Genomic DNA, 72,089 nt, shown 5'->3' with positions numbered 1-72,089 from the left:
CTCTATTTTTTTTATTTAAACAAAGAAAATTACGTTTATTTACAAATTTTCACTTCTATTAAAATTCTGATATTGGGAAAATGAGAATAATTTAATGTCTCAATGGAAAAGTGTGAGAAATTAAATAACCCGATGAATTTAATTGGTTAAAATTATCATTGGATACAAATTTGGATAGAATATTAAAGTATTTATGTGATAATATAAGATAAAATAAAATAATATTTTGGGGGAAAGTTCTTGTGTGGACCTGGTCCACCATCAATTTACTGTGGACCCAAGGCCCACACGTGCCAAAAAATAAAAGGGCAGTCGCATACCTTATTTCCACGCAATCACCTTCACCAAATAAACCAGCTCTCTGCTCTGCCTCTCAACTCAGGATTCTCTCCTCCATCTCTCTGCCTCTCAAGCTCGCGATCACCTTCGCCTCTCCTTCAACTTCTATGAATTTCCCTCTCCTCTCCTTACCGGAAAACGAATAAGAACATCGAAGAGCAATTGAAAATTCTGAAGTCATTGAGAATCAATCATCATAAATCACACAAATTGACCTTAACAAAACGATTTATGAATCAGAGTCAAGTGCAAATTTACACATTCATAATCAAGGTAATCAATTATGCAATAACAAATGTATCAACCTATACTATTTTTAAACAGAATTTCATACATTATATTGTAAAATTCATGTTGCAGATCATGAAGATGAAGAGCTGAGAGAGGTTGAAGATGACCTAGTTTTGATTTCTGCAATCACAGAAGGTACCTATACAATTTCGTTTTTATTAATGTGATTTATTTTTTGTGTAAACATATAATTCTGCGATTTTGTGATTTTATTTTCTTCGTGAGTTAATTCTGCGATTTGTGTAAAATATGCTATTAGTGTCGAGTAAATTGATTATTATTATATGTCCGTAACTTTTACCTTGAAGTTAAACACTACTATGTTGTGATAAAGTGTCACTATATCTAGTTTGTGAGTTTTATACCTTGTTTATTGGCGTTTTAATTGCATAAAGATAACTACAAAATAATAAAAGGTTACTATATGTATTTCAAGTGATGGACTATGGTATTTACATGGATAATAGGTTAGTTTTGTATATAACATAGTATTGTAAGTTGGTAGCACGGTTACTTATTTACACAATAATTGAACTAATTGAAGAGAGTACGGCTAGGGCAACAAATAATGGTGAAGAAATTTATGGTTGGTTAGTTGGAGAAACTAGGGCAAGTCTTACAGAAATAATATGATTTGTATTGCCAACATGCGGCTGGTGTAGGTTTCAGTGTAAGGATAGCAAAGCAAGTACGAAAAGTTGGAACTACACAGGTCAAAACAAAGCTGTTTCTGTGTTCAGCAGCTGGACAAAGAAACACTGTGTTGAAAAAAGACCAAAAACAGGAGAAAGATGAAATTGAAGGTCTACTAACTGAGGAAAGTTCTTCTGTGAAAATACATAAAAGAAAACCAAGAAGATTTGCATTAACTAGGACAGGTTGCAATGCTTTGATCAAAGCAAAACTAAATGATGGAGGTCAATTTGAGATAATACAACATGTTATGGCACACAACTACCCCCTGACAAGAAAACTATGGAACCATTTACACCACTCAAAACGTGCAATGACAGTACCTAAAGAGCAAGCAATAGAGGCTATGCACGAATCATGTTTTCGACCTAGTGAGTCCTTTTGATACATGTCAAACGAAGCTGGTGGAGAAGATGCTGTAGGACATTCATATAAGGATCATATGAATTTATGTTATAAGCTGAAAATTAAGGCTATTGAAGGAGGACATTCTCAAGTTGTCTATGACAAACTGCAAGATGCTTATTATGAAGATCCTAATTTCTTTTTCAGAATAAGGTTGGATAAGGATGTAAGGGTTTGTAATTTGTTTTGGAGGGATTCGATGATGGTAGAAGATTACAAAATTTATGGTGATGTTACTGTCTTTGACACTACTTACAGAACAAACCGTTACAACCTTATCTGTGCACCGTTTGTGGGGATAAATAACCACTGGAAAAATACTATGTTCGCGCGTGCATTCTTAGGAGATGAGAAAAGAGAATCCTTTGTGTGGCTGTTTGAGACTTTCAAAAAAGCTTGGGTGACAAAAGTCCAATCACACTCTTTACTGACCAAGATGCAGCTATGGCTAGAACAATAAAGAAGGTAAGTTGATAATCATTTATGTAGTGACCTTTTTCAAAGATAATAACCATGATTTTAGGGGGATAATAACTATATTGATTCTTGCAGATATTTCCAACCACAAGGCATAGACTTTGCGTGTGGCATTTGATGCAGAATGCAGTAACACGATTTGGAGTCCTGAAGAGTGATTCAACATTCAAAGCCGATTTCAACAAATGCTTGAGTGGTTGTCTTAATGAAGCTGAGTTTAACACATGTTGGGAAGCAATGGTCATAAAGTACAATCTAAAGGAACACAAATGGTTCATCAGAATATATAAATTACGACACAAGTGGGCAAGGACTCTGAGTAAGGACTTCTTCTCTGCAAGGATTTTGTCATCACAGAGGAGTGAGAGTACGAATAATATTGTGGGTTTCAGAGCTACTAAGAAGACTAGTTTGACCGAGTTCTATCACATATTTCAAGAAACAATAAAGAGTTGGAGAAGGAAAAAATATACTGATGAATTCAACACCACCAAATCTATTCCGACTTCACACTATCCAATGACTTCGTTATTGAAACATGCTGCTCAAGTCTACACACATACACTTTTCAGGGATTTTGAAGAAGAATTTAATCTTGTTGTTGCATCGCAAGTACAACTCATTTACACAAATGGACCGACGATGATTTATTAAGTTTACCTTGAAGATAGAGCTGGCTCCGCACAATCTGTGATGTATGATCTGCCGAATGAGATCATTATTTGTCCTTGCACGAATTTTGAGGAGTCAGGTTGGTTATGATTTCATTGTATTCGTGTTCTGCATATGCATTCTGTTCAAAAAATCCCATAGAAGTACATCTCCTCTAGATGGACAAAGTTCGCAAAGGTTGAGGTGTGGAACAAGCATGAGGCACAGCTAAAAGCTAAAGGATTATTGAACAGTTTCACCCCCTGGCGTTTACACATGATGAGAAAATACTACAGTCTGATCCTTAAGAGCCATACAATAAAAGAGGCTAGAAAAATTATTGACGATAACTTCAAGAAAGATTCAGAAGTTATTCAAACAATTGTTGCAGCTGCAAGCAACAATGAACATAACACAACAAATACGACAACTGAGAATGAGACTTCTGTGCAAGTTTTGGACTCGGCTCATGCCAACACTAAAGGAAAGTCAAAGAAGATGATTCCAGGGAGTTATGACAACTTTAACAAGGGGAAAAGGAGAAAGCACAGGGAATTTGGCTCCAAAACACCTAAGCATTTATTATGATTCTTGAGTTTATATTCTATTTTGGTAATTCAGTTTTGTAATTTTGTTTCTATTCTGGTAACTATACTTTCAATGAAGGTCACTATGACTGCAGGAATGACTTACTTGTTATTCTTGGTAATTGATCCAATATTCATGTTATGAAAAGCAAACTTCACTACCATTGTGTGAACTGACAGAACAGGAAGTCCAACTGAATTGATTTTATTTTGATGATGCTATAGTTGTCTCATAGTGACCCTTTTTTTATATAGTGCATGCATAGAACTATATATCCTACGTTGACAATTCTTGTAAACAAAAGGTATGATTGGTTATATTAATACTGGAATTTGGATTTATTAACATTGGGAAGCTTCTTGTACCATAAAATAATAGGAAAGCCGAAAATACAATTAAAAATAATTTTCCGTAAAATAGTGACCTTATCTGATTTTTTTTTTTTGGCAAGCAAGAGAGGGAATTTATATATTAACCACAAAACAGGGATACAATTTGGCTAAGGGTGAAGGAAGCCAACAGCAACCAAAACACACCAAAGCAAACTAATCAGACTACACTCAGTCTGGAACAAACAAAGAAAAAGGAACTCTACAAAGCAAAGAACCAATTCCTATCATGAAGCTTGACTTTCTCACTAATGATGTTAGTGATTCTCAATCTGACTTCCTGCTTAATCAGATTCACAGTATGATCAACAGAAGGGACAAGGTGATCCCAAACTGCACTATTCCTTGCTTTTCAGATATGGTAAGTGAGAGCAGCTATTGCAGTGTAGCTAGCCTTTCTTCTGAAATCCCCTTTACAGTTCCTCTTAAGCCATCTGAGGAGATTAACTAGGGAGTTACCCTGATGACTGACATTTATCCACTGCAAGATACAGGCCTTGCAGTCAGAGCTAAATCTACAAATGTAGAACAAGTGCAAAGCAGTTTCCTCATGCATACCACAAATTGGACATAAGTTATCCAAGTAGACCCCCACAGTGAAAAGTCTAGCTTTTGTCTTCAATATGTCCAACATAGAGAGCCACAGGATAAACCTGTGTTTAGGCACAGAGAGTCTATTCCACACCTGTTTGTGCCAGTGCACTTTAGGATGGGCATCACAGATATTAGAGTACATCTCCTTAATAGAGTATTTGCTTTTAGTCAACCATTCAGAAGAGAGCAGCTTTCCAGAACACTTGTTCTTCACCAAACACACTAGTCTAACAGCCCAACTTGCATAATTGGAAGCAATGAACTGAGACCAGTCTCCTTCTTTCACATAAAGGGCATGAGTCCATTTTACCCAAAGATTGTCCTGCTTCTGAGCTATAGACCAAGCTTGTTTGCAGATAGCAGCTTGGTTCCATAACACAATGTTTCTGAAGCCTATCCCCCCACATTTCTTAGACTGACATAGCTTATCCCACGCCACAGGACCAGGCCTGCTATCTTCATAGTTTCCAAACCACAGGAAGCTTCTACAAATGGCATTAATCTTTTTCAGAATGGACTTGGGGAAAATAAAGATTTGAGCCCAATAGACACAAATGCTCATAAGAACTGAATTCACCAACTGAACCCTGCCAACAAAGGAGAGATTCCTTGAGCTCCACACTTTTATTCTTGCAACCATTTTGTCAATCATAATGTCACATTCACTCCCTTTTATCTTCCAAGGGCTGATTGGAACCCCTAGATATCTGAAAGGGAGGGATCCAGTAGGGAAACCAGACAAAGAACTAATAGCAGCCTTAGTGGCATCATTCAACCCACAGTAGTAAATAGTGGACTTGGAGGGATTCACTGTTAACCCAGTGGACTTAGAGAAGGTGTCAAATCCTTCTAGCATCAATTGAACCACCTTAGGATCACCTTTGCAGAACATGAGCAGGTCATCTGCAAAGCAAAGGTGGTTCAGATGCAGCAACTTGCATCTAGGGTGAAATCTGAAAAGAGGATGGCTTGTAACAACTTGCATAGCCCTAGCGAAATATTCCATGCATAGTGTGAAAAGAAGGGGTGAGAGAGGATCACCCTGCCTCAAACCTCTCTTAGGGTGCAGCAGAGGAGTAGGAACACCATTGATGAGAATGGAATACTGAGTGGTAGTGAGGCAGGTCATCACCAAATGAATGAAATGAGAAGGGAAACCCAACTCAGTCATAATTTCCTCTATAAACCCCCACTCAACAGTATCATAGGCTTTCTTTAGGTCCAGTTTCATTAAACAACCAGCAGATTTTTGGCTATTTCTGTACATTTTCACAATATCTTGACAAACCAACACATTATGCAGAATAGACCTTCCTGAGATGAAAGCACCTTGGTTATGTGATATGATATCAGGTAACATGGAGTTTAGCTTGCCACAGAGAAGCTTGGAAATACACTTATAAATTACTGAACAACATGCAATAGGTCTGAAGTCACCAGCAGAAGTTGGAACACTAACTTTAGGAACAAGAGTGATGGAAGTGACATTGACTTCTTTAAGGATCTTACCAGTATTGAAGAAGTCCATAATGGCTGCACACAAATCCTCATGGATAACTGGCCAAGCTGTCTTGAAGAAGTGACTGTTGTAACCATCTAACCCTGGTGCTTTATTGTTAGGGATATCATCCAAAACTTTCTTGATGTCACCAGGGGTGAAACTACAATCCAGAAGCTCCCTGTGGTTTTGATTCAATCTTGGACCTTGGTCTATAATGACAGGATTAACAGGTGTTCTTGCTTCCATTTTCTTTCCAAAAAGAGAGGTGTAGAAGTTTAGGAAAGTGGTCTGAATGTCCCCCATATCAGTTAACCATTCTCCATTGTCAGACTGGAGAGAGTAGATCTTGTTCTGTTTTCTTCTTTGCTTCACACTTTGATGAAAGGCTCTAGAATTCTCATCTCCTTTCTCCAACCAGTGCATTTTGGCTGACTGTTGGAGGAAAGAAATGTAGTTGGCATAGGCAATTTTGTAAGCAGCAGCAGCTTGTTTCTCTTCTGTGGCTAGTAAAGGATCACCAGGGCTAGCATGCAATCTTCCTTGTACCTCCAAAATTTGTTGGTGTTTTTGATGCTGAGTGACTTCCACCTCACTGTAGCCTTGCTGGTTCAACTCTTTAAGATCAGACTTCAGCCATTTCAGTCTTTGGATCACCCTAAACATGTGGCATCCATGAACACTTTTCCTCCAGTTCTCAGTAACTAGAGGAATGAAAGAATCTGCACTTGTCCACATGTTATAAAACCTAAATGGTCTACTCTGATGATTCTGGGAGTGGCTAACCAGAACCATTGGACAATGATCAAAATCCCCCTCAGGGAGATACATTGCTTCAGTTGACTCATAAATGTCATCCCATTTGTGGTTGGATAACACCCTATCAATCCTTGTAAAAACTCTGTCCCTTCCATCTTGCTTATTGGTCCATGTAAAGTGTCTCCCTACAGTTTTCATGGTGCTCAATTGACAGTAATCCATGCATTCTCTCATTGGCTGAATTTCATACAATCTCACTATAGAGCCAACCCTATCATTTAACTCCATGATGGAGTTAAAATCACCCATGATAATCCATGCTTCTTTACTCACATCAGCAAGAACTTTTAGGGTAGACCAAAGAGGTTCCCTCCCTTTTTTGTCATCATGCCATAGACAAAAGAACAAAAGAAACCCTTCCAAGTGGAGGTAGGTTTGATGTAACAATGAATGATTTGATCTGTCATGTGGATAATGTCTAACTCAAAACAAACAGGGTCCCAGGCCAAGATTATTCTTCCATTTTTGTGGTGACTAAGGTTTGTAGTGAAACACCAGTTGGAGCAAAGGTTAAGGTACATTGCACCCAACTTAGAAGCTTTCACTCTAGTTTCCAGAAGGCAGAACAGTTTTATATGTTGAGAAAACAACAGTTTCCTCACTTCATTTTGTTTAGCAGTTCTGTTCAACCCCCTCACATTCCAGCATAAGATATTATCCATTAGGAACAGGGGTTGTCACTCCCCCTCCTAATGTATCACAACACTCATTAGCTGTGTCCAGGTGTGACTCTATGTCTTCAGTCAGTGCTTGGAAAGAATTCCTAGTCACAACTGGTCTTAACTGCTGACACTTTTGTCTACTGAAACCAGATGCTTGGGTGAACCCCTCACTGACAGCTGGAGCCACACTGATAGTAGTTACCTTTTCAGCAACAACAACTTCCTGTGGCACACCAGTGTGTTGGATGTTTTTCCTCACCCAAACATTTTTCTGTTTGGGAGGTTGTTTCCTCTTGCATTGGTCACTCACATGACCCATTCCCTTGCAGACACTATAAACTGTAGGTAGCCAATCATATTCTACAGGTTGTTCAACCTGTATCCCTTTCTCATTGATGAAATGCAAGACTTTAGGGCAGGCTTGACCCATGTTTATCTCCACTAGGACCTTAGCAAACATAAGTTTATCCCTATTCAAAGTAGCTTGATCCACCTTGATAGCTTTCCCAATCATACCAGCTATCTTGAAAAGACTTCTCTCCCCCCAATATTTCACATTCAGACCAGGTAATTTGATCCACAGACGCACCACCTGAACAGGTTCTTTGGTGTAATCAACATTGGGTGTCCAAGCTTTGCAGTACATTGGCTTAGAATCAAAAAAATAGGGGCCACCATTAAGGACTTTGTCACAATTCTCCATAGTCTTGAAACGAACTAGGAAGATGCCACGTCCAGCAAGTGACACCTTGTCCACTCCAAATTTCCCCCAAATCCTGTGAATAAATCCTTCCATCACATTTTGAGGAGGGTTTGCCCCCAAAATGTAGCATACCACAGCAGATTTCCAATACTGAACCTCATCTTCAATGTCATCTAAATCAATTCGCATAATAGGGTTTTCAATATTCGTAGCACTAGCAGCCATAGGGGGTTCAGAAATCACAGTTTCATCAATCAAACTAGGGGATGGGTGTGTTCTACTATCATCATGCATCATAGGAACAATTGGAATCCCTTCCCTTCCAGAACGAAAATGGGTACGAATATCTTGCCCCCTACTCAACCCATTTAGCCATGCATTAAAATCATTATGCACCTGCGATTGATGTTGCAAATCAATCAGGGAAGAACGTGGGGTAAGAATCGTCTCCTCAATCACAAGTTGATCATCTGGGTTTTCATCGGAGAAATCTGAAATGTCAGCTTCGTCCACCATTGTTGCATTTTTCGAGCTTTCCTTCGTAGCAGCACGTGTCAATGGTTTTGTAGGGTTGTCCTTCTGCTTCGCATTGCTTTTTCCTGAAGCTTGGGGATGGCGCTTTCGAGGTCTAGCCATGGCTGTCGAGAGAACTAGAAACCTCTCAAGCAAGTAACCTTGAACTCCGCAAGTTACCCTTATCTGATTATTTAATAACCGCAAAAATTGCAATACACCAAAAGTCAACGCAAGTCAACTTGGGTTTGGAAAAAGTTCACATTGAATAGAATTGGTTGCGTATTTGTTATAGTATTAGGCTATTGTCCCACAATACACACCTAAGCAAAACAAAAATCCAAAAAATCTTTTTCTGCAAAATAGTGACCTTTTCAAATATTATAATAACCACAAATGGCAATACACCATAAGTCAACTTGAGTCAACTAGAGACAATTAGTACTTTTATAAAATATAATTCCAAAACGAATGTAGAATTTCCACTTACATAACCAGTGGGGAAAATGGTTAAGTTTCCTACAAAATACAACTGCAAATTAATTGTTTAGTTGATGATTACATTTAACTGCCTGTTAGTTCTGTACAAAATATTGATTGCTGCTTGTTACCTCCTCTGTACTTCATGTAGTAGCAACCTTGTTTTTTCCTTTCCTTTTCTTGTCCAATTCTTTTGCAATCCGTTCTCTCCGAGGCCGAAATTCTGCCATTTTACTCAGCACATCGAACCTACTCGTGTTCATGTCAGAAAGCACCAAAGAAGCCCCAATTTGGGCCCGTAAAAGTCGCCTAATTGGAGCCTGACAAATTTTGAAATATATAAAGATTAGAACACGTTTAAAAATATTTGAAACAAAAAACTAACAATCACAAAGAACAAAAAACTCAATTGTTCTCAAAGCATCACATTTGAACACATCATCTCCCTCAAAGTAGAGCATGCTTGTCATCACATAAACTGCATCATCAAAGTTGGGTTTCGCAGATTTCCAGTTTATCGTTGGAAAGTCCATGGTGTAGTTTAACATGTCTAATGCGGCTTGTGGAAGATTTTCATCAATATATGTACTGAAATTTTCACACTACAAGAAAATGAACACGACATGAGGTTTGACACTACATGTACTATGGACAAGTTTAACTAAGTGATAGAGAAGTACCAAAACACCCGCCAATAATCCAAAGTCTTCGATATTGGCTTTATTGTAACTCCTACTGCCAAGAAACTGCACTTTTCCTTCCTTCAAATTTAAGACAAGTAGGAAACAATGCTTACAATAAAACACGGGAACGAATACCTGCACAAAACAATTTTAATTACACAGTGACTATTTTTGCACATTTCATAACCTGTTGTTCTATCTAGCTCATTCACCAGACACTTAATTCAGGTAACTAGCATATAAGTGCACACAACAATATTAAATTCCATCCTCTTTTCATACCCTCCCTCAAACAGACAAAACACAAAAACATTTATCCCAATATCAGTCCCACTAGGATACACTAGTATGCATCCAATAACAGTCACTATATATTATAAAAAGGACACTATGTATATAGAGAAACGTTTCACAGTTTTGAAGTACATATGTACATAAATTAAGATTGTTACCAGTTCAAGCTTTGACACATCAAAGTTGTTCGAAGGCAATTGAATCCAATTCTTCCTACTTTGATGTAGAAGGTTTGTTTGTTGTGACTCAACTTCCAACATAGATAGTATGATTTTTTCTACATCTATTAATTCAGTCTTCAACAAACAACATGAAAAAGAATTTTATTTAGGAAAAATGATACTCTAACTAGTTAGTAGTTAGTTGTTTTAAACTATTAATTTAATAAAAAAAAAACTCACACTCATTGAGACACCGAGATACAATTTTGTAGCTCCTTCCTCACGGTTCTTCTGGTTTTCATTAAGAAGAAGAGCCCAACAATCAATGATACTACGGTGAATATCTCCAGAAGATGCTCCTAATGAGCAAAACTCATTTCTTGGAATCACGTAGTCATCATGAAATGAAATAAATTGCTCACTGGAAATAAAAGTACATGTAAGAAGAAGAAAAAAAAAAGGTCACTATGGTTTTCCTATAGGTGCCTATATATATTGAAAGGGTCAATGATCTGAGAAAATGATGTACTTACTTGGAAACCATGCATCCATCATCAATAAGGCAATTGTCAACGAGTTCTTGGATGAACTCAGAGAGAAACTTCATATCTTTGATATTGGACTTCAGAAATGGTGTAACTAAAGTATTGCCACCATCAGAAGCCTTCCAATTTACAGCCGAACATTTGGCACCACCATTTTCCAGAACATGCTCGAATCCGATTGTGGGTATTATAATATCCTCAGTATCATTCTCACCGTCATCCATATGATGAGTGTTAGGTTGGTTAAGATTAGGATGTTGGTTTCTATTATTCTGAAATAAGTAGTATAGTAATACAAATCAGTAGAAGAAACAAAGTAAAAACCAAAAAATAAACAATAAAAAAAGGTAACAATAAAGCTAAAAAAGAACACTATCTTGTAGTAAAAGGACCTTTTAGTGTTAAATATGAACTTCATGTTATAGTAACATTTTTTCAAAATATAGTAACCCATTGTTAACATATAGGAATAAATAAAGGTGAAGTGAGTGTTACCATGCAGTTATCAAAAGCTGCAATATTATATAATCCACCATGCAGTTTGGTCACCCAAATGACAAGCTCTGCAATCTCATCAACTATTGCATGCACACGAGGATCACTAAAAAATGCATCAGACTGGGATATTTGGGGAGAAGACGAGGTGGGATCATGATGCATTGAGTAAAGAAGCTCTTTAATCTGGTCCATGTAGAAATTTGAGACAACTTCCATATCCCTTCTCATGAACAAGAAGTTCTCATATACTTTCTACAAAAAAAAAATGAACAGAAAAAGTGAATAATAAATGTAAAACATATACAAAACAAAAATTAAATAATCATAGAGAAAAGAACTTACATCAACAGCAATTGCACGAATGTCGTCATCTGACATAGAACCAGGGGGAAGCCGGAAACATATTTCCCTTTGACCAGCATGTTGATCTCCTCTACCCTCTTTATTTGAAGCTTGGTTAGCTCGCAAACCAACATCTTCTCCCGTGTAAACGTGGCCATCCACAAACACTAACTTCTCACTTACAGGGTAGATCCTAAAATCTAGAAGCCCACTCCCAAAACTCTTACAACTCATCTCAAGTTTTACTCTATTTCTAACAAGGTCATTGGTCCAATGTTGAATTAGTGGTAAAGTTGAGTCTAGTGCAACATTCCTAAACTTCAAACGGTGGAAATAAACGATTTCTAACATGACAACACAACCACAACACCATTCAGGAGACTCGGCAAAAGGTTTAGGATTTTTAAGATCTTTATAACTTGAAACGGCTTCACAAAGTCTGTCAAGTACATATTTAAACCAATTATATGTCTTGATTTCATTCACATCAACTACACTCTTGGCTATCCTCAAATCAATGGTTCTGTTTGTAGTAGGGGCTAAAAAGGAGGAAAGAGCATGCATAACAAACAACTGTTTGAACTCATCCATATGATCGTCAGTCAAAAGAGTAATCCTTTCCTCAACCAAATTCAAAGGTATTGACTCATTAAGGTCATGCCCAAACCTACGTCTTCACTCAAGCTTCAAGGGGTAATCGGGGTTAGTTTCATTAGCACTACAAGAAGTTTCTACAACCTCTTTCATGGGGTTCAAAGGTAAACAGAAAACATCATAAACATCAAATTCTGAAATAACGAAATCTCTTTTCTGGTCAACTGTAAACATACAGCTAATAGGGTCAAAACTATCTACCAACCACCCTAACATAGAAGTTTATGTTTGGGTCAGTTGTATACTCAGCAACCCCCCAAACCCAATGTCAACAATAGCCTTTTTCTGGTTCTCAAATAAACCAGAAATAAGTTCAACCAATTTTGCAGGCCTACACCTTGTCTTGAAGGTCTTGCTGTAAAATAGAAAGTATGGAATAGATGATTTTGAAAAAAAAGAACTCGGACTCCACAAGTGACACAGAAGATACTAAAATAGAAAGTGTGTGTGTGTGTGTGTACCCATTCCAAATTTCATTCCAATCAAATGATCCGCAGCTGCCAATATATCCCGCGGTAATAAAAACGTATTATTTTCGGGTATATCAAGGTTCAGCCGCCGGTTCATATTTCGTCGACCAATCCTTCCTAATTCGCATCTTTGTTGAAAGAATTTATTTTGCAAGTCCTTACATAAGGATTCCGAAAATACTGGATCCCCACCCACACAAGCAAATTGTTGATAAAATTCCAAAATGGCATTTTCTTTTGACCCAATTTTTTTTCTCCTTATCATTCAGGAAAGACAAGAAAATTTCCGGGTAGCAAACATTATCCAGAGTTTCTCTTAGATTTGAACCCATAGCTGATAATAGAACTAAAATAGATATTTTATGTTTCCTACTCACCCGAGCCCATATCCGTGCTTTTCTATCAATCTCTAATTCTGATCTTCCTCCCCATTCTGATATTATGGTGCCGGTATAGATTGAAATTCCGTTATGGTCTAATTCGGATCAGTAATAAATACCCGGGCTTTGCAATATTTGATTGATTACAATTCTGTATATTCCATTTACTACAAAAGTTCCTAAAGAATTCATTAGAGGAATATTTTCAATCAAATTTGTTTGTTCTTGCATCTCCCTACGGGTTTTCCAAATTAAACCCAGCGGACACATATAATTCAGAAGAATATGTAAGTGATTCATACACAACATCTTTTTCTTTATCAAGGGTTCTGCTAATTGATATGTTTCCACAAATAATTGAAATTCAATTTCTTGTTCAGTATCTTCCATTTTTGGAAACTTAGAAAGTTCTTCCGTTAAGCCCTGATCAATGAACCTCCAAAATCCTTCAAATTGTATTTGATTAAACCCAGGGATTGTAGACATTCCCTCATTTCCATCCCGTAGCATTTGCACTCAATTCCCCGTTTATTTAAAAATCCCATTTTTGGCTCATTCTTCATTGAATCATATAGATCGATCTAGCTCTGATGGAATTTATATTCTGTTTACTAAATCACATAAAATTTGACATAAAAACTCCATATATGGGATGTATTAAATATGTATGAGGGGGGGGGGGGGGATAATAAAGAAATAAAAGTTTCTACGCAAATTTAAAAATGCAAATGCAACAAATACAAAAGGAATTGATAAAACATTTTTAATAAAAAGAATTCTGCTACTTAAATACTTAATTAGATTTATAAAATTTCGTTTAGTATAGAATATTATTTAAATTTTGACTATTATTATGACATTACATATTTCAACCCGATTAAAAAACGAAATAGATACAGGATTTGATCCCTTTGCCAAGATAAAGACCTAATAATAAGAAATCATAAAGAGTGCATTTATTTAACCAATATTTTTGGCTCCTTTGTATTGTTACAAATTACAAAAAAGGATTTGTGGAGAAAAGATCTATTTTTACCTATTTTCGTAACATGTTTGTAGAATTCCTCAAATATAATTGTATTATAAAGTGGGCTTTGTTTATTATATTAAATAGTTAATTTAAACACGTGCAGATATCTATATATCATATATTAAGATACTTAACTGTCGTCTGTGCAATTTTTGTTCTGGTTCCGAGGTTTACATATACTCATAATTCTTGTTATAATTGAAATAGAGAAAAAGAAAAATGTTGTAACACCCTAATAATTCCTTGCTTTTATAAAATCATTTTCCAACTTAAAATAAAGGAATTACTAAAGCACTACCGCCACCGTGATAACGGTTAAGGCTATTACCAGAATTACGCAGCGGAAATTAATGTCAACTAACTTTTAAAAACATAATAAATGAAATATCGAGACCTCCTACAATTTGGAACCGTGAAGGCCCAAAAACCAAAGTATAAGAGTTCAACAATTTCAAACATAATTAAAGTATAAATAAATAGTTCAAAATACGAAAGCATGCAACTCTCTCGATCATCCCAAGCCACATGATTTCGATCTACCAACCTGCTATATTATTCTACTCCCCATCAATGCAAGTGCAAATGATAGATCATCATAGGGTCATTAAGGCAAAGGCCATGACCAAAAACACACAAAGCACGTAGTCAACAAAAGTTGAGTACTTACAAGAATAGAGTGAAACAAAACTAAAACATGCATCACTCACTAAGTACTAATCATCATGCAAAAGCCATTTAAGAATTAACAAACCAATCATGAATACAAGACTCGACTCTTGACTCACAATTTAATTAGAATAAGCTTCGAACGGGCCAAAAGAATATTCCATAAGGAAAAAGGTGATGGGAGCCAACCATACACCAAATAATAAATAATAAAATCGGGCCATACCGAGTGTCGGGCCATACCGACGGAATTCCTGCGCATAATATAAATGAAACAATGTCTTGTATCATTAGTAGGAGTACGAGCTTTCCGGCAAGACTCCCCCCATTGTTCATACTCAAGGTATAAACGTTCTAAGAGTTTTGAAGCTTGTTCTGGTTGCACTTTACGTTTATTAATATTTATTAAAGGTGAACTCGAGACTCAACAATGTACACACATACAATTAATAAACGACAACCAAAATAATCTTATTTTAATGCTTTAGGACTTGTGATCAACCAAGCAAGACACTTGTGAGATTACTACCATGTTCCTCCTCACCAAAGTGAGATTCCACATCATGCCCATTAACATGAGGGTTGTGCCCTTGCACGACAAATCCTAATTCATTTCATACAAAATATTCCCAACTGAACCCTACATGTGCGGTGGCTTACGTGAGCTAACCCTTCACGTTTGGTAAAATAAATAGTACAACGAAGTACGAATAATTGGCTCAAAGTATGCTAGACACCCGGTACAATAGCATACAAATAATTAATCCATCCCTTGCATGTGAAACAAACCATACATGCATACATATTGAACAACATGATTGACAATGAAATTCATACTCATAATAATCTCAACATGCTTGTTCAACCAATAATTCAACAATTCCAATATAATAATCCACATGATCGTTCACCAAACCAAATATGAATCCACATAATATAATTCACATCAACAACAATCATGTAATGTCTTTGACAAATGGTGTGGTCGCCTTAAACTTGTACGTACCTTGAATACCTAAGCGTAGGGGCCACTTTGCAATAGCGAGCACTTACTTAGAAATCACCTCCTATCATCAAAATAATGAAACTTAAATTATTTCCATGTTCATTAAATTTCCAGCAACTTTATAAAATCTAAAACCTCAATTAAACTTTAGAATTCAATCGTTTTTCAATAATATAATCGTCTCAATTTGCAAAACCAATCCCTAGTATGAAAACGTACTTTTTTCGTCTTTAAAATCAATAAAAATCAACACTTTAAGCCTTTATTCAAATTTGAAAATATAATTGATTATCATAATTAAAATCATCACCTAATTATGCTAATCAATTGACTCATTAGGTCTAGATTAAAACCCTAACTTGAAAATCCCAATAAAACCAATTTATCATCATAAAAATCAATTCTTTATTAAATAAACGAATCTGAAAATCCATCCTTTAATAATTAAATCAACCCTAATGAATCACAACACGCAAATCCTCAAAGCACGGTGTTCATAACCGATTCCCAGCATTTTAATCATCCAAAACAATAATAATATTATAATTTAAAATACGGAATTGAAATAGAATAGGCAAGGAAGAAGAGAATTATACCAATCCGACCTATAGCACGGAACAACCACGAATTAATTGTGATTGGGCGAAAGAATTGAATAACGAACAAACACGAACACACACACACACACACACACACACACACACACGCTCGTGTGTGTGCACGCAGCAAAGGGGCGACGAGCAAGGCTGGCGCGCGGGACAAGGCAGCAAGGCAGGGCGCTTGTGCGCGAAGGAGGGGCGAGAGAGCAAGGCTGGCGTGCGCGAGAAACGCAGCAACAGCAGCGACACAACAGCTGTTAGGTTATGATACATATGACAATTCATAAATCATGCGGAAAAACCATAAACCCAGGAATACATATTATTTACACATAATCATTTAGCATAGAATAGATGCATACTCTTTGTTGCGTGCCTTCCCTAGCTGCGCCCGAACCGAACAAGAACAAGTCTTTAGGACTCCAAGTGTCGTCCCTCCGTAGATAGTCCACAGCACGTCCGGATCCGCCTTAAGATTGACCAACTAGAATCGCCCTTAAGGTACTATTATTTTCGGCACTTTATAGGCAAATGTGTGACTGAATTTTTCTCTCAAAAAAAACTCACTTTGAATACTTTGAAACTTGTGTTATAAATTGTGAGCCCTAGCCTCATATTTATAGCGGTATGGAAAGGGAATCGAAATCCTATTCAGATACAAATTAATCAAACCTAGAATCCTACAAGAACTCTAATTTAATTAATTTATCAAATAGAATTAGGAATTTAATCATTAACCGAACTCTGTATGTTTTAGGAAACGTGCACGAACACAAACACTTGCACACACACGCACGACAGCCACGATGGGCCTCATGCGTGCGCGCGAGCAGCAGCCCACTCAGCGCCCGCGCCCGCGCGCGCTGCGCGCTGCGCGCGCTGTGCGCGCTGTGCGCGCTGCGCGCTGCGCGCAGCCTGCTGGGCCTGGCCTTGCTGTTTGTGCGGCGCGCTTGGCTTGCTGGGCGATGGCCTGGCTTCGTGCTGGGCCTCGTCCGGCAGGCCTCGTCCGATGCTTATTCGTACGATGCGCTTCCGATTAAATTTTCCGATTCCGGAATTCATTTCCGATACGAACAATATTTAATATTTCCGATTCCGGAATTAATTTCCGTTTCGAACAAATATTTAATATTTCCGTTTCCGGAATTATTTTCCGATTCCGGTAATATTTCCGATTCTGACAATATTTCTGTTTCCGGCAATATTTCCGATTCTGGCAATATTTCCATTTCCGATAATATTTTCCGATACGTACCATGTTTCCGTTTCCGGCAACATCTACGACTTGGATAATATTTATATTTCCGATACGATCCATATTTCCGTTTCCGGCAATATCATCGTTTCCGGAGTATTCATTTCTTGCCTGTGACGATCTTAGCTCCCACTGAAACCAAGATCCGTCGGTTCCGAATATTCATAGATAGAGTATCTAATTCCATTAGATACTTGATCCGTTTACGTACTATTTGTGTGACCCTACGGGTTCAGCCAAGAGTAAGCTGTGGATTAATATCATTAATTCCACTTGAACTGAAGCGGCCTCTAGCTAGGCATTCAGCTCACTTGATCTCACTGAATTATTAACTTGTCAATTAATACTGAACCGCATTTATTAGACTTAACATAGAATGCATACTTGGACCAAGGGCATTATTTCCTTCAGTCTCCCACTTGTCCTTAGGGACAAGTGTGCATTTCCTAATTCCTTTGTCGCTCGATGCTTGCTCTTGAACATAAGGTAAGAGTTGTCATCCTTATTATGTCCAGAGGTGTTCCTCGGTTTCAGAGTTCAACTGATCAAATAAACAGATAATCATAGCCTATGATTCATCCGAGCACGGCCATGCATTTCACAGTTTCTAGCTCTCCGAGTGGCCTTGTACAACTTTTAAGCATCTCATCCCGATTTATGGGAGGACAATCCCAATCTTGCGATCTTGAGATTAGACTTCGTTTGATAGGTGATTACCTGAGCGTTGCCTTTATAGCCTCCTTTTACGGTGCGACGGTTGGTCAACGTCAAAGCAACCAGTTTTCAAACAAGTAATCTCAAATCACTCAGGTATTGAGGATTTAGTGTCTAATAATTTAATGAAATTTACTTATGACAGACTTTCATCTCTTACAGTAAAGTTTCATAGGTCTCGTCCGATACTAGTCTTCCCAAAGTAAGTATCTATGCAAATGATTATGACATTGCCATGTCCACATAGTTCAAGAAACAGAACTACTAGTCATCTTGCATTCTAATCGTCTAACGTTTTCTATGCGTCCAATTTTATAGAAAACTCCGAATAGGGACCATTTTCAACCTTTGACTTTCAAGTTCACTTGATAGACATTTCTTAGTCACAGGACTGGTCCTGACAGTCTATCTTGAATATATCGTCAAATTTGAAGGGACTCATCATTTAATACTAAACCAAGATTAAATGGAATATGAAAATACATTTCATATATGATAAATGTTCAACCCCAATGTTTTATAACCATGGGCCTCAAACCCATCTTCTAAAACAATTCATGGAATTCAAAGCTATGCTTGATTTCCAGTGCTACAACGTGAGTGTTGCTTCTCACTTGTTGCATAGGTTTAGTTATCATGCTTTGCCAATCTTAATATCCTTTTCATCGAATGTTCTTTGAGATATGATGATAAGATCTTTTGAGTTTGTTTATTATGTGATCTAGTCTTTCTTACTTCGATAGTGGTTCTACGCATTTTGCAATGAAGAGCCATCAAGTTAGCAGACATGTGATCCACCAAAGTTCAATGAAGAACTCATTAATATAAACAACTCTGTTTTATTGCTTCTTAGGCAATAAGTACTTTTACTTCAACTGTTTAGGTTGCTAGTGATGCTTTGTTTGGATTTACTTATCTAAGCAGTTCACAGACATGTGGAAGACTTTCCAGCTGTATCTTAGAACATAGAAATTAATATTTTAATTTCCCACGCAACAACTCATGGTCTCCAACCCATGTTGCCATTTCAAAACACGATGCTCTATAGCTCGTCCTTATCAATGGTTAACTCCAAAGGGTCTTGCTTGATCCTTTGCCAGTGTTTATGCGTGTAGCATCAATATTTAGCATATCTTTATTTCCTTGAATCAAGAACTATTCCTATGTACCTTTTCAAGTACCATAAGTATTCTTGATCTCAATCTAGTTGATCTTCACTTAGATCAATAGAGATTGGTATATGTTCGTCATGCCTAAAGTCATACGATACGTTTTTGGTGATCCTCATATTATATCATACATGATAAATTCTTTTGCAGAATAATTCCCAATTGAATTCTATTCATGTAACTTTAGCTTATCTCGTTTCAGTAGATACTAAATTCAGCTAAATTCTTTGACATATAATATAGGTTAAGAATCTCATTTAGACTCTTTGATGTTTAATTTAGTAAATGCTTATACATAGTTCAAACATCCTTTACTTAGATTTATTCACATGGGTCGAATATCTCCAATGGAGATTTTCGTGTTTGATTTAGTAAATGCCATTACTTAATCCAAAACAATATCATAAGATCTTTGTAAATAGATCTTAATACCCAGTATGTACTAAGTTTCGCCATGGTCCATCATTGATGAATAATTTCAAATCTAAGTCATTAGCATTTGAATGTTATTTCACAATAGAGAGATATGTGTGTGATACACATAGGACCAATTAAGTTTTATGTACTCCCACTAAACCTCTTACACATCTATAAGAATCATGTATATTTTATGAAACTAAAATGCTTATTAGCTTCACTTAAAATACAGTTCCAGTTCCCAATTGCTTGCTTAAATCTGTACTTAGATTTCATAAGCTAGCTTTCCTTTTCAAGCATCTATTTGGATCCACAAATCCTATGACATGCCATGTACATAGTTTATTCCAACATTTGATTGAGGAATACTTTTGTCATCCAATTGCCATATTTACCAATATGCAATCATTGCTTGAACTATAGACTTGAAGCATTACGATTTTGCATGAGGTTTCAACACAATCCACATTGTGAATTTGCTTGTAACTTTTAGCAACTAATCTAGCTTTGTGTGTGAACACAATTCCATGTTTGATGGTTTTTATCCTTAAAACAAACTTGCAACCAATAGGTGTGAAACTATTCTTGCAAATCAACAAAATTTCAATTTTGTCATCAAAACATTGAGTATGTTTTATGGCCTCTAACCATTTAAAACATTTGAGTCTATATATGGCCTCTAACCATTTTAGGGAATTTGGGTTTCGTCATAGCTTTCTTACAAGTCACAAACTCATTAATCTACATGATAATAGTTTGACTGCAAGTTGTAGGTTTCTTCACTATTTAATAGAAGAATCTCATAGTTTCATTGACCTGATCTCTATGTTTCTTTACTATCTAATAGAAGAATCTCATAGTTTCAGTGACTTGAATTCTATGCCTACTTGGGTATAGAACATCAATAGAATATCAATAGCCACTTGAAAGTCCTTTGAATATTCTGTTCTCCTTGAAGCACTTGTAAAGTCTTCTAAGAGATGTCTATTCTTTAAAGCCACTTCTAAAGTCCTTAAAGAATAAGTTCGGATTTTCTGAAGCACTTCGAAAAGCCTCCGGAATGTCCGTTTATGTTTGTTGTTCGCCTCGAAGATTTTCGAGGTCTATTTTCTCCCACTTGTCATTTTGGAAACGAATCTCCAAAAGGACATTATTTCGAGCAAACAAACATTATGTTCTCAAAAATTCGTGGTAGAAACAATACCCTTGTGTCTCATTTGAATAAATCACAATGAAACATATATCTATACTTGGACCTTAGTTTGTTGAATAACAAACACTAAGCTCCCACTGAGTTTAAGAACTCTTTAGATATATTATGAAAAGATATTCTGAAATTACTTTTCAATAGCTTTGACGAATTTGGTTTAGTTTGGTGGTAGTTGAGCATTTTGTTTTAGAAATTATAGGAAAAGTCTTTATGATCCATCATTTATTGAATCAAGTATTAATCGACTTCGATCATTCCAACTTAGATATGCCATATCTTATGGAGCTAGATTGTGAAATTATAACACACAATCATTGATGATCATATTTGGTCTCAAGTAATCATCAACATGATCTAACCTAGATCTTTATGATTTCTTGCCAAGTGGATTTTATACTTCTGAATCTTTGAACTAGCCAAACAGATTCAACTTATATCACATTTGAGTAAATAAACCTATATTCACTCAAATCCATGTGAAATAATAAAGTCATAAAATCTTTCTTTAGCTTTGAACTCCATTGTCTAGGCGTTCTAACAATAGTTCATATCTTTTGTTACTTTCAACAAGTAAGACTAGTTGTCTTAAAATGATCTAGAAATCAATCAACTTTCAGAAGTCCATCAAAATAGAGCTTATGAATGTTAACTTGTTGATATGGTCTAAGCAACAATGCCAAAGATTTGTGGAACTCAAATCAAGGGGTTGATTTGAACCTAGTAAAGTTCTTTAAAGAGTTGTTTGTTTAAATCAAGCATATTGACTCAACCTGTAATTGACCATTTCATTCAAATAAACAAACAAACATTGTTTTTGTTTTTCTTTGAATGTGAGTCTTTCTGTGTTTGAAGCAGAAATTTAGGTATGCTGATTATGGAACAAAATAGCCATTAAGTTCCAGCCTTTGAAAGGACTTAAAACAAACTTAGATGACCCTACAATTAATGTAGCATTGCCATGCTTCATTTCCCACTTGTAGGTCATTAGTGTATCCTAGCTTCCATTGTTTGAGTTATTATCGAAGTAAGAACCTCAAGCGGTATATGATACCAAGGAAGTTTGATTGCTAGGTTACTTCTCTTTAAACATAAACTTATAGGTAGAAACGGAATCGTAAATTCCTTTCATGTGTTCCTTTGTTTTCCTATTTCTTGTACCCTTTCTTATAGTCTTAAGAATTGAATTCTTTAGTGTTGACTTTTATACTTTGTTAGACATGTCCAATGTCACCAACAAGGTTCTTTACCATTTTAATTTATGTTGAATATTTTGTTTCAACTAGATGATCTTACCAGAAGCTTCTAAAGTTCTCTAAGCATCGATCTATTCGAATGTCTAGGGACTAGACTCATTCGAGAATTAAATGGACAAAGATATTAGGTTGTTAACCATTGGTAAAGCTGAGCGTATTAAACTCAATGCTTTATGATCTCAAAACTACAGTGTATTTTGAATTCACAAGCACCAATTGGTTTGCCATTCGATTTTGATATTCGAAAACAACCATAAAAGTCGCTATAAGAAACGTACATTTTAAATTGCTCACTTTCTCTCTTTTCCGTGAATCGTTCTTGGATTCACTACCAATCGAGGAAATTTACTGTTACCTTTCTAAAAGGATTTATTGCAGTGCAAGATATTTAATTATAAACAATAATTAAAACATACATTGAAGCATGCAAAGTCTAAACATTTATCATGAATAATAACTTGAAATTAAAGCAACCATGCAATTCAAACAAGTTATTAGCATTTTATTCGATTTTATTGTTCCGGCAGGTGTGAATAAAATGATTCCAAGATCCTAAAATCATTGAAGAACTAAGCACAGTTTGTCGACTTAATCCTAAAACATCTTAGGTAAGCAAAAGCCTTTTGCTAATAGTCTAGAAACTACTCTTGGTTGATAGGTACGTCTAAGAACTTGTTAGGTAAACCTATCGATTTTGCCACGACATAAAAGGACTCCTTACTTATATCGTTGAGTTTCACCAAAACTAACATGTACTCACAATTATTTGTGTACCTTGCCCCTTTAGGACCAATAAGTAACACCTCGCTGAGCGAAAACTATTACTAGATTGATGTAAAGGATATCCAAGCAAGTGTATATTTTGGCATGGCACCTTTTAACTCAATTTTTAAGTTTGGAACTTAAGGCTCTTACTATGTTGGTTAGATTTTAAGTGAACTAAAATCCTTAATCATGCAACATAATCAAGCTTTTGATCTCATGCATTTTAAGACATATTTAAAAGCAATAAATAACTTAAAACATGCATAAGATATTTGTGATCTAGTATGGCCCGACTTCACCTTGAAGCTTTGACTTCAAAGTCCGTCTTGAAAATCTCCGTGGGAGGCACCATTTTCTTCAAATAGGATAAGCTATAACTAATTACAACTATTTGATGGTTCGCAGACCATATTTGAATTGAAAAATAACTTTGGTACTTTAGACCAATTACATTCAAATTAATGGTACGCAGACCATATCTTCTATCCTATTTGGGCCATACTAGTCACTTCATAACCTGCAAAACAGTACATATACAATATATACCATTCACCCATTCATTATCATGAATGGCCCACATAGCTGGTTAGTAAAACACATTATGCATCACGTAAACATTTGCAGCAATTAATCAAGGGCACCAATAATCTACCAATTATTCAGTCCTTATTAATTCTAATCAAGTTGTTTTAACCTTAAGGATTTGTAGACCTAATCAAGAGTTTATGACTAAAAAGCGCTCCCACTTAAACCAATAAATTCATATGCTTTACCAATTTTAAACATAAAAATGTATTTCTAGTCCAACCGGAAACATACAAATTTAATTAAAATTTAAAGCTCATATCAATTTATAATTGAATCCAAAAATTTAATTTAATTTCAGTCGTATTTAAATTAATTCATGATTTTAATTTTAGTAAAATAATTAGAATAAATAACATTTATTATAATTATAATATTCAAAATTAAAATCCAAGAAAATAATTCAAATTATTAATTTTAAAATTAATTAAAATTACGTGAACTGAAATTTTCAAATTAAACATTCAAAACGATCTAATCGTAACGCAAACACCCTACGCGTTGCACGCCCATGGGCCGTACGCACACAGCCATTGCTGGCCATGTGCGCGCAGCCCATGCGCTCGTCGCATAGCTGCTGCTTCCCTATCGTAAGCCTCCGCACGCATTGGTGCTCGCTGCGCGCGCCAGCGCTCATCGCACGCGAGCTATCGCTCGCAGTGCGCGCGCGCGACATCGCTCGCTGGGCGCGCGACATCGCTCGCTGGGCGCGCGAGCCATCGCTCGCTGGGCGCGCGACATCGCTCGCTGGGCGCGCGACATCGCTCGCTGTGCGCGCGAGCCATCGCTCGCTGGAGCGCGACATCGCTCGCTGGGCGGGCGACATCGCTCGCTGTGCGCGCGAGTAATGCTGGGCGCAGCGCTCGTGGCACGCGAGCTTGCGCTCGCTGCGCGCGAGGCTGCGCGCTCTTGTGCGAGGCAGCGCGCGTTGTGGCGCAGCTCGCTTGCTGCCCACACGCGACTGCCTTGGCTCGCTCTTCGCCCATGCCCATTCGTTCATTGCTCGTGGCACACGACACAAGGCAGGGCTGCTGCCTTGTGCTCGTGCACTACGCCCTTGCTCATTGCATTCGTGCCGCACGGGCGACGAGCTCCCTTGCTCGTCGTCGCATGCCCGCATTATACAACACCCCTTAAGGGTCACACGAAGCGTCCATTGCTTCGTGCGTGCAAGTTATATGAACGAATCGCATAAAAATTTAAAATTTATATTTAAAATTAATGACAAATTAATAAATAATATTAATTTCATAATTTTAGGGCGAAAAAATCGAAAATTTATTATCCAATTGATTTCCGATTGTTATGGATTCAAGTCTAGGTCATAAAAATTTAAAATTTATCGTAAATTTACAATTTTTATGGTGGTTTTTAATCATAGGTTTCTAATTAAATTACAATTAATTATGAAAATCAAATTAATTCTAAATTATTCTAATTTTCAACAAATTAATCATAATTAATAATTAGATTGCATAATTAACAAGACTAGGCATTCAAACTTGTTAAACATATGCAGTAGGTCAATCAAAAATTCAAGATTTATCAACAAGAATCGCAAATATTTAATTTAACATCTTAAATTTACGAAATTTTGCATTCGAAAAACTAAAACCTTCGAAAAGTCATAGTTAGGCTTCGAATTTGAGAATTCTGGGTTCGGCGGAAAAATACTATTTTTGTCAAAATTTTTAGAATGCCTTTTACATGCGGAATTGACACAAAAATCACTCAATTCGGATGAGTAACGAAGAAACTGCCGAAAAACTGCGTACGTATAATTAAATAAACGCAATTTGCAATTAATTAACAATTACGAAAATTAATCACCCCTTTTAATTCTTGCAAATTTGTAATATTTAACCATGTTCATGCAATTTAGATTATGAAAATAATAAGGGGCTCGTGATACCACTGTTAGGTTATGATACATATGACAATTCATAAATCATGCGGAAAAACCATAAACCCAGGAATACATATTATTTACACATAATCATTTAGCATAGAATAGATGCATACTCTTTGTTGCGTGCCTTCCCTAGCTGCGCCCGAACCGAACAAGAACAAGTCTTTAGGACTCCAAGTGTCGTCCCTCCGTAGATAGTCCACAGCACGTCCGGATCCGCCTTAAGATTGACCAACTAGAATCGCCCTTAAGGTACTATTATTTTCGGCACTTTATAGGCAAATGTGTGACTGAATTTTTCTCTCAAAAAAAACTCACTTTGAATACTTTGAAACTTGTGTTATAAATTGTGAGCCCTAGCCTCATATTTATAGCGGTATGGAAAGGGAATCGAAATCCTATTCAGATACAAATTAATCAAACCTAGAATCCTACAAGAACTCTAATTTAATTAATTTATCAAATAGAATTAGGAATTTAATCATTAACCGAACTCTGTATGTTTTAGGAAACGTGCACGAACACAAACACTTGCACACACACGCACGACAGCCACGATGGGCCTCATGCGTGCGCGCGAGCAGCAGCCCACTCAGCGCCCGCGCCCGCGCGCGCTGCGCGCTGCGCGCGCTGTGCGCGCTGTGCGCGCTGCGCGCTGGCGCGCAGCCTGCTGGGCCTGGCCTTGCTGTTTGTGCGGCGCGCTTGGCTTGCTGGGCGATGGCCTGGCTTCGTGCTGGGCCTCGTCCGGCAGGCCTCGTCCGATGCTTATTCGTACGATGCGCTTCCGATTAAATTTTCCGATTCCGGAATTCATTTCCGATACGAACAATATTTAATATTTCCGATTCCGGAATTAATTTCCGTTTCGAACAAATATTTAATATTTCCGTTTCCGGAATTATTTTCCGATTCCGGTAATATTTCCGATTCTGACAATATTTCCGTTTCCGGCAATATTTCCGATTCTGGCAATATTTCCATTTCCGATAATATTTTCCGATACGTACCATGTTTCCGTTTCCGGCAACATCTACGACTTGGATAATATTTATATTTCCGATACGATCCATATTTCCGTTTCCGGCAATATCATCGTTTCCGGAGTATTCATTTCTTGCCTGTGACGATCTTAGCTCCCACTGAAACCAAGATCCGTCGGTTCCGAATATTCATAGATAGAGTATCTAATGCCATTAGATACTTGATCCGTTTACGTACTATTTGTGTGACCCTACGGGTTCAGTCAAGAGTAAGCTGTGGATTAATATCATTAATTCCACTTGAACTGAAGCGGCCTCTAGCTAGGCATTCAGCTCACTTGATCTCACTGAATTATTAACTTGTCAATTAATACTGAACCGCATTTATTAGACTTAACATAGAATGCATACTTGGACCAAGGGCATTATTTCCTTCAACAGTAGCGCAGGGCACGACGAGTGCGCACTGCAGGCTGCGAGCAAGAGGGAGTGGACGAGAGAGGGAGAGCAGGGCGCGCGCTGGGGCGTGAGGCCGAGCAGCAGCGACAACCACACAACAACGACGCAACAAGAGGAGGGGGCAGGAGCACGAGGGCACGATGGCCGTGCGGGCGTGCGGGTGTGCGGACGAGAGAGGAGAGTGAGTTGGAGTGAGGGGCAAGAAAAGCAAAAGAGGGTTTATGAATTTTTAGGGGTTCATTTAATGATGAGGAGTCCTATTTATAAGCTCCCTATTTTCAATGGGCTAGGCTTAGGAAAGTAGAATTGGGCTTAGGGGATTAAATGATTGGGCTAGCTTAGGACTTGAATTAAATTCTTTTGATTGGGCTCGTTTAATAAAACGAATTGGACTTTTCATTTAAAACCCGAACCTTTAAAATTACTTGCGACCCATTAAATTTCCCGACTCGAAAATTAAATTCGTTTCGTAATTAATTAAAATAATAAATGTTCTAATTAATTAAAATACATTTAAATAATATTTAAATGCGAAATAAATTCCAAAAATTGTAAAATGCTTTATAAATATAATAAAATTTATTTATAAATATTATAAAAATACGAGGTATTACAAATGGAAATAATGATTTTTAGATTTGTTATTGAAAAGATACAATACTAATTAGTTATACTTTGGATTTTCTTATGTCATTAGGTAAACATAATTTGAAATCAAAATCTATGAATCGTTGCTGAAACCGCAGTCAAGTCATATAGTTAATGGTTCCAATTAATCATGTTTATCCTGAATTTTGACTGAAAGTCCATATTTTTGGTATGGATCGAATCAAAACAAAAAAAAGTTTTTCTTTTTAGTAAGTAGTGGAAGGGATATCAAGGAAAAGAGGTTCAAAATGCAAGCAATAAATAAAAAAATAAGTTCAGTAATCCATCTCAAAAAGGTAATCTTTTCGTCTAGTCTTTTTTTGATCGTTTTGGCGGCATGGCCGAGTGGTAAGGCGGAGGACTGCAAATCCTTGTTCCCCAGTTCAAATCCGGGTGTCGCCTGATTTATTATAATTCACAAAAGACTCGAACTTCCTTATCGACTGCTATAACCGATAACTTCCCGAATTCTTAGGCAGCCAAAAGGAAGCGGAAGAGGTCTCTTGATACCTACTTGATTCTAAGTGTTTGGGGAAAGTGAAAGTTCTGTAAATTTTTGTGTTTAGGATTCAAGGAAAGAGTTTCCTTTTAGTAAGTAGGGGAAGGGCTATCGAAACCTCTCCATTCCTATTGGAGTGGTTACTAACTGGGCCTTGAATTCGGCGGGAGGGAATATCTAACTAATTAGTAATTGTGGAAAAGAACAGCAGAATGCGCCATATAGTTTGTATACAAACTCAAAAGAGTCTCGGAGTACTCAGGTATTGGATTTATGGGATTGGTTTATAAAATGAATAGTTCGCCCATTTTTTGACTCTGTACCATGGATTTCACTATTATTATTAAACAATAATGGAATAATTCCTTCATATTCATAGAAATAGAGGACATAATTCACATGGATATTGTAAGTCTCGCTTGGGCTGCTTTAATGGTAGTCTTTACATTTTCTCTTTCACTTGTAGTATGGGGAAGAAGTGGACTCTAGAAATACTACTTAATTTTCGTTGAGGAATAAAACTGTATCGTTTGTTTTATGGATCACTTCGCAAAGTGTTTTTAAAGATAATAATGTCAATTAATAAAAAAGATATTTCAATAATAAGGAGATATAGATGATAGGAAATTTATCTAATTGAAATTTGATAAGAGTCGGTTTGGAGAAATTGAATCAAAATTCAATTTAGATAAATTCTATAAGGATAATGGAGAACAACAGATCCTTTTTGTTTTCCTATTCCTATTTATCCAAATCTAAAAGAAAGTCGTTCTCATATACATAAGGAAAGAACAACGACCTAGTGCTTGTTCAATAAGATATACACATAATTAAGATCTTAGCTCGGAAGAGTTGCATATTAGGCACTTACCAATTGTTTGATTATTTTCGAAAATAGATTTTTTTGTGCTTTATCGATTCATATCATGTTTTAAGTGTTAAAAATAGATCAAATTTACTATTGAATTGAAAAATTCAAAGAAGTTTCCATACCTTCGAACTCTTTCGAGCATCTATCCACCAGTCAATCAATTCAATTACTTTACTTCTTTTGGGTTGGCAATGATACAAAAAGATTACTAACTTGGTTTTTCTTAATATATATATATATATATATATATATATATATATATATATATATATATATATATATATATATATATATATATATATATATATATTAAAGGACACTATGTACTAGAAAATATAGGCATATTAATATTACTATTAGTCTTAAATTGTTTAATTGAACAAAGGTTATGAAGTTGAATAGGGAAGTAGAAAATGAGATGCTATGACAATCTATACACACCACAGTTTGGATTTTTGCGCAATTAAAGCCATGACAAAACATAAATCCACAATTCAACATAGAAGATTCTATAAAAAATAAAATAAAGGACACTATGTACTAGAAAAATAGTAATAAAATGTATTAGCTTACGTCTGTGCACCAGATGGTTTTGTTTCAATATTATCACCATCACCACCAGACGTGTTGGCCTCTTCTTAAAATGTGACAGCCTTTCGCTTCTTAATTGGTGGTTCCACTTGTGGATCATCTTGTTGCTGAACCACTGGCCGTTTCTTAGTTGCTACTGTTTTCCTTTTCACATCAATATGCTTCAATGGCACCTCACCTACATAGTACTTTAACAGAAATCAGTGTGCAGAATAAATATTCCAAAACAATACTCTACTCATATAGTGACCATCATTGAGAGTATGGTAACCATTATATTTATACCAATTACAATTATCTCAATTATACACAATAATACTTAAAACGATAGCATAGTGACCTTTAAATAGTGAATGTTGACAATAACTAGGTATTATCAGACCAATGAACCACAAAAATCAACAACAAAATACATAGAAATAGTATTTCTGAAAATTAGTCAAATTCAACACTAAATCATGGCCACAAAAACTTCAAATTATGAATGTTTACAACAACCTAGCTATTATCAAAACAAAATACAACAAAAACCAGCAAAACATGCTTAGAAACCCTAATTTTGAAAATTAGGGACACAAACCCTAATTCATGAACGGAACAATTCATATCAAACAAAAACTTGAAAAATCTCTAGTAGAATCTCAAAAATACATCAATGCGAGACAATATGAACACATAAAAACATGAAAAAGCAAAAAAACATCATGCGCGTATGTTGAGGTAAAATTGGCGAACGAAAGGTAAAAGAATTAAAAAAAAATTGGAAAAAGAAAATAAACCTGGATTTTCGATTTATTTACGGAGGACTCTTCACCCTCCAGCTGAAGTACCTCCCCTATTGAGTCTTTCTCGAGCTCGAGATGAAGTACCTCTCCTACTGAGTCCTCCTCGAGCTCGAGATGAAGTACCTCCCCTGGTTCTAGGCGACATTGATAATGGAGGAGAGAGAAATTGAAGATGGAGAGACGAATTGCAGAAGATCGAGAGAAGAAGAAGGAGAGACGGAGGAGAGAGAAGCAGGAGAGAAGAAACCGTGAATGAGGAGAGAGGAAATAGTGGATGAGTAAATGAATGAGAAGAGGAAGCAACAACAAATATAAAATGGGCTTACTTCATTCACACGTGTGAATAGAATTAGTAAGAGGATAATACCTTCCTCGTTTGGGCTTGGTCCACAATAATAATAAGTGGGCCTGGTTTGTTTAAGAAAAATACTATTTTAGAACGCCTAAAAAGAAAAACGTAAAGAATAAAAAGTGAGGGGATTAGTATAATTCGTATGAGGTTCTAGTGATGAAATGATCATGGACTTCCAAATGACACAAGGTTAATTGGTCAAATAAAATCCTTATAGCGGGAAAAAAAAGTTGATATCGGCACTCTCTCTACGTTTTTGATCTTGCAAAACGCTGTTCTTCATCCAAATAGAGGAACTCCTCCAAATTACAAGAAGTGAAGAAGATGAATCAAATTCGAAGAAGTTCCTCTATTTGAATGTAATTCTGCGATGAACTAACACTAATTATGGTTAGTCTTCTCTCTCATAATTTTTCTTGCTTGATAGAAGGTTCCATTTCTATGATTTTTGCTCTATTTTCTATTATGGAGATCAGTTCGTTGATCAGAAATATCATAATTATTTCTAGGTTTCCTGTTTTTTTATCTTGATTTTGTAATTCCACCCCTAAATTTTCCCCTTCTTTGGGTGAAATTGCGATTTTTGGGATTGCTTTGTTTGATTTGAGTAGTTATCGATTTTTCTTTTTGCGAATGGTATTATGAGCATAAATTTACGGTCTTTTATAATCTGATTTAATTTAGGTCAGGTTTATAGGGTGTCTCATTTCGTATTCGAGTTAATTGAGATTTTACTTGAGTTTGATGTTCTGGGGTTATAATTGTTGAAGATACCACTCGGCTCCAAGGTATAAACGTGCCATTTTAATGCCCTTGTTCATCTTTTTCAGAGTTCTGAGTTTTGGGTGCAATTTTGATGAGTTGGTAGTAAAATTTAAGCCATAGCACAATTTGATAGTATTTATTTGGAAAATGAGAATCCCTCTATTGTTAATATGGTGAATTAACAGGTTGACTGAAGCTTTAGTTTTTATGAAAGGATCACGAGAGGGCATACTTGGATTCGGCCGATTGGACTCTTGAAAAGGTTCCTCCTTACACACCAATCTGATGGATTTTAGCTACATACAAAAAAATTGTATTATGGCTTCCATAGCATTGTGAAGTTCTTGTAGTATTAGTTTGAAATACTAAGTTGTGCATCAGTTGTTAGTTGTTACCTACTTGTTTTTTGAGGTACCTTGAGCCAAGTTTTGAACTTTTCAATAGTATTGTGAAGTTCTTGTGGCATTAATTTGAATTATTAGGTCGTTCATCAGTTGTTAGTTGTTACCTACTTGTCTTTTGCACCCTGAGGATCTTCAGCTATTTGGGGTACCCTAAGGACCTCAAACCAGATTTTTGCTTTGAATTTTTTTTATCATGTGCACCATAATTTACTAAAAGTGTTATACAAAAAATGATCTATGCAGATCTTTCATTCTAAAAAGTGAAAAGCAATGTATCTTATTTTTCTCATGGTTGATTGTTCCATGTGTGCTTAACGCATATTAACTATTATTCTGTTAGTTATCTTCTTACTTTATTAAGTGCTTTGCTATACTTTGTTCCTTCGAACCAAACATCTACCAGCTAAGAGAACATACATATTGAAAGCACTTTGAAGAGAACATACCTTCGAATGAGGCTGGAGACGATGACGGGAAGGAACATTGAAAGCACTTTGAAGAGACTATTTTTAAGAGTATGACCTTATCCTACAAAAAAATAGAATAACACTAGCAAGTAGCAAGTCTTTCGGAAACTTATATAACAATGAAAGACGAGTAATGGATGTGTTTTTCACATTATTGGTTTCCTTTATATTGTGTCTTGCTAATCATGAGTTGCCCAAAAGAGTAGGTTCACTTCCTCTAATAATTTCCATGGTAGACAACCACCTTCCAACCTACCATTAATTTCTGTAAGGAGGTGTGAAACCTTTTCCACGACTACCATGTGCATAGCATGATCATATAACCATACGAATGTTTGTATCTTAGACTTATGTTAGAGGGGGGGGGGGGGGGGGAGACCGGGGGCAGTGTGGTAACAGAAATAGTTATGAAGGTTAGGTTCCATTTTCTTTTCTAGAGTGTGGTTGTATTGCATGATCATATAACCATACAAATGTTTGTATCTTAGACTTATTTAGAGAGGGGAGGAGGAAGGGGGGGGGGGGGGGGTAGACCGGGGACAGTGTGGTAACTAAAACAGTTATGAGGGTTAGGTTCCATTTTCTTTTCTAGAGTGTGGTTGTATTGCATGATTCAAATACTCCCTCCGTCCCAAATTAGTCGTTACACTTACCTTTGCACAAAGTTTTAGATGATAAGTGGTTGTTTGGCTATCAATTGTTATTTTATTGAAAAAGTAGATGTTATAGGAGTTAGTGAGGTATTTTTTTAATTGAATGAGAGATGGTGTCCATTTCCGATGGAGCCAAAGATTCATTTGTTCTTTTGGCTGTGGGATGTAATGGACTAAATCAAAATGGCTCTTAAAACCTTTTCGCTTCCTTTCCATCAAGTAGAAGATGGTCTTCCCGTTGTCGTCCCATTATCGTTTTTGGGTCAATTGGAAACAACCCCTCTGTAATTGCAGGGGTAAAGTTGCGTACACCCGACCCCCCTTACCCCGCTTCTTGCGGGAGCCTCTTTGACGCAATGGGGTAATCATAATGAATGAATGAAATGAGAGAGGGTGTGAGGACAAAAAAAATAGTGGGAAGAGAGAGACAATATAATAATTGTGGGGTCATTCCTAATTTAGAAGTGCAACAACTAATCTGGGACGGACGAAGAAGGAAAGTGTAATAACTAATCTGGGACGGAGGGAGTAAGTGAATAACAACGAATGATTTACGGCTTATCACAAATACACAATTGGAAAATCGAGAGTGTAAGGGTTAGAATCCAACCTTCCTTTACTTGTATTTTGCTTATCTATTTCTTTCTAGGAACTTTCTAATAGTTTTCTAGGCTTTAAATATAATTATTATGTATCTGTCAATCCAACGTTCAATGGATGTTTAAAGTTAATTCAATCTCTATTAGAGGTATGGATCAATACCCCTCATCAGAAGTTGCTTTCTTTAACCACTTGAGTTGTTGTTAGCCTTTATAAATATTGTGTTTTCGCATGTTTTTAGGTCTTTTCAAGACTCAACAACGTTTTCCCAAAATAGATACATTCTTGTCGTCGGTCCCGCTTGTGCCTGTTGTGCGCACACAAACGCCCCGATCAATCCTCGACCCTTGCTCTTGTAGCCAATAGGCAAGAGTGCCGATTCTGAATCAAGCACTCGCTCGTGCCCCTCGAGTCTTGAGATAAACTTTCCGCACAAGGCTTGCGCCCTTGCCGCCCCATAGGCAAGAGCGCGCCGCATGTGCAATACACTCAAGATTGATGCTGCCCTGTTTCACAAATCACAGTAAAACACAACACAAATGCAGGAGAAAGATTGTGACTTTGATTGATAGATAGAGTGTAAGTTTACAAATTACACCACTGAGAACATTCGAGAGGTTCTCTACTCTCCCACCTTTCTACTGAATAATTCCCAAGATGCTTTCTAAGTTCTCTCTCCCTCTTTTAATTACAGACTGCTAGCAAGGAAACAAAAACAATAAAGGAAAAGTAGATAAGACAAAATTGCAGCTTCTTTGAGACAAACTGACTTAATGTACTTGCAGGCCTGCTTCCACTACTTGGTGCCTTCCCTCACTCTGCTGTGGTGTTTGGTTCTGCTTCTGCTTCCCCTTTGTCCTGAAGTGTGGGCATCCTCTTCTTTCTTCTTGCATAAGTCTGGACTAGCAGTGGGTTATGTTGGGGTATAGCAGCATGATCCGGTGTCAAAACACTCGAGCCATGACAGAAAGACTGCTAAAAGGAAGGAGAAGAGGAAACAAAGCTAGGAATTATACCTATTTTGAAAATTAAACATGAAATCCGTTTAGCCGAGCAAGAGATAGAAGCTTATGAAAATTCCCCACCCAAGTATGCTTAGATTAGTTGTTAAGTGCTATTTTGCTCTTGCTTCTCCCCTCTAATCTCGGTACTAAAAAATGCCTTAATGCGTCTAGTATTATTTTTGCTTGCAGGAAGACATTTCAGAAACCTTAAGTTTTTTACAAATGTATTCTGCATATATCTATTCTTAGGTTTTCTTTTTTGCATGGTAGACGTGGAAAACCATCTACATATCACTAATATAGATACGCATAGAGGACTAGACCAAGATTGTCGACAAATAATCAACTCCTAGGCACATCTCGTGCATCTTTTACCTATCTCTTTACGAAATATCTCTTTACCGTATCACAAGGTTAGTCCATTTTCAGTTCATATATTTTTGGAGAACAACATAGCCAACTAACTCCGTACCATTAATATGGATATGAGTGAAGTACTAGACAAGGGTCAGTGCTCTCCTAGACATTCCGCGTGGCCATACCACTTTTATATAAGTGTGCTGCTCACAACGGTCAATGTTTTATGTAGAAGTGAAGGAGTGAGGTTGTTTGTATAATCGATGTTGTCAATGCATGTCCAAATTTAGGCACAGTTGTGGTGAACTTAACTTTAGATCTGCCTCTTTGATGCGTCGTCGGTTTTGGCTGCTGTGTTATTCCGCTGTAGATTTTATTCCTTCTAGCTTACTTATTACTTTTGTTTTGGTATAAAGCTCATTTTATATTCAACTCTTGCCACTTGCTGTAATTGATGGTTCCTTATCTTGTGCACCACTGACAAAAGCCACTGTCCGAAAGCCAGTTTACTGATGAAAAAGTGTGTGCCACTTCACAGGTATCACGTATCAGAGAAAGTTGGCTGTGCTGGATGGCCTGGGTCTCAGATCTTGAATGCTTTCCAAGAGGCAGGAACTTGATGAACAAGGGTGAATACGCTGAATGCTCAAGTCAGAAATTCTGACATTTAGGAAGGTTTGAATCTCAGTTGCACATGTTACAAAGTCTGACATAATCTATGGGTCTGTCAGATAGCGACTATATTCTCTTTAGCAATCGCAATTGACAAAGTCTGAAAGTTGGCGAAGAAATTTTTAGTAGATCATACTGTCTCGCCAGTTCACCATACAATGCAGCTTCTCATCTTCTAAAGGCTTTTAGATTGTTGCAGCACTTAATGGCTCTTCTGAAGTCAGTCCTGGATTCCTGGGTAGCATTCCATGATAATTTTAGATGGCAATTCTGTTTGACTTAATGCACTAACATTTTCTTAATTATTATAAGCTAAAGATGTTGTCCATTTCTGATGGAGCAAAGATTCATTTGTTCTTTTGGCTGTGGGATGTAATGGACTAAATCAAAATGTCTCTTAAAACTTCTTCGCTTCCTTTCCATGAAGTAGAAGATGGTCGTCCCGTTGTCGTCCCGTTATCGCTTTTAGGTCAATTGGAAACAACCTCTCTGCAATTGTAGGGGTAAGGTTGCGTACATCCGACCCCCCTTTACCCCGCTTCTTGCGGGAGCCTCTTTGAGGCAATGGGGTAATGATAATGAATGATTATAAGCTAAAGATGATGAGTGCAAATAAATTTTCTAAAGTAGAGGGGTAAGACTTAAATAAAAGTAAATTGCAGATTTGCAGTGACCTAAATTTTCCTGGTACAGAGGGTATGTGATGGTTAAAAGCCAAATTTCCAGAAAGGAAGTCAAATATTCCTCTGGATATGGTGCGATGTTCAGCTTTATACCTGACCTCCACTGAGTTGCGGGTTTTTTTTAAAATTTTTATTAGCGACCTTATTCCTATATGAGCACTGATATTTAGGAATTTAGTGGCAAGGTTTTCTTAACGTAGACGTTACTCTTATAGCTAATTTATGGCTGTAGTCTGTAGAGGATTAACGGGTTTCCTCTAATTTTCTATCTCAGTTCTAATACTTCTCTGTCTTCTCACACTCATTTAGTGTCAATTGTTTGCATCTGATCAAAGATATTTTTATCGAGGAAAGAATAAATGGAAACGTAACCATTTTTTCTGATCCATTGCAGGGGTCTGAAGGCCAGTTCAGTATGAAATATGCTAAAACATCAGCTGAGTTTCTTCTGAGTTCTGAGAGGAAAATGTAAGTGACTTGTTTCACGTGTTGCAGCTTGTTAATTTTTTCAACATCAAATTAACCCAATGTTCTCAGAGGTTTTTTTTTTCCTCTTTTTTTGGAGAGGCGCATGTTTACCTCTGTAATACCATCAACGCCCTCTTCGCTGGTGCTTCTTTGAAGCACCCCAATTCAAAGGGAATTACTGCAAGACTCACTTCTTCATAGATATTGCCTAGAATAAATCCTATGACTAACCAAGCTATTGCTTAACTTGTGAGTCATTCTGCGGTTCTTCTTGAGAGATTGGTTTAACTAACAAACCATGTCATATATACTTGTTTTGTACAATTTACACAAAAAGACATAAGAATAACAAGATAACTTATCCATCAGTAACTAAGAACATATAGGTTAAGACTGATAGAAAATATGAAGATTTAATGGTACCGCACACTCAACTCCATTTGAATAATCACCTAGATTCAAAAAGATGGCACAATGCCATATCCACCATCTGCCATCAATGAGTTGGTGAACATCTGATCCATCTCTGCTTCCACATCTGTTCTCTTTGCAAACCGGCCTTTGATCCGAGGCCTAGTCTCTGCATAGGCCTTTCTTGAAGCATAACGGATGGTTTTCTCAAATTTTCTATTCTTCTTCTTTTCCCTGTATCTCATGACCCTAGCCTCTCTGTCCATTGGTGATAGTTGGGTTGGCACTTGCGTTGGAGGACTTGAAAACAGGTCTATTGTTCCTTTGGGGGTCCTTGGATGTGACACAGACATATCACTCATGGTGGATTCTGGTACGACACCTACATCCAGGGAGGAAACTGAAACCTGCAAGTCATAACATTCTTGGTCATGTTACTGAAAAGTGAGAATCATCATCTGGATCTCATGTGAGAAATACTTTCATTAAAGTCTAATTTGGAAAATTCTTAGGATCAAGTCAACAACTTGCAAAAACTTGTAAACATCCACAAGGGGTTATAAAGCCTGCTAACTCTTTTTACCAAGGGAAGGAAGTTGTGAGTTTGTGACTACTGACTAGTGATACTCTTTTGTTAGATCTACCAAGTTTTACCTTTGAGTTGCAGAGAAACCACAGTATAATTGTAAAATATTAAAATTGTAACTTGGTATTGACACAAAACCTTTCAGGGACATTATTCAACAATTGCCAAAATTTGTAAGAAATAACAGATAGATTGTGCAGGATTGACCACTTAAAATCATTCTGTAAGATAAATTTTTCTTGAATACCAAATTTCCCTAAGAATTTTAGAATTAGAAGGATCAAGCAGTCCTAACCGCTGCTTGTAAGGAAGCAAAAGCAAACGAGGTACATCAGTTGTGTTGATGGTCTATCCTGTTTCCTGTAATTATTTATTATTTGTTTCTCATCTTTTCGCTTTTGTGTAGTTTATGATGGTCAAACACTAAAACCTAATTCTTTTAACTTTCTATAATACACTTTTAAGGTTGACATAAAACATGAGGACACACTAATTTAAAATAATGCTAAGGTTAGAAATTGACTGTATAGATAACAGGAATACTGAAAATGGAAAGATTTCTATTTAAGCAAAGAATCTACTTACACTGTGACTAATTGATGTGTTGTAATTGTACTCAGGTTTGGTCTCACATTCCATTCCGAACAAAAAGTTCTGGTACTGTATTTGGTGATCTTTTGGTTCCCTACACTGTACTGGTACGACACTGTCATCTCCACAGTTCTTCTCAGGGACACTGAATTCCTGCTGCTGGTTATACGACGGCTCACAGAACTGATTATCTGCACCTGAATTATACTCAAATAGGTCCAGGTACTCATCAACCTCTCCTCCTCCAGTTAAAAACCCATTTGTATTTAGGTTGTTGCTGTTCTTACCTGGGTTAAGTAGCAACCATGAAGCAGCTTCATCCTCATCCCCTTCATGATCAGTGGTCTGATCATCTCCGTCTGGCAGTTCCAGGAATCCGTCTGAGGGACCATAAACACAACCCACGGGCATGATTGGAACCCGGTGGTGGCGGCGGGCCAGTGGATTAGCTGAGTGAATGTCAGCATCACAGGTAGCACAGAGTGATGCTGCATCAGCCTTGCACAAGAAGGCTGCTGGTGCGCGTTCACACGCTTCACACACCCAAACCCGCTCATGCCTTGATGCCACCTGATTGGCAGCGTGGATTCGCGCGTCGCAGCTGGTGCACAAGTAGGCAGAGTCTGCTCTGCAGTACACCGTGCACGGTGCTGAACGGCATGAGTCACAAACACGTGCCCAGCTATTGGTATCCCCTGGTACTTCCTTCTTCATCATCTCTCTCTCTTTTTTCTTTTTCTCTCTCTGCTTGTTTTCCTGCTGTGTTTTCTAAGCAAGTGTGTTTATCTTGGAAAGAGGGGGGAAGCAACTGTTATGCAACGACTCAAGTGGGGAGGGGAGAATCCAGCTAGTGACACGTGGCGTGTACGTAGTGGCGTAAGAAAGCTGTTGCTTTATCTTGTGGTTGGCTATGCTTTAAGTGGGATCCACAGCTATTGGTGTTCATAAGGGCCTACAATTTTTGCTGGTGTGGCCTTGTGGAACTATTTTGATTACTATAAGGACCACAAAAGGCATACTTAAGGGCATGAAAGATGAAGTGCTTTTCTTTTCCTTTTCCCCTTTAGTGTGTCTCTTGGACCCTTCGGAGTGACAAAAGGATTCCCATACAATATCCTGCATATTGACATTTTTCGACTTGTGAACACCACGTGGTTCTGTTTAAGGTTTTTGTGTCAGTCCAATTGCAGGTTGCTAGGGAAATTTTTAGTTGGACTAAATTGGGTTAAATCTATGATTTCTTTTTTTTTTCGTAGAAGGGGAAAGACAATAATTGGAACTTTACTCACTGATTTTCTTGCACTGAAGCTAACTAGTCGAAATTGTTTGTGAGGAGATCAGGTTCCAACTTTAGTTTCCTCTTCTATCTTATCGTCAGCAGCATATCTGTTTATCTGTGACCGGAAATACTCTGCTGCGGCTGTTTAAACACATTTCTGATTCTTTTGGTTTTACATTCTGATTCATGATTAATTGATTGGCTAGAATTGTTCATTTTTTATTCAGATGAAATTTTCATGTTACAACTGAAATATATTACGATTTCCATACATCTGTGATCTGTGTAGTCATTTATAAACATGACTTATAGCTGTAGACACGGATCGGACCTTGATAGAACATTCAAACTAATGCTGGAATAGGGTTTCACCAGGCTTAGACGGACTTTTCCAGCCCTAAATGCGGCCTGATACAATGTATTGGTGTGTTTTCTGGTCCATGATCAGATTAGCTCTAAACTTCAGGAAGGACTTGTATGGTCCAGAACTGCAGATGGCATTTTGTATTCTTTGAATCAACAATGAACATTGAGTACAGCCTTCATCTGGTCTATATATGATACTTCTATAGTTCTATGTATGCAACTTTGCTTCTAATCAATCATTAGCCAATAACGGGAAATGGTTTTAGCACAGCCACTGTTAGATCAGCTTCTGTTGAGAACTTACTCACTGTAACTTGTAAGATGCAGTGAATGTGACTGATATTATTGATTGGCAACTGCCATGATTTTGAAGTTTATACTGACAGTCACAGGGATTCAGTGGGAATGACTGTTAAGATACAGTTTTGTTCTGCAAAGTGTTCAAAATATAATTATTATAAAGTACTCCCTCCGTCCCGGAATACTTGACCTGTTTTCCTTATCGGGCCGTCTCTTAATACTTGACCTGTTTCTAAAAATGGAAATATTCTAACAATATTATATTATTTCCCACTGCACCCCTATTAACCCACCTACCCTCTACTCCATACAAAAAATAATTAAAAATTCAACCCCTACTCTCCCCCAACCCCACCTCTTAACCCACCTCCCACTAACTACATTAAAATAATACCCCACTATCAACTACTACCTATTAAATTAAATAAGTCAATTCAAGTTTCTTAAACTCTGTGCCGGTCAAACCGGGTCGAGTATTCCGGGACGGAGGGAGTATAAAATAAAGGGGCATAGCTTTTGCAAAAATAAGTGTGATTTTTGATACCGACATTATTATATTTTTTTTCTTTTTTCTTTTTTCTTTTTTCTTTTCTAAAATGTTGAATTTCTGAATTTATGACTTTAAACCTAAATGAAAGCGAAATAAATAAATAAAAACAAATAGGTTTTCTGAGTCAGATAATTACATGGACTAGAGATGTGTTAGAATTTATGTTATCATGCCATGTAGGCAACTACGAGATTAGGATCCTTTGTTACCACAAGTTTCATTACATATTCAGTTATTCACACTTTGATATTGACCTTAATGTTTATCACTACCCTACCTCTTACTGTCAACCTGTAACATCATTTATCACATTTTTGTGTTTTTATTTCTTTTCTTTCCTTTTCTGAAAATTATTTTTGTTTTAGGTTTCTAACGCGATAATGAAATGTAGATGGTACGTGATCAGGCTTGAAATCCTTCTTTACCGACTGAGGAATTACTGTTTGTACAAAATTTACCGTTTAATTATTCAGGATTATAGAAATTAAGAAGTTTGTCTCTCCATAAAGCGGGGAAAAAGGTAGGTAATGAATGATCAGTGTTGAATAAACATTAATCATTACAAATTACAATAGTATTCTTAATTTTGGAACTTAATCTAAATTTACATCCGTTGTTGGAGAAGATGTTCTTTATTTCACTAATCTGTGCTTTGATTTGCCTTTATTTTTATTGACGTAATTGGACGAACAATTTAAGACTTTTTATCATTTCATCAAATCGTCTGAATTTTTTAAAATTGCTGCGAAATTGTTTAGAGTCTGTCATTTAACCGGTACTGGAGGGTATTTTAAAAAGAGATACACTTTGATCGGCATGTAGTATTAGGAGAGTGTGTTGAATTTATTAAAATAATATTATACTCACTATAAGGATGATGTGAGTAAGTGTGGGGAACACAAAAAAGAGAGAACTATTAATATAATTGGAAATGGGGATCATAACATGTAAAAAAAAACTAAAAAAGAAAACTGTATACGGAGTATCTTTTTAAAATATAATCGTTTAAAGAAAGTGTATCTGTTTTTAAAATACGGAGGAAGTACTAGACTACTAGCTGTTAATGTATCCAAAGGTCTTGCACTGACAAGGTACACTATAAATTAATTTTACATTGGGATAGCTTTTATCAAAGTTTTTATAATTTTAATATGTTTTGATTAACTTTTACATTATGAAAAAAATGTTGATGGATAAACATTTTTAAGGGCTAGTGCTCTGTTTGGCAAGCCATTTTAGTAACCTTAAGGGGTCTTGTAAAAGGAATGAGATCAACAAAGGGAAAGAGGAGGAAATAGAAGTAAAATCCTTAGTAACACTTGTCATTTCACGCCTTTTCTTTTTTCTACCAATGTTCAACTTCATCCTCCTCCCTCTTACGGTGCCACTACCTCCTCGACGTTGAAGCTTCCGCCGCCCCTTTCCCAGATCGCGATGCATGTGCCTTAGCTATCTCCTCTCCCGCTTCATTGTCGTCGATCTTCTCCCTTCTCTAGCTTATTATTTCCCGATCTTCTTGGTTAAATTTGATGTTTTAAAGGTTGTTATCCAACATAAAAACTTTAGATTTATAGTTTTTATGGTCGAATTTAACCATTGAAGACACAATTAGCGATAATTCAATTATGGGTTGGGTGGTGGGTCGGTAATGTTGTTAGGTTGGATTTAGGTGGTTTTCGCAATTTAAAATGTGGACTATGGTGCACGTAGAGCATGGTGCACCTTAAGAACACTAGTATATAATTTAAAGAACATCTGGTTATGAGAAAAGAACATGAATATTTTTTTTTTTTTAGATTTTTAATAAATAGTAAAATTATATATTATTTTTATAACAAAAAGTGAAATATTATATCGCATTTATTTTGCCGTAGTGTCATGTTCTTTTGCTTATGCACATATGTTCTTTTGGTACATCATGCTCTATGTGCACCACGGTCCATAGTCCATGGATTGGGTGGGTTTAGGTTGGCTTTGGGCGGTTTGGATTGAATTCTGGGTTTTTGAGGTGGTTTTCGGTTATGGAAAGGGTTGTTTCGGGAGGTTGTTGGGTTTGGGTGGTGGGTCGTTAATCATTAATCCTTTAAAATGTTTAACTATCAACTTTGTTTTTTTTTAATAATATACGGAGTAAAGGTTAATCAAAACATATTTAAAGTTCTAAAAACTAGGTAAATGTTACAAAAAAACTGGTTTGTATAATAAACTAGTTTAGGGCCCGTGCAACGCACGACTACTATTAAAACAATTTATTATTTTAATAGTAACTAAAAGATTTGTGATATTAGGAAAACATGAGAGTAAAAAGGATATATGAAAAAGTATAAATTCAAAGTTGTGTAAAAAAAATATTCAAATGAACTAAATTTGCATATTACTACACAACGTTAAAAATTATAGTCGTTTACTTGTATGTAGAACGATCTAACAACATTAACCAAACCCGAATGACTCAATACTAATTTTCGAAAAGACCTGAGCATAATCGAGTTAGTTAAATACAACATATTTTGAATTGAGTAAAATCTTGATAAATAAACTTATATGTTAGTCTACTTACCATGTATTATTATTTTAATTAACATTCTTACTTACTACCATGTATTATATTATTAATAATAGACTAACATTAGAAGTCCATTTATCAATATGTTTAATATTTCTTATCAGATTAAAAAGTTATAATAATACATAAATAAAATTATATCATAAAGGAAAAAATAATATTGATTTAACTTTCCTCCAATAATATTATGCAGTACACATCTATAGTAATTAAAATATATTTTTATCTTAGTTTCCTAAACAAACGTAATGTAATTTATTTATTTTAAAGTATAAAAATAAAAAAATATTTTGGCGGGAAAAAATCGCACCAGGAAATGACACGTGTCATTCCTGGTGTCTCTTTTAGTATATAGTAATAGATTTATTGTACACATTGTGTGAGCAAGACCTTTTGAATAAAATATAAGGGGACAAAGTGACTGATAATAAAACATTAATCTGAATAACGTTTGTGTTTCAGCTCCTAAAGCTTCTTTTTCTTTAAACAAAAATCTCTAAAATCACAGTGTTATTTCTTCTCTCTTTGAGTGCAAAAAAAAGCCCCTACTAGAAGATCTAACGCAGTCAGTATGTGACGCTTGCATTGCTTCTACTTTTTTTGTATTTATATTTGCTTATTGGTTTTCCTTGAATTGGATTATTGCTTATAGATAATATGATGAGTTGTCGTATATTTTACTTATTTGGTTTTTATGTGTTTTTTATTTTTGTTGCATAGTATGTCAGTCTAGATGGTTCTTGGGAGTTTTGGGATTATTTTAGGTTTTTTTTTTTTTTTTTCCATTTTCTGGTTATGATCAAAATTTGATTTTTTCTCTTTTTAAATTTCAGTGAATGTAGCAGCATTATTGAGAAAAATGTGTGGATTATGGAATATATGTTGTAAAAATAACATACGGAGTAATAAACTACACTTAGGAGACCGAGAAAAGGGTTGATTAATTTCACATGTGGGAGCCTCGTAAAATTATTTCCGAAGTAATGCTCGCTAGAAATCGGAAAATGTTTGGTTGACCCTAAGGGTTGACAACCCCTAATATACATATAACATAAAATAATATATAAGCATAATTAATTGGAGAGAGAAAGTATTGTATGTAAAGTTTCAATGTATTTGTAACCAATCAAAATCCAATATTAAAAGGGTTATCAACCCTTAGGGTCACTATATCATTATCCCTAGAAATCCTGATGATATTTAAGAACGTACTCCCTCCGTCTCTTTTTGTTTTTTACGTTTTGTATTTTTCACGCGTTTTAACGAATAATTAATTTGTATCGAGATTCCTCAATTTTTTTTATTTAAACAAGATAAATTACGTTTATTTATAATGTTTTCACTTTTATCAAAATTCTGATATTGGGAAATGAAAAAAATTTAATGTCACAATGGAAAAGTGTGAGAGATTAAATGACCCAATGAATTTAATTGGTTAAAATAATAATTGGACACAAATTTTGATAGAATATAAGTTATTTATGTGATAATATAAAAAGAAATGTAAAGAACATTTTGAAATACCCAAAAAGGAAAACGTAAAAAACAAAAAGAGACGGAGGGAGTAGTACTTAACAACACTATGACAGAGAAATCCTTCAAGGAAATACAATATGAAATAGGGAATGTTAACATCAATAAAATAAGCTGTTGCTCTTCTTATGGGATTTCACAACCATATTCAGCAAGGATGTATTACCCATATGTACGTTCTAATGCTGCTTTCCTCATATGTTTTTGTTTGTAAATATTCTTATAAAAAGTAAATGGTTATTAATGTTGAAATATATAGAATATTAATTAAAAATACTAAAAATGTAAGGTAATTAAGAAACTAGTTCTATCAAACAGGAAATACCAACATCTATGTTTTCAGTTTTAGGTGTTAGCTTGTCAGTTTCAACTACTTTATTAGTTTCATCAGTTCAATTTCAACTAGTGTTGCGAAAAGAAAAAAAAAATTTAAGGAATAATTCTTATTAAAATGAAAAATTTTATCACTAAAAAATAGATAACTTTTACATATATAAGGGTAATTTTTACGCATTGTGAGTTAACTTTTACTTCGACCTATTTATTACTCCACACTACTTTTAAATAAGAATTTGTGTTAGCGTATTTGTAGAACAATAACATATTAATTTAATAAATGTAAACCAATAACACACTAACACTACAAGAAATTGTACCATTACCCGTCGCTAAAGGCCAATAATCGTTGATTAATGACGGGATTTCCGGTCGCGAACCCGTCATAAAAGGGGCCGTCGTTAATGAAAAATTTCGTCGTTAACCCGTCGTAAAAGACATTTGCGACGGTTGTTCCCGTCTTTGTTTGATTGTTAGATTTTTGACCCGTCGTAATTAGGTTGTCGTTAAAGATACAAATTCTTATAGTGTAAATTCGTACCTATGACGCAAGCCACTATTAATATAATCACCCTAATTCTCATCAAAAGAAAAAAATAGTCACCTTCATTACAATTTACAAGTATACCCTACGTACTCTCTGAGTTTCGGGTTAATTAAATTAGGTCGATAAAGGAAAAAATAGGAAGAACAATACAATTCCTAAATCCCTATCACCTACGCACAAGTTTGGACTTTTCTGTTGTTTGAGATATCTTGTTTCATTTTCTACAAGTCAAAATAAGAGAATTTTGTTTTATAAACACCTGCAAAAAAAGACATGGATTCATGACATTGATAATTGAATCATTTCCATCCATAAGCAAGTTATTCGTGTATAGATTAAACAAGGTGATGTTTAGTCCACAAATATGTTTGGATAAGGCTTTTAGCCTTAATTTCTTTGCTTGGTACAAAATTACTTGGATGGGGTTTTTTCTTACTTTATGCAATTATGCCATTGTCAACTAATGTGGCTTATTAGGATAAGGATCATATAACTTTCTTGGATTAATAATGGTACAATTAGATAATTTAGTCGGTAAATTCTTGGGAGATGGTCATGGGTACAAACAAGCGAATGACAGTTCATTGGTTTAAACTGACCGAGGTGTACACTTATAATTAGTTTATGAGGCTAGTCGGATCAGCTGAGGTTGGATCAATTCAGATTCTATCCAATATTAAAACATGTAATTTTGGAATACAACTTAGGTTTGGGCTAAGTGATTTTTCTCAAATGATACCTTAGAATTTGGTATGAATCTTGTTCTCGAGCACTCACAAAACATTAAAAAAAAAAGGTACAACTTTCGTCGTTTGGATAATTAGTTGTTCGTCTTATTCCTTGATGTTTCTAAGTCCAAAATTTTTGTTCATCTCATATTATACTGTACGATTAGCATATACTTATTCTGAATATCTTCATATTCTAATTCATTCAAAAAGCTGAGAATTACATAACAGAAAAGGAATATCACCAAAATCTAACCAAAGCTAAATCACCAACTGGCTTACTGGCCAAGAAGTAACAAATATTCTCACAAATTAGTTTTAATGTAATTACTACTCCCTCCGTCTCTTTTTGTTTTTTACGTTTTCTTTTTTGGGTATTTCAAAATGTTCTTTACATTTCTTTTTATATTATCACATAAATAACTTATATTCTATCAAAATTTGTGTCCAATTATTATTTTAACCAATTAAATTCATTGGGTCATTTAATCTCTCACACTTTTCCATTGGGACATTAAATTTTTTTTCATTTCCCAATACCAGAATTTTGATAAAAGTAAAACACAAATTCTTATTTACAATGGGTGTACAATAAAAAATTTATCACTGAAAAATAGATAACTTTTACATATATATGCTTAACTTTTAAGCATTTTGAGTTAACTTTTACTCCGGTGTAAAAGTTAATCAAAACTAGGTTAAAGTTACCTAAAAAGGGGTTAAAGTTATCTTGGTGTACAATAAATTTATTGTACACCTTGTGCGCGCAAGACCTTTTGAAAGTGAAAACATTATAAATAAACGTAATTTATCTTGTTTAAATAAAAAAATTGAGGAATCTCGATGCAAATTAACTATTCGTTAAAACGCGTAAAAAATACAAAACGTAAACAAACAAAAAGAGACGGAGGGAGTAATTCATAATATCTCCGCTTCAAAGTGATTTTTACACTTTCCGTTTTAGTTTGTTTCATAATTTTATTTACACTTTGTTTTATTCTACTTTTAGACATAAAAATTTATTACCTTATCCTTCTTACCCCACAATATTTACAATTTTCACCCACTTTTTCTTACTTTATTCATTTTTTCTTACACCCACCAACTTTTTTACACATTTCTCCTTCTTTATCCATATTTTATTATATTCAACCAACTTTTCTACTTTTGTCTAATCATGGCTACTAATAAAATAAGACTAGAAACCAAAAACCAGACAAAATAATGATAGGGCGTCTCAAACAGAGGCAGTGTTGCAGAAAGAATCTCTTTTTTCTTCCCGGACGTTTTCGGGCTGCCCCTAATAACCAACGAATTTGGTATTGCTACCGCACATGAGTTCGAGACTCATGATGAAATACTTGTGCAAATAGTAACTGTAAAAATCTTTATGAAATGAAGGTAGTAATAATGAGTTAATCCAGTATTTAGTAGGAACATGAAATTGTTGGTCATGTAGTGTTTCGATGATTATGACCAAATAATGTTTATCTAATTAACATGTGTATAAGGGAAGTGCATAATATTATTTGTCCATCCGTCCCAAAATTATAGTCTTGTTTGACTAAAAACATAGATTTTCAGAAAAGTGGAATATAGTCATGGAGAAGTGAATATAGTACATGTAAAAAGGAATAAGGTACATGGAGAAGGAATAAAGTACATGAGAAAGTTTTCAATGCATTTTATTTTTATTTTTGTGGTCCCAAATGAGGGTAATATGAGAAATATTTTATGTTCAAAAAAAAAGATAACATGACTATAATAATGAGGACGCCCGATATATAATACATGACTATAATTTTGGGATGGAAGGATAAGATATAGCAAGTTGTGGGAGGTTGTTCCATAGCATCACAAGTGAAGTTCCTGAAGAGAAACTCCAAAACTGAAAGAAGTCTAATTGTACGAATGTGCTACATACTGAACTTTATTATGTAAATTCGTGTAAAGGAACACAGCCGAACACTACCAAGTTCCAAAGTCGGAACAACAATAGTGCAGTTCCAATGTAGGAATATCGGCACGTCGTTTCTAAGAGGAAGAACCTAAGAGAAGTTTCAGAGGTGAGCGATCAACATGGTGTTCTTGAATTGGAACATTATGGAGCATGAAGATATAAATATGAATTTATTTCTAGGATAATGTAAGTATGTAGAAATTTAAAAGGTAATGGAATAAGGTACTAAAAGGAACTTAATTGATGGAACTAAATATGGTTTGCATCTAGGAGTTAATGCGTCATTGTTCATTCACCTAGTTTTTAGGAGTCATGGCTAGGGTGTGCACAGGTCCAATACCGGACCGATTGGACCGGAATTTTCAGAACTCACGGACCGAGGATCAAATCGGAAAATTCAAGTCCGGTCCGGTTTTGGACCGGTTTGGATCGTTTTTGTTTAAAAAAAAAAATTGCGATTTACTCTTAAACTCAATTTGTTTTTACAATTTTATCTTTTTACAACATATATTCCTCTTTAAGTATCTCATACTGTACATCAAATCATAAGCTTAATATAAAGGGGATAAAACCCAATGACATAAAAAATATCCAAAGTTTTTCTTTGTGTTGGGGAGATTAATGTATACACGGCTACAATTTAGGCTCTTTCATCTAAATTTTTTATTTTTAACACTACAAGAATATGTATCTTTAACGACAACCTATTTACGACGGGTCAAAAATTCCGTCGCAAAAGCCTTTTGCGACGGGGCTAACAACCAAACAAGGACGGGAATAACCGTCGCAAATGTCTTTTATGACGGGCATACGACGGATTTACGACGGGATTCCTATTTACGACAGCCCCCTTTTATGACGGGTTCGCGACAGGAAATCCCGTCGTTAATCAACGATTATTGGCCTTTCGCGACGGGATTTCCCGTCGTTAATAGTACAATTTCTTGTAGTGTAAAGTTATATTCTGGGTTACCAGTCCGGACCGAAAAATTTTGGATTTTGATCAGACCGGACTGGAAACCCGAAATCGCATATTTTCAAGGACAGAAGACCGGACTGGAATTCATTGGTCCGCTCCGGTCCGATCTGGTCCAACTCCGGCCCGATTCCAATCCACACCGGACCTTGCACAACCCTAGTCATGGCTAAATAATATGTTGTCAGTTATTAGTAGGATAAATATGCATTTTAAGTAGTCAAAGTTTTAATTTAAATAAAAATCTTATTTATTCTTTAGAATTAATAAATTTATTAACTAATTTAAATTAGTTAGAGTCCCATTAAATTGGAAACTCTGGGAATTAGAGTAAATTGAACATTGCATTTAAACAACGGCAACTTTTGTGTAAGATCGCCTTACCGAAAAGACCACTTTAATTGTTTAACTAATTAGTTGCATTGCTTAACTAATTGATTTTCAGTACTTAACTAATTGATTACAATGCATAACTAATTGGTTTTATTGTTTAACTAATTGGTTTCATTACTTAACTTATATTTTGTGTAAGACCGTCTTATATAAAAGTTTGTATTTAAACAAGTTATTGGAAGTCACACCTGTTAGGTATGGACAATCTAATCGTCATGCAAAATAAACATATTTTCCATGATCCAAGTAATAATTTATATAATCAATTAACATAATTTAGGAATCATACACTTTGATGCGTGTCTTCCCTAATTGCGCCCTAACCAAGCAAAAACCGAGGCTTAGGACCCAAATGTTGTCCCTCCGAGGTTATTTTACAGTGTGCCCATATCCGCCTTGGAATTACTAGCTTAGAATAATTGCTTGTTGGAGATTGCACTTCCTTACTATAAGGAAAGTCTGTTATATTGTTAATAGCTTGTACATATATATGTATATATATATATATATATATATATATATATATATATATATATATATATATATATATATATAGCAGTCTCCTTGTATTCATATTTTACTTACTCAGATCAATAATAAAATAAAAGCACATTTTATTTAGTTCTCTCTCTTCTTCAACTAACACTCTAACAGTGTTTGAAGCCTCCTTCAATGGCGTCCTTACTCTTTCTTTATGATCTTCTTCCACCTTAGATCACGAAATCTAACATGGTATCAGAGTGGGAACGATCCCGGCTCTACAATTCTGTATAAAATTTCCGTTCGGTTCAACTCATCAATTTTTCCCCAATTTTTCTGCTTCGAATTTTATTTTTGGGTCGAATTGAGTCAAAATTCGACGAATTAGGATGTGATTCGCCCTAATATTTCTTAATTCCGCTCACAAATCTTATTTCCAACCTTGAATCAAACGATTTTGATTCTTGAGTTTTTCTCCAAATTCTAGGGTTCTTGAAATTTTTTGAAATATTTGTAAGAATCTGGTATTGCTGGTAGATTCTTGAAGCAATTTGTGATTCTACGTTCTTCGGTGTTTTTAATCGAAGGATTGACCGGACCTTTTGATCGGAGGTTTGATCTGTGATCGATTTGGTTGCGATTTCTGACCGTGCTCTTCCGTCGTCGACTTCTTCGACGCCTGATTCTGCTAAGATTCGGTTTGATTTCTTGGCTTCCTCTGTCGATGATGTGATTGGTAATACTTCAAACCCCTCTCTCTTTCCGAAATTATTGATGCTGGTTCGTCATTTTTTTTTTGGAATCATCTCAGTTTATCGCCGCAATTTGAATTGTTGTTGGGTAATTGTTGTTGTTGCCGATGATGTTTTGTGCATTTGAGAATTGTTAGAGTTTTCTTGTCCAATTGATTTCGTTCTCAAAACTCTAATGGAAGCTTGTTTTGGAGCGACGAATTATGCAATTCTGAGATTTCATTTGATCCCGATTTCTTTTCTTCACTTGAGGCTCTATTTGAAGACATTTCTTGAAGGTTTTGGTGGAAAAGCCAAGGTTTAATTCCTGATTTCTTTTGGTCAAATTGCATTTTGTTGTTGCTGGTTCTTTTGTGAGAACTGAGTTTTGGTTGAAATTGTTTTAATCTTTGGATGGATTTGTGAGATTGAGTTCACTTTCTTTGATGAATGTGGTCTTCTTCAATCTGTTGGTCTGACTGTACAAGAAGCCTTTCCTGGAGATGTGATTATGTTTGTTAATGGTCATGGATTGTTGAAAAACAGGCCGAAAACAGTTTCTTGGATGGATGTCTACTAGTAATGGTATACTCCGTAACTCCTGCCTCTACCATACATACCCTGTTGTCTGCGTTTCTTTTTCCTAGCCGTCGGAACTCCCAGCTGCAGCCCGTTTCTCTTCCATGTTTCCATTTCCTAGCTTCTTTAGCAAGGCACGAATAGGTGCTTTGTCGTAGTTGGAAGCAGAGTTGGTAGTTCTGTTTGTTTTTTAAGTGTTCCTTAAGTCCTTGGCCACATGGAAGGCTTATTGTGAGGAATAAATATCCAACATCACATCTGAAGAAGGTTATTAACAGTCATGACGACATAGTTTGTTTTCTGTCGTCACAAGCAAGTTTGCAATGTTGTCATTTGCAGAAATAGGGGTAGTCCCTCCGCAGTACTAGTGGTTGTTGAGTATCTGTGAGCAGCAAAGGAAATTAATGCTATCAGAATTATTTGGCATTGAGAGCCAGCTTGTTGAATCGGTGCTGAATTTTAACATTCATTCAAAGGTTTTTTTTTTGGTTCATCTTCTTGGAACCATTAGAGATATTTCCAAGTCACTGGACATCGTTCTTGAGATTTACAAAATTAACTTTCTACCGAATTCTGTTTATTGGAGTAATGGTTTAAGTGTTGGAGATTGTTTGGATGTTTTCTAGAGATTGGATAATGGGTGTTGTTTTGTTGGATGATGACTTGTTGAATGGGTGATTGAGGTCAGGATTTGTCCCATTTATCCCAGAGATTGATCTGGAGATTGAGTATAGAACCTGTGAAATCATGTCTGTTTTGTTTTGTGACCCAACAGAGGTCGAAGTCTGTTTTGGCCCAACAGAGGTTGAGGTCCTCTTTGTTCTAAATTGTTTCTCTAAACCCCTATTTTTTGTTCTAAACCTAGATCAGTTAGATTGATTCTCTTTCTGATCGTTTCTCTGAACCAAGTTTCTCTAAATTGTTTCTCTAAATTGTTTCGCTGAACCTATTTTCTCTAAATTGTTTCTCTGAAGTTGATTTGACCGTTTCTCAATTCAACTATATTGTTCTGAACTATTTCTCTGAACCCTTTGTTTTTCTCTGAACTTTTACTAATATTCTCTCACTTGATAACCAATCCTAAACACATATCTTTTCCCTAAACCATTCTAAACACAAATTCCTATTACACATTGATCAGATTTGATATCTACATTCTGCTTGGCAATGACATTGGAGCCCTACTCGCCGCAATGCTACCTTGTATGCTAGCTACGTTACTATAGCACTACACCAAAGAAGAGCAGGATCATACTCCAATTAGGGTAGCTCATCTCTCTGGTCACTACGATCTGTTGTGGTTCGGCAGCTTGTTATCTTTTTCAGCTTGCAATGGTTCCAGTTCTTTACTTCAGTTCAACACTTTAGTTCAAACTGGAAATGTTTTTTCAACCATTTCCAATTTGAGGGGGGGGTGTTGGAGATTGCACTTCCTTACTATAAGGAAAGTCTGTTATATTGTTAATAGCTTGTACATATATATATATATATATATATATATATATATATATATATATATATATATATATATATATATATAGCAGTCTCCTTGTATTCATATTTTACTTACTCAGATCAATAATAAAATAAAAGCACATTTTATTTAGTTCTCTCTCTTCTTCAACTAACACCCTAACAGTGTTTGAAGCCTCCTTCAATGGCGTCCTTACTCTTTCTTTATGATCTTCTTCCACCTTAGATCACGAAATCCAACATTGCTCAAGTTAGATGTTTATGATTTGGGATCTCACCTTAATGAGTAGGCATTAGAAATTAACTCATACTACCTCCGTATCACAATACATGCATCATTTCTCATTTGCGCCCTATTCATCAATCAACTTTGACAATCTTTCTTTCGCCATTAGGTAAGAAAAAACATCGTCAAATGAGATCATGTTAAATTCGTATCAATGCAAGGATTCCAAATACAATATTTTATAATTTTTACTTATACGCATTTAGATATATTAATGTCTAAAAAAGCATGTTAGAGTACGTGTAAAAAGAAATGTTGCATATATTGTGGAATGGAGTTAGCATGAAATATAGGCACGCTAGAGCTATATTTATAGAAGGGATCGGAGAGTTATAATTCAACTAGGAGTAGAATTAGGAAACCTACTATAATAACAATTCTACCTAAACCATGAATATATGCATACTCACATACCACACGCCTAAGGCTTGCTTACGGTGCAAGTAACTTGTACTGAAAGTTACCTTGCTGCCCAAGCAAAGGTGTTGGGCCGCGGGTGCACAAGGCAGCCAACCCATAGACGATGCTGTTGGGCTCGTGCTGCCAGCCCACGCAGCCAGCCTAGCAAGCCAGCGCGCAGGTTGTGCTGTTGTGTTGCTGCTTGCTTGGCACAGCACAAGGGTTGCTGCCTTGTGGCCGACCCATGCTGTTGTGCTGTGAGGCTCGGCCATGGGTTGAGCCTTGTCTATACGATTCCTTTTTCCGATTCCGATACTATTTTCAATTCTGATAATATATTTGTTTCAAATTATGTTCCTGATTCCGGTAGTATTTCTATTTCCGATAAAATATTACGAGTAGTGTTTTAAATTAGTAAAACTCAAGAATTAACTTTACCAAACTTTTCTAAGTTATCATTCAGTTAGCAGATTTTAATTAGTTTCAAATAAACAAACAAAATTTCTTCAGAAGCTGGTAATATGAGGAACAAAAGCACCGATGATAGTAACTGCTATGTACATTGTAGAATGGAGGGGTTGACAAAACCTGAGCACGATAAATAGGGAGGAGGAGGAGGGTGTTCAAAAATAGAAAACTTACAGCAAAAAACTCACTATATTCCATCTTCTTGATACTTTCTCTTTTCAGTTTTCACTATCCCTTTGCTTCTGTGTCTGTACTGATGTTGCCTCCTGGAATGGTTGGGTTTTTCACAGGGATATTGTTATCACCTGACTTGCTATTAGCATCTTCTCTCTCTTGATGTTGATGTTGATCTGCAACATCTTTTCTCTTATCCTCAATTGGTCGCTTCTTTGTTTCTACCACAATATCCTTCAAAGTCTCCTCGAGTGCTTCCAACCTCTCTTTGACCTTTAACAGCTCTGGATTTGTAGACTCTGCTTCTTTTTCCAACAAAGCAGCTGCTTCCATTTCTTTTGCCTTCTGTTTTTCGTCTGCTTTCTTTTTCAGCTCCACCTCCTGACAATGAATCCACAACAAACTTACTTTGATATATTTAACAGAACGATTACAATGATCATGTTCTCTTCTCCGGCATAATCTAAATACATCATTTCTCAAGCACGAGCCAAATACAAGTGTGCAACTTTTTCATCCTAGATTGAGCAAACAGACTTCTTCAACTATATTTATATTAAGGTACCCAGACGCATTGTAAAAGTTTCTGTGCCAGATCATTCAATCTTATTCTATCCTAAATCCAGAGACCAGTATACAAGGGTGTGCTCTGTAATGTCAGTCTTTCAGATGTATGTAACCTCATATTTACATTATGGAGATCTAGTTTCTAGAACTCCAGGTTTGAAGTTTGAAACGATTGAGTATTGACCATAAGCTCGTGAAATGAACAGTCTTGCCCTTGTAAAAAGGGTAATCCTCAAATAATACAAATGGAACTAATAGAAGCAATACGTGTAAGAAAGTATAAGAAACAGTTCATTACCGCCTCCATTTTTTTTATATCATAGCGGGCATATTGAGCAACGAGATAAACAGCTGAAACAGACGACATTCTTGTTTAGATTGCAGTAGAAACTTGTGACTTGATATAAGTAAACAAATAAGTAGAATACTGCAGTACCCAACGATGGCATGAGGGCAAAAAAGAGCTGCACCAGATGGAAATCGAGCCTGGTCATGAAAAGTAAATAGTGAGAAATCTTTTAGAAACTTTTTTCTTTTAACCTGAGACAGAAAGTCCAAATTCAACTGAAGTTGTGTAAGTCAAAACATAACATGTCTTGTGAAATTTAAAGAACATAAACAAATAATTCAAATAAAAACACCCACTTTCCCAGTTCTCCCAGTGGCTCAATGGCCACAATTAAGTGGTAGATAATTAACTGTGAGCGCATCACAAAAGCATTAAACTAATAAACAGTTTTAAGTCTTGCGGTGAAACAGCTAAACTTTAGGTTCATAGTAGCCAACATAGTCTGATGATCTGTTATTTGAGCATCTACTTGGCACATCAATGGAATTACGAAGAATCTTGGCCTTCTCGCACATAAAAGTAGCACCACACAAACAACAATCTTGTCCAACCCCAAGTTCCCGACAAAACATTACATCATGCCTTGGAGATACTAGATACAGATGTACACAGCCCACGGAAGTAGGAAATTGAGGAAAGTTAGAAGCTCGAACGAGAAACAGAAATCAGGATTTTCTTTAGATTTGTCTTTTCTCAACCTTTTTTTCCCCTGGTTATTGAAATATGAGATGGTACAGATTACATTGGAACCAGAAGCATTAACCATAACAGGTTGAAAACAGAAACAACAATAGACAAGGACCATAAATTCAGTCCTGCCTGTATGTTCAAGGAAAATAATACTACATGCACAAAGGCCATCCCTTTTCTTTTAAATAGTTTACGAAAGTAAATATCCTCCAATTTTATCCGTCACATCTTGGGAGTGAGCCATATCATCAACAAACAGATCTTCTGATTCCTAAAACCAAAATTGAGATCAGCTCACAACCAGACGAGAGCAGACAGCTGACTATAGATTGCTTCATTGTGTCTAGCCTCCACAAAATTTGGAAATCCAAGTGAATGTTATCAGAAAATTGGGAAATGTTAAATGCGCTTAATGCGGTATAGAAAATCATTCTCATTTTTATTTTCCAGAATTCCAACTTCTCCACCAGCCAACAGCTACTTAGAGCATCTTCAATGGTAAGCTAATTTATAAATTAGCTTGTCATGCCACATAATATTTCAAGCTACTTTCATTTCTAGCTAGTTAGTACCCTAGTGGTTAGCTACTAGCTTGATATTTAATGTAGTCATATTTGTCAATTAATATTTTAATTTAATTTAATTAAATATTATTTTATTGGTAAGCTAATTTGCTTGGCCAAGCTAATTTATTATTTCAACTCCAAGGGTCAAGCTAGTAGCTTGGAATTTATAAAAATTGCAAGCAAGTCCCTAGCTACAACCATTGGAGATGCTCTTACAAGTTACAATCGAACCCTTTGTAAAGCTTTATCACTGTTGTTTGACTTAATAGAGTTTCTTTTAATACATACAATGAAAGACCTAGTAGATAAAAAAAAAAACCAGTCATATTCAACAAATTGTAGCCACCACCCATATGACAAACCAATCCTATTAGAGTAGTAATATCTTCTTTCACATTTTTGAAGCCTAACCACTAAGTCACCTTATCAAGCTATCAAAAGGCGTATTTACCAATATAATGGCTGTTGGGGTGTTAAAATGGGCCCACCATTTTAACCCAAAAGCCAATAAAACTCACTCAAGCCCAATACCCCCAACAAGGCCTCAAAAGGCCCAACAAGGCACTATATATACCCCTCAAAGGGAAAGGTAAAAGGGGCCATTCTCTAACCCTAGAGAAGCCACCCTACTCTCTCTCTCCCCTAAACACATTTTATACATCAATTGTACTGACTTGAGCGTCGGAGGCTCCGCCTCGAGGACCCCCCCTTGGCCCGGAGTTCATCTTGCAGGCACCACACGTGACCTGGAACTCAAGATATCAAGGACGCTCCTACCATCGTTTCAACCCCGGAACAATTTGGCGCCGTCTGTGGGGATCGAGAGCAAAAACCCATTAAGATCCATATTTTCATGCTACCATGACCAATCACCGAAAAGTGACCGGAAAATCTGAAATAGCCGATTAAGAGTTATCGTTGGTCTACATAACTCAATTCGTGACCTCTCGGTCACAAGTAACAAGCGACATATTAAGTAATTGTGGAGATCTCCATTTACCTCAAGCTGCACTTATGTATTTGAGATTTTTCTCAATTACAAAGGGGTATGAGTCGGCAAGCCTCCAAGGTGCAATTATTTTGTCTCCCTTGCTTACTGACTCAGCTGGGTACATCAATTGGGTAAATGAAAGCTGCACTCCAACATCGCTGCGAACTACCAATACTACTCGGATGCAATTCACAACTCACAAATGGGCTAAAACGAAAAATTAGCCTTATTTGTGTTGTAATTTCCGAAGGTGAGAAGCAGAGCCGAGCCCAGCCCCGAAGCTCAGTGCCGAAGGAATTGGGTGATGAAACATAATGGCTCATTCTGCAATTTACAGAAATAGACAATCAGCAAAGTAAAAAGAAATGAAAAGGGAAGTAATTAGGCTTCACCACTTCATTGAAGGCATATAGTGAGACCAAAACCGAAGGCAACCAAAACAGCGAGTCGAGGCAATCCAAGGATGAGCCGAGATCAGAGCTAAGGTTGTCTACAGGTGGTCCAAAACGTCAGCCTCGTAAAATTTGCATTGCTCATTCAGTCATTTGCGATCTCCAAGCTAAGTCCCCTCCTTTATATTTGATGCTTTACTTCATCCTATCATAACTAATTTGATCTGATAGCTTGGTAGAAAATTGCTGAATCTTGTTTATCAACTGTTGGACTGACTTTCTGGACTTGTAAAGGAGCTTCCTCAAGCCACATTCCAGACCAAAGTCACTTGAAAAACCGCCTACCAGTTGTTTGATAAAATGCTTCAATGAAGTCAGATTCACATTTTTATGCAACTATTCTTCAGTGAGAGGTCGTGATTGATCTTCCGGGGTAGAACATAGCAGTACCGAGCACAGCAGCGAAGCTCTCGAGCATAGAAGCTCAGTGCCGAGCATAGCAACTCCGAAGATAATAAAGGATGCAAGAACTCACTCTCGACTCCGAAGGTGGATGCTTCCCTCGGCCTCTTCATAACAGCATTCTTGGCTCGATCAAAGTGCTCCACCATTCGTGCTCACTGTGCCTTCGTATTCATGTTTAATGAAAATGCCGAGGAGATTCCTTCAATTCTGGGCTCGAGTGTCTCAAATGCCTAAATGAAGCTCGTCCTCTGCAAATATGCAAACCTTTGTCATATTTATCTCAGAAGGTAAATATAGAAGTAAAGAAGCCAAGGTCAGTACCGAAGCTCAGCTCCCGAGCCAAGGGCCGAAGCTCAATGCCGAGGTATAGCTCAACATAGCAAAAGCAAAAAGCCGAGAAAGGGGCAGAACTGCAGAACTGAGCACAAGCTTCCCGAGGCAATTCCATTGCTCCCGAAGTTCGTCCCGGCGTCCGGACCAAGCTTCGAATCTGAGCTTAACTAGAGCAGGGCCGAGGTTGATTGCCGAAGAGCAGCTCCCGAAGCTCATTGAAGCTCATAGCCAAAGACCCGGTGTCCGAACAAAAACAGATGATGATGCTTAGTCCCATAGGTTCTTGCCGAGGGTTCTTGCAGAAGGTTCTGACCAAAGGCTCAATGCCGAGCTCAATAACGAAGTTCAGAGCCAAGCCTCAATGCCGAGGTCAGCAGCTCCTTAACTCAGTTCCTCCTGTCAACGCAGAGGGTTGAAGAACTTGGTATTGTCAAGTGAGAGGTAAGCTGGGTAAGCAAGAGCAATCCAAGGCAGAACTCCCGAAGCTCATTGTTGAAGCTCATGGCCGTAGCTCATTGTTGAAGCTCACTGCCAAGAACAACAGCTCCAAAGCTCAAAGCCGAGTTCAAACGCCGAAGGGCAGGCGGCCTAACGGCCTTCCGAGGTGCGAGAGCCACCTTCACCGGAAAAGCTTTGAAGGTCTGAACCACGAGCTAGATGTCAATCTACTACGGAGGAGACGTCACGACTACAACTTCAGTTGACGCCCACAAAGTGTTTGTCAAAAAGCCTGAACGAAGGACAAATCCGAAGGCAATGCAGAGCATGGTACCAAGGTAAATGTCAAGTACCACTGCAACTCGGGAACTCAGAACTGGGCATAAGTAAAAAATCATCAACTAAGTTGAGACATACCTCCGAACATCGGAGCCGAAGGTGCTAAACTCCGAGCCAAAGGCCGAGCTCAATATCGAAGCTCAAATGACTCCCGCAGCTGGTTCCCGAAGTCCGAATCTAAGCTCCCGAAGCTGGATCAAAGGAGGAGCCACGGTCCGAGCCCACGCCCCCGAGGCTAAACCCAATACCAAGGTATGTGTCCAGCAAAGCTACGCAACTGAGATCATCGAGGGAAAAGCCAAGGCAGAGTGTCTAGCATCTCACCTCATCACCTTGAGTGATCGATACGGAGCCGAAAATGCCATCTCCCGAAGCTCAATGCCGAGGCATAGTGCCGAACATAGAAGCTCTCGGGCTCAGTGTACAAAGCTCAGTCTGCCGAGGCAAGCCTCCCGAAGCTCATCTCCCAAGCTGTGACAATTCAAGTCTCACACAATACAAACTCAAAATAGCTTGTTTTACTTCATTGGGCCAGCATGGTATCAACATAAAGAAGCAAAAACTCGGAGGTAATGATATGAGATGTACCAATTTTGAGCTTATCCGAAGATCCCAAGATCTCCCGGAGTAGAGCAAAGTTTCCCGAAAGTCAGTACCGAAGCTCAGAGCCGAAATCAGCGCCGAAGAGCAGTGCCAAGCAAAGTATGCATCTTCTTGGGCATAGCTGCCTCTGCACGCTTAAACACGTCTACAATAGGCTTTATTCCATGGACCCTCAAAACAATATTAGCTTCTGACTCCAGCTTTAAAGAGCTCAAAAAGCATTGATCAAAGTGCATTAATTTGGTGGGTCAAAATGCACTAAATTTTGTGGGCAAAAACGAAGAAGTTGGCTGAGCATTACTCATAAAGTTCGTGCACAACAATACTGTCCATTTTGCAGCTCAAAGCTAAGTCTTCGATTTATTTAAGCTTTGTACTTTATATTTTGTCAACATTAATAATTTACTTGACTTGATAAATTTGGTAAAATGCTGATATTCTTGGAAACTTAATTTGACAGACATTGTCTAACAAGAAGTCATTTTGCAAGAGCATACACCTCAAATTGTTCATCATGTTCAAAACGAATTATAAATTCATGTTTGACAAACATAAATACATCAATATTGAAGATCAAATTGTGTAGCTCCGGGATTACAACTCGAACCGATGTTACAATCCGAGCCGATTTTAGAAGCACGTTCTTAAACAGATCTTCGGATTTGAAGAACAAGGTTAAAAATCGCTCCGAGATTACAACTCGAATCGATCTTACAGTCCGAGCCGAGGTAAAAAACCGCTCCGAGATTACAACTCGAACCGATGTTACAATCCGAGCCGATTTTAGAAGCACGTTCTTAAACAGATCTCCGGATTTGAAGAACGAGGTTAAAAATCGCTCCGAGATTACAACTCGAACCGATGTTACAACCCGAGCCGATTTTAGAAGCACGTTCTTAAACAGATTTCCGGATTTGAAGAACGAGGTTAAAAATCGCTCCGAGATTACAACTCGAATCGATGTTACAATCCAAGCCGAGGTAAAAAATCGCTCCGAGATTACAACTCGAACCGATGTTACAATCCGAGCCTATTTTAGAAGCACGTTCTTAAACAGATCTCCGGATTTGAAGAGCGAGGTTAAAAATCGCTCCGAGATTACAACTCGAATCCATGTTACAATCCGAGCCGAAGGTAAAAATTCAGGCCGAAGGTAAAAACCGAGCCAAAGGTAAAAATTCTGTGATCAAAATCAAAACCCAACCCATTTTTCAAATAGAATTGGGTCTGGGGGGCATTTGTTGGGGTGTTAAAATGGGCCCTTCATTTTAACCCAAAAGCCAATAAAACCCACTCAAGCCCAATACCACCAACAAGGCCTCAAAAGGCCCAACAAGGCGCTATATATACCCCTCAAAGGGCAAGGTAAAAGGGGTCATTCTCTAACCCTAGAGAAGCCACTCTACTCTCTCTCCCATAAACACCTCATTTTATACATCAATTGTACTGATTTGAGCGTCGGAGGCTCCGCCTCGGGGACCCCCACTTGGCCCGGAGTTCATCTTGCCGGCACCGCACGTGACACGGAACTCAAGATATCAAGGACGCTCCTACCATCGTTTCAACCCCGGAACAATGGCAATATAAAGTTACCTAATCCCATGTCACAGAAAATAACAATGAAACATCCAGCTATAATATAACCAAACATATGCAAGAATTCTGAGAGCTATAGAAATAAGGTCATGTGTAAGGCCACAACTCAAGGTACCCAGTACAGCATTATAGTTAAGCCAGTAGTGGACGCACATAGAAAGCTCATCGCAGGCATTGCAGCAGTTCAGTTACAAAATAAAAATTAGTGGACGTTTAGCAACAACATTAAAAGTTACCACAATTTAAGGTGCCCAAAACACTAAAACAAGAATGATGAGAACAACAAAAACAATAAGAACACAAAAAAGGAGTATGTAAAAATGGCTGAGAGAAATGATTACCCAAATGTCTTCTTCTTAGCAGGAGCAGAGAAAAGGATCTTAGCAGCCTTCATAAAATTAAGGTTGTCCAAGTCACGGTAACCCTCCATATCTCTTAAATTAGTAGCCCTGCCATTCATGTTGTCATTGCTGCTAAATCTTCTTGTATGCTGAGAATTGTTATTGTTCTGAGTGGTGGAATTGCAAACTCTTATTGTTTTATGCTGAAAATTAAAGAAACGTGTTGAATGACGGATCCAACTACATCTACCGCCAAACATGTGTTCCCTTTGCGAGCGTAAGTTTGAGGTTTTCAGAAAAGGCTCTTCCGGTAAGATAATAATTCAATGAATTACCAAAACCATTCCATAACTATAGTTTTGACGAGTTCTGACACTACCTAATACCAAAATTCACAAGAAATAGAGTGAAAGAGCTGAATTATAGTACCAAACCAAAATCTTGAATTTCAACTGATAAACAAGAACCATTTCTTTATAAAAATAATACAAGTAATGGTTAAATAATGTAAAGACCAAAGTACAAATGACAGTAAAAATTCTTCCTGAAACAGAAATCTTGAGCAAACAAAGAAGAACTTAAGCACTTGTCCTCATCTTCAAATCATCCAATTTATACAAACCAAATTGTTTCACAGAAAAACCAAATTCCAGATTCAAAATGCTCAGATAATTTCAGAATACCTACTCCAGAATTTTTGGGCTAAATTTCATCGATTTGTTTTCTTTTTCTTTTTTTTTCCGAGTAGTTGTATATCATTGGTTTTAATCTAAGTCGCATTTTATTGTTTTTATCATGAAAATTAAACAAAGAAAACTTCTAAAATGAATTTTCCGCTACTTTTAATAACAAATTCGTATAAATCAATGCTTTGCAATGTTTTTGAGTTAATATTTCCAATTGAACATGCATAAAATGCCACGGAATCACATTAAAAAAAATTGATAGGATTTACACAGCTCGAAAAACACACACAAAATACACACAATGAATTATTTTATTAAAAAAACATCAATGCAAGACGAATACGAATTGCAAGTGAAAGCATGAGAAGGAGAAAGAGGAGATAGAAACCTCAAAGTTGCAGGATGAAGATGGTTCCGCCGGAGCCGCACGGAGTGAATGTGTAATCGTGATTCGTGACTGGTGAGTTGTGAGCTTTTCTAATGTTTTTTTTTTTTTTCAGAAAGGGAAAATTGAAAATCATTAGCGGTAGACTTGTCAAAAGGGTCACGTTATAAAAATTTGGTTCGATTTAATTCGGGTCGGTCACTTTTTTTGTTCGGGTTTTTTGTTCGGGTTTTTTTTTTTTTTTTTTTACATAGGCTTAACATACAAAATGAAAAAGTTCAATAGACTTATAACCTACATAATACATTACTAACTAAGACATCATTAAGGTCTTTAAAGACCATTACAAGTTTACAACTATTACAATCACACAAGTAAACAATATAAGCTTGAACTTTGAAGGTGAAGCTGACTTCTCTTGTTTCAACCCCTGACTATAAACGAAGTCTTGTTTACACAAGCTACATTTCACTATCATGCCAAGACTCCTTATATCCGTGATTTCTTTATAGAAGATGGCGTTAATGGTGGATCGACAACCACTAGGAGACTCCTTTGAGAACCTGTAAAACTTGCGGTAAAAGGGAAAGAACAAAAGAGAGACAATGCTTAGGTGTAGAGACCTTGTGCATTGCATACAAGCGTCTGAAAGAACAGCGTTTCGCATGCTATGAACCCCCCAAAAATGGGGAGTAACGTTCAAATAACTGATTTTGAAAGCGTCGAGAATAACACTCAACGCTAACCTAAAATGAAGATTAACAAAGAATAACCTCCACAACCTAACAATACCCAACACCAACACCCAAAAGACATTGAACCTTTCTCTCAACTAAAACTCCCCCCCTATTCAAACACCTGAGACACCAATCCCCAAATTCACACTCAAAGAAAATTAAATCCCCTAACACAAACACTACACAGTCACTAACTTCATTGACTGTTTCATCGTTTGGGAAAATAAACCACTGGAGAACTTCCCAAACACAACTAATCAGCCCACACTGTGAGCAATCACACGATGCTCGCACCATCTACAAATTGAAAAAAAACTTCTTAGTTTTCCCAATTGAACCCATAAACCATTGGAACATTCCACATCCAACAATCAATAAGAGTTAACACTAATAGTCACAAGAGAACCCCCAACAAAACCTATCCAAAACATCATTTTAAAACTGCAGTTGCTCATACCCAAAACAACACAACAAATAAACACAACAAACCAGAACATCAAAACCTAACAATTAAAACAAGATACCACTAACCCACGAACAGGGAGGAGAAACAGAGGAAACTGACAAGAACCTCAGGGACACGAAATTGGTCAACCTGTCTCCAAGTCTTTACCTTTACCGTTAAGATCGGCGTTTTTCGACACTTTTACCGGCGAGATTATCGGCGGCGACGTTTAGGATAGATCTGAATTAAGAACCAATGGTTGAAAATTCGAGCCAACAATCCTCCGACCCAAACGACGTGTGGATAAACTTTTCTTGTTTGACTGTCGACTCCGATGACTACAAAGCCCGGCGAGAAGAAAGGTAACTAAGAGAAGGGAAAAGATTTCCTTCAAATGAAACTTGGCTCCTTATTCTTCTTCTCCATCGGTGAAAACTAGCAGTCTACTACAAAACCCAAAAAAAATGAACGGAAGGAGCAGGCTCGCAGACAACCGTGAGCGAGCAACAGGCTCCGACCACCAGCGAGCCGCTCTTGGTGGAGGCAGTTAGGGTTTTGAAGGAGGGTTTTTTCTGGAGAGAAAAGTTAGAGAGAGAAAGAGGGTCACTTCAGAATTCCACGAGTAATGTGTTGATGAAATACTTGTTCAAGACCAAAACATTCGTGTTCGAGTCGATCCAACGGTCGAGAGATTTTTAAACGCGTATTATATTTGAGTAATTTTTTTTTACCACCTAAAAAAAAATTGACAAATTATTTTTTACTCCCTTCGTACTTTAAAAAGAGATACACTTTGACCGGCACACATTTTTAGAAGAGTGAGTTAAATTTATAAAAATAAGATGAAAGTGGGGTAATGGGTAAATTATTTATTATAGGTAAAAGATGATGTGAGTAAGTGTGGGGACCACAAGAAAGAAAAATCTATACTATATATTAAAAGGCGTTTCCAAAGAAGTTTATGTGCCACGTGGCGCTCTGCTTGTGATTATTTCATTTCACGTAATCTTCACATATTTAAAAATGTAGCATGTATAAGACTCGAACCCGCGACCTCACGTTTAAACACTAAAGTGTTTACCATCAAGCTATAACACATTGCATGCTATCATTGTAAAAAAAATATACTAATAAATGTAATAAAAAGGAACTGATTAATAATATTTTTAAATACGAAGTAAGAATAATATAAGTGTTACTAATGCAATAACCCGGGGCATCGCCCGGGCCTAAAAACTAGTTAATATATTAAACATGTCAAAAAAGGAAAGTGTATCTCTTTTTAAAATACGACCGTTTAAGGAAAGTGTATCTCTTTTTAAAATACGGAGGGAGTAGCACCTAAAAATATAAAAGTTGTTATTTACCACCTAAACATAAAATAATTTTTTTTTTTACCACCTCTTAACCAAAAAGATGGACAAAAACGTTACGCGGATCCATTTCAACGACTATATTTTTTTATTTCCTTCTCTTCTCCCACGATTTTCATGTATATAAGTTACCATTTTCCCTTATTTCTCATTAATTTACATAACGTTTTCGTCCTCTTGTATTTAAGAGGTGGTAAAAGACAATTTATATTTTATTTTTAGGTGATAAAAAACCATTTTTATTTTGTTTATGTGGTAAAAAACAATGTCAATTTTTTTAGGTGGTAAAAACAATATAATTAACCATTATATTTTCACTAATTTGTGTAATAAATATACAAAACATGCACACAATTTAACTCATACAAAGTTTACATGAGTCAAATTCAACCGTTAAATGACTTATAATACAAATAAAAATTGTATTACACTAAACAATAGTAACAACGTGTTTATTGTGTTTAAAATTTCTTATAATCTCATTTATTATTATAAATACAACGATTTTCAATCGGTCGGGTAAAAAAGGATTTTGGTCAGGTTTTGACCAATTATTTTTCGGGTTGTTCGGGTTCGGATAAAATCGAGTTACGAGCAACAAATTCTTGTTCAAGACCTTTGGGGTCGATTTTTGACAGATCTAATTAATGGTGAGTTGTGAATTTTATTTTTATTTTTATTTTTTTGAAGGTACGTAATTGTGAGTTATGAATAGGAACAACACCCAAAAAAATAGCGCCGGTTATTTTAAAGGAAAATGACGTGAAAATGAGTTAACAGGTAAAAGAAGGTGAAAAGAAGGGGGGAAAGCGACACGAGACAGTAAAAGCTAGTGTCCATAAGACAAAACACTAAGCGGGAAAAAAAAATTCTCCTCGAAATTAGGGGTGTTAAAAAATATCCGATCCGCACTACCCGACCCGTCGACCCGCTAACTTGGCACAAATAAAGCGGGTACTTTTCTTCTTTTTTCTATACAAGAAACGGGCCGGGTATCCAACCCGGAAAATAATCGAGTCAACGGGTCGGGGCATGATTCGAAACTTATACGAAGTCAGGTAAATATATTTAAAAAAAATAGAGAGAGAAAGTGAAGCGCATGTAGGTTTTAAATTGAAAATGTTTGAAATGAAAATGAAAAAAAATCAGTAAATAATAATAAAAAATATATATCTTTGAAAATAATAATAATAAAAAGTATTGTTGATGTTAGCAACCGCGTGGCTATTTGGGTGACATCAAAACGGTATTACGTAAAAGATTGCCTTATATAAAAGTTTGTATTTACCATTGAAGGGGCGTTTGGTTGGAGGTATTCAGGAAAGGAAAAGGGAATCAACACCTCATATTCCCTTTGTTGTTGTTTGTTTGTCCATTTCAATCATTCCCTTTACCCCTCTCATTCCCCAACTTCCCTCTAATTTATTCGTAATTCAACAAATTAATTATAATTACAAATTAGGTTGCATAGTTAACAAGTTTAGACCTTAAAATTGTTAAACATATGTAGTAGGTCAATTATAAGCTCAAGATTTACATACAAGATTTGCAAATATTTAATTATTATCATAAAAATTACAAATTTTGCATTCGAAAAACTAAAACCTCAGAAAATTCATAGTTAGGTTTCGAATTTGGGGATTCTGGGTTCGACCGTAAATCTTTGATTTTGACAAAATTTAAAACGTCGTTTACATGCGGATTCTGATCATTATTGACAAAACTACCAAAAATCCTACGAACATATAATTAAATAATCGCATGAATTTGCAATTAATTACACCTAGGAAATTAATTCACCGTTTTAATTCTTTGCAAATTTATAAAATTTAATCCACGTTAACAATAAGTTATTATGAAATTAATTAGAGGCTCGTGATACCACTGTAAAGTTATGAACAATATAGTCCATGCGGAAAAACCATAAAGCCAGGAATCCAAATTAATTGCCACGTAATCATTAGCATAATTAGGATACATACAATGTGATGTGTGCCTTCCCTAGATGCTCCGAACCGAACAAGAACAAGTCTAGAGCTCCAAATGTCGCCCCTCCGTAGATAGTCCACAATACGTTCAAATTCGCCTTAGGTTCAACCAACTAGGATATTCTCTAAGGTTTATGCACTCAAGAAACTCACAAAGGTGATAGGAAAATATTAAACTCTCCCTTGAATTTAATGTATTGTGTATGTTATGTGTTCTATAAATTGTGATCATGACACATATTTATAGGGTGGAAATAGGGAACTATAATCATACTAGGAATCAAATAACTAAACCCATTAGGATTCTAGTTAATTATTATTATTATAACTCTAAGGATAATCAAACACTAAGTATTTAGATCTATCCTAGAAATATAATTATTGTAGGATTAGGAAAACAATAGCTTGAGGCCCAAGCTACTTGCCGCGTAAGTAGAATTGGCGCTTAGACTTGCTTAGCGCACAAGCCAAGCAATCGGACCGGCCAAGCCCTTGCAGCACGTGGCATAAGGCCCACGCTGCTGCTTGTGGCTTGACACCCAAGCTCACAGCATGCTGCCCATTGCTGGGCGCTGCTGCGCTTGCTTGGCCCATACGCGATGCTCAGTTCGGGCTTGCTCGGCGCTGGGCCTGGCTTGCGCTGGGCCTTGCGTCTCGCAGGCTCGCTCGTCGTGGTTCTGATTCGTTTTCCGATTCCGGAATTTATTCCCGATTCTAACAGTATTTACGTTTCCGATAATATTTCCTATTCCGACAATATTTTTCGATTTCGACAATATTTCCGTTTCTGATAATATTTCCGATTTCGGCAATATTTCTATTTCCGATACGAACCATATTTCCGTTTCCGGCAATATATTCGACTTGGATAATATTTACATTTCCGTAATGAACCATATTTCCGTTTCCGACAATATCTTCATTTCCGGAATATATTTTCTTTGCCTTTTGACGATTTCAGCTCCCACAGGAACCGAGATCCATCATTTCCGAATGACCATAAATAGAGTACTTAATGAATATTATATTCACTTAAATACTTTATCCATTCACACACTATTTGTGTGACCCTACAGGTTCAGTCATGAGTAAGTTGTGGATTAATATTATTAATTCCACTTGAATTGAAGCGACCTTTAGCTAAGCATTCAGATCACTTGATCTCACAGAATTATTAACTTGTTAATTAATACTGAACCGCATTTATTAGACTTAGTGTTAAATGCATTAAATGCAAACTTCGACCAAGGGCATTATTTCCTTCACCAATGCCTCAGCTATGTTCTGCAATTTAATGAATGATATGCTTCATAAGTATCTTGATTGTTTTTGTATTATTTATCTTGATAACATTGTAGTATACTCAAACAATTTGGATGATCATGTGGAACATCTAAGGTTGGTTTTCGAATAATTACAAAAGTACCAACTGTATGTGAAAAAGGAATAATGTGAGTTCGCCCGAACATAGATAACTTTCCTTGATCACAAAATCAGTAAGGGTAAATTTCGGATGGATGAGTCTAAGGTGAAGGTGATTGTCAATTGGGAACAAACCAAGTCTGTTCCCGAGATACAATCCTTTCGGGGGTTAGAGAATTATTATCGAAAATTTATTCAAGGCTATTCAATACAAAGTATCGTCGTTTACGTATCTTTTAAACAAAAGACAAGGGTGGGTCTGGTCCGATCAATGCCAATCTGCCTCTGAAAACCTAAACGCGAGATCTCATCCGAACTAGTGTTGAAGCTTTCGGAGTTCGATAACAGGGATAACCCTTGGTGAGGTTCTTGTGCAAGACGGACGACCGTCGGCTTTTGAGGGACGAAAGCTCAAAGAGGCGGAAGAGAGATACTCGACACATGAGAAATATATGTTGGCATTTTTTCATTGCTTTCGTACTTGGAGACACTATTTGTCGAGAACCAAGTTTACGGTACTGACCAATAATGTCGCTAACACATTCTTATAGTCACATAAGACGTTTTCGCCTAAGCAGGCCCGTTGGACAGAATTCTAGGAGATATACGACGCGTGGCAGCATAAGCCTGGTAGACACAACCAAATGCCTGATGCGTTGAGTAGGAATACTCAAGAATTGTTTGTATCGCTTGTGATGGTGGAATCAGAATTTACAAAGCGTGTGTAAGAGGAATGCAAAGACCATCCAGAATATGTCCGATTGTGTGAGCAAGTAAAGGAAGGTACTGTTTGTAGATATTGGATAGAGATCAGGTTGCTGTTGGCACAAGTAGGACAATTATATGTCCCTTCCGGCAAGTTCTGTGAAGAATTATTGAGATCGGTGCATGATTATGCATGAGCTAGTCAGTGTGGTCCGGAAAGGGCTTAAGCTTTGTTGGAAAGGAGTTACTTTTGGCTTAACATGAAAGCTGAAGTTGAAGCTATGTCAACTCGTGCCATGTGTGTCAGTTGGATAAGACTGAGTGTCGGAGGGAAGCATGGCTTCTTCAACCATTGTCTATTGCTGAGAAACCGCGGGTTTCAGTTTTGATGGATTTCATTTCTAAGTTTCCTTATGTGAATGGGCCACGTTCGGCAATGGTGGTGGTTGATTGTTTTTCTAAGTATGATGTGTTTATTCCAGCACTCAATGCATATCCAACGGAAGAGGTGGCAAAATTATTTCTAGACTATGTAGTTAAATATTTTGGGCTGACCAAGGACATCATAAGCGACTGAGACCAGGTTCACCGAGCAGATTTGGACAGCCTTGTTCAACGTGTTGGGTTCGGTTCTGAATTTTTCTACAGCAAATCATTCTCAAACAGACGGAAAGACGGAGCGAATGACTTACTTGAGGAGTATCTACGCCATTATGTGACCTCTTCTCAGAAAATTTCTTGGAACTCCTAGACACGGCTCAGTTCTGTTACAACTTGCATAAGAGTCAAGCAGAACAGGGATGTGGGCTGCCCAACAACACATCGATTTGCTTTCAGTCATCAAGAGTTGATGGACCCAACGCAAGATAGCTTAGAGAAGGCATCTCATCGTACGAAGAAATATGCTGACAAGGCTAGGCGTCCTTTGGAGTTCAGCGTTGGGGATAAAGTGTTGTTGAAACTTACACCGCAGATTTAGAAGAAGATCAGTACCAAGACGACGCAAAGGCCCCAGTTTCCAAGGTACGATAGTCCATTTGACGTCGTTCAGAAGGTTGGTGCAGTTGCCTATCGATTAAGTCTGCAGAAAGGTTGAAGGTACATCCTACTTTTCACGTCACTTACTTAAACCCATATCATGAGGATGTGAAGGGCATATGCGTCCAATTACCAGGAGGAATCCTCCAATGATAAGAAAATAGTTCACTAAGAGTGTGGAGAAAATTCTTGATCGACGCATGTTGGGGAAGAGTAAAAAGAATCGTCGTATTGAGTATCTGGTTCATTGGAAGGGTTATCCCGAGGCAGAGGTTTCGTGGAAACGTGACACTACCTTGTGGAAATTCGAAACTCAAGTTGAAGACTATCTGATGAGGACGCCAACCTGTTCAAGTAGGGGTGATTTGTGAGACCCCTTTGTGCCCAAGGCGGTCATGGCGTGCATTTGTCTAAAGCATGCCTCATTATTTCCTCGAAGCAATGAGAGGCAAGTCGATTTATTATTGTTTGGTTGCTTTGTGTGTGCTAATAAAATTGGTTGCAACTTTATGTTAGCTTGCATTGACTCTATGGTGCGCTGAGCTACTTGTATGGCGAGATGGTGCAGCTCGACGATGCGCTAGCGAGCTCAAAGATGTGTTGCGAGCTCCCTCAAGCTGGTCGAGGTGTTGTGCACTAAGCTACGAGATAGTGAGCAACTCCCTGTGGACTGGTGTAGCTCCATAGCTATCTAGTGGATGGGCAGCTGGAGACAGTCGACGAGCTGGACTAGAGTTGTTATGCGAGTGTGCGAACTAGCTAGCTGGGCGACTGAGTTGCTAGCTAGACAGTGTGGACAGTCCATGCGATTGGTGGGCGCGCGCACTTGCTCAACGGTTGGCGAACAGACGCAATACAGTTTGCGACGGTTGCAACGTTTGCAGTTTAAATGAGGCGTCGATTCAGCGAGCGGTTGGAATTAAAGGATAAGATGGCCACGCTATACTAGGCGGTTGTATTGCT

General features: G+C 36.8%; 3 protein-coding genes, 1 long non-coding RNA gene, 1 other non-coding gene and 1 pseudogene across 8 annotated transcripts; 3 read left to right on the top strand and 3 right to left on the bottom strand.

The window, feature by feature from the left end:
* Positions 1 to 1,711: 1,711 nt before the first annotated feature.
* Positions 1,712 to 3,444, top strand: LOC110780299 (protein FAR1-RELATED SEQUENCE 5-like). Its single transcript, XM_056834305.1, has 4 exons — positions 1,712 to 2,016; positions 2,124 to 2,193; positions 2,281 to 2,817; positions 3,019 to 3,444. The coding sequence occupies exons 1-4, from the start codon at positions 1,712 to 1,714 to the stop codon at positions 3,442 to 3,444; spliced, it is 1,338 nt and encodes a 445-aa protein (XP_056690283.1).
* An 8,856-nt stretch (positions 3,445 to 12,300) lies between these two features.
* On the bottom strand, positions 12,301 to 13,639 carry LOC130465515 (DNA-directed RNA polymerase subunit beta-like; annotated as a pseudogene).
* Positions 13,640 to 28,125: 14,486 nt separating this feature from the next.
* TRNAC-GCA (transfer RNA cysteine (anticodon GCA)) lies at positions 28,126 to 28,196 on the top strand. Its single transcript has one exon. It is a non-coding gene; the product is annotated as a tRNA-Cys (tRNA).
* Positions 28,197 to 31,009: 2,813 nt separating this feature from the next.
* LOC110793517 (uncharacterized) lies at positions 31,010 to 37,771 on the top strand. Of its 2 annotated transcripts, none has more exons than XR_008927397.1 (4): positions 31,010 to 31,282; positions 31,843 to 32,576; positions 35,681 to 35,817; positions 36,892 to 37,771. It is a non-coding gene; the product is annotated as an uncharacterized lncRNA (long non-coding RNA). The 2 variants fall into 2 exon arrangements; XR_008927396.1 differs by having other exon boundaries at positions 31,024 to 31,282; positions 31,843 to 31,919.
* LOC110793514 (zinc finger protein CONSTANS-LIKE 2) lies at positions 37,249 to 39,270 on the bottom strand. Of its 2 annotated transcripts, XM_021998400.2 has the most exons (3): positions 38,841 to 39,270; positions 38,548 to 38,750; positions 37,249 to 37,783 (listed from the first exon to the last, which is right to left on the bottom strand). In XM_021998400.2, the coding sequence occupies exons 1-3, from the start codon at positions 39,268 to 39,270 to the stop codon at positions 37,424 to 37,426; spliced, it is 993 nt and encodes a 330-aa protein (XP_021854092.1). In that variant the 3' UTR covers positions 37,249 to 37,423. The 2 variants fall into 2 exon arrangements, with proteins under 2 accessions (XP_021854092.1, XP_021854091.1); XM_021998399.2 differs by having other exon boundaries at positions 38,548 to 39,270.
* Positions 39,271 to 54,504: 15,234 nt separating this feature from the next.
* LOC110793513 (uncharacterized) lies at positions 54,505 to 63,558 on the bottom strand. Of its 2 annotated transcripts, none has more exons than XM_056836314.1 (5): positions 63,422 to 63,558; positions 62,348 to 62,726; positions 55,681 to 55,730; positions 55,543 to 55,595; positions 54,505 to 55,058 (listed from the first exon to the last, which is right to left on the bottom strand). In XM_056836314.1, exons 2-5 carry the CDS (start codon positions 62,605 to 62,607, stop codon positions 54,732 to 54,734), a joined length of 690 nt encoding a protein of 229 aa, XP_056692292.1. In that variant the 5' UTR covers positions 62,608 to 62,726; positions 63,422 to 63,558; the 3' UTR covers positions 54,505 to 54,731. The 2 variants fall into 2 exon arrangements, with proteins under 2 accessions (XP_056692292.1, XP_056692297.1); XM_056836319.1 differs by having other exon boundaries at positions 62,348 to 62,550; positions 63,422 to 63,544.
* Between the last annotated feature and the right edge of the window lie 8,531 nt (positions 63,559 to 72,089).

This window comes from Spinacia oleracea, chromosome 1 (assembly GCF_020520425.1).
Source record: "Spinacia oleracea cultivar Varoflay chromosome 1, BTI_SOV_V1, whole genome shotgun sequence".
NCBI lineage: Eukaryota > Viridiplantae > Streptophyta > Magnoliopsida > Caryophyllales > Amaranthaceae > Spinacia > Spinacia oleracea.
This window is presented reverse-complemented; position numbering and strand designations above follow the sequence as displayed.

What these genes read in the sequence shown, in the direction of transcription:
- LOC110793514 (XM_021998399.2), bottom strand. Translation starts at nt 39,270, where the DNA reads ATGATGAAGAAGGAAGTACCAGGGGATACCAATAGCTGGGCACGTGTT. An exon ending in ACACATCAATTAGTCACAGT is followed by an intron (nt 37,784 to 38,547) that starts GTAAGTAGATTC and finishes TATGACTTGCAG; the next exon opens with GTTTCAGTTTCCTCCCTGGA.
- LOC110793513 (XM_056836314.1), bottom strand. Translation starts at nt 62,607, where the DNA reads ATGTTTGGCGGTAGATGTAGTTGGATCCGTCATTCAACACGTTTCTTT. An exon ending in GCTAAGAAGAAGACATTTGG is followed by an intron (nt 55,731 to 62,347) that starts GTAATCATTTCT and finishes TTTCATGACCAG; the next exon opens with GCTCGATTTCCATCTGGTGC. An exon ending in ATATAAAAAAAATGGAGGCG is followed by an intron (nt 55,059 to 55,542) that starts GTAATGAACTGT and finishes ATTCATTGTCAG; the next exon opens with GAGGTGGAGCTGAAAAAGAA.
- LOC110780299 (XM_056834305.1), top strand. Translation starts at nt 1,712, where the DNA reads ATGTCAAACGAAGCTGGTGGAGAAGATGCTGTAGGACATTCATATAAG. An exon ending in TGGCTAGAACAATAAAGAAG is followed by an intron (nt 2,194 to 2,280) that starts GTAAGTTGATAA and finishes TGATTCTTGCAG; the next exon opens with ATATTTCCAACCACAAGGCA. An exon ending in ATCTTGTTGTTGCATCGCAA is followed by an intron (nt 2,818 to 3,018) that starts GTACAACTCATT and finishes AAAATCCCATAG; the next exon opens with AAGTACATCTCCTCTAGATG.